Here is a 60,948-nt window from a genome sequence, read left to right as displayed (position 1 = left end):
AGGGGAAAAAGAAACCAGCGGATCAATAATGCAATAGATCTAAACAAGTAATAATTACAGAAAGTAAATCAGGGTTTTAGGGTTACCGACTATTGAGCTTTGACGGTTGGATAACCCTGAAAAATTAGGAAAAAAGAAACAAACACAAATGGGTGAGTGTATTATCAATTCGTTGACAAATAAAGCTAACCCTAGTTTAATAAAAAAACAAAAGGAAATTAAAAATATAAATATGAAAAATAAGACTTAACTTTTGATCTGATATGGTTCGTAGTCGGGGGTAGTCTCGAGATTAACCCTGAAAAATCGGCAAAAGAAGACAGCAAAAGAAGTGAGTGCAAAAGAGTTAATTGGCTTTCGAGGTTTAACCCTAATAATAATTTTATAAGGCAAACAAATATTCAAATAAAGATAAAGTCGGGACTTAGCTTCGTAATAGGCGTAGCGCGTAGTCGGAGGAAACCCTGTTGCTAACCCTAAAAAAATGCACAAAGAAATATTTTTTCAGTGTATGGCAAATTCTCGCAAACCCTGATTCGGGCGTAAATTAAATAAAATAAATGTCCGATTAAATTAATTATTGGTTTCTCAACCTAATTAATTAAATTGATAGAAAAATAGATAAATTTTAATAAAAGGGTATTCCCATTAAAACAAATTAATTATGATTTTATAAAGGAATTTAAATAAATAAAGCTAATTCAATAATTAAAATAAATATTATTATGTTATTTGTAAAAAAAAAAGAATTTTAATAAAACTAGTTTGTTAAAAGAATATAAAAAGCAAAGAAACAAATATATATATATATATATATATATATATATATATATATATAAAACAAAAAATTAATTTGTGCAATTAGAAATAAAAAAAAATTAAAAAAACTTAACTTCTGATCGTATGTGGCGCACGCGTGAGGTCTATGGTGTGGTTGCAGCTCTGGAGCGTTGGATGAATCCATCTGGAGATCTGATGGCTCTGAGGATGAGGGCACATGATAGTGCGTACGTCATAACACACGCGATCCATGGATTTTAAAAAAGGAAACGCTATGAAAAGCCTGGATCTATTACACCTGTGCCTCAACGAATACTAGCAAATCATAATAGAAATTTGGCGCGATGCTATAAACGAATTCGTCTCATCCATACGAATCCCATGGTACCTGTCTTATGGCCTAATTTGTGCTAAATCAAAAAGCCCCAATGTAAAACCTAAGAAATCGTTCATGGCGAATCATAACTATCATGCCCAAAAACCAAATTAAAACTCCAGAAACGTTAACAACATCATGACCAACATAAATATGCATGTGAATTTTATTAATAATGCATCAATGATTGGATTCGAACCAAAATTTAAATCGGCCAAATAAGGACTTACAATGATTGGTTCTTGATGCTTTAGAGCCTGGGAATGATTGGGAAAGCTTCCTTGATGATCCTGGAACGCGTTGCAATCAACCAAACAACTTGAATTGGCCTCCAATTCCGAATTGGTGTTTGAGATTTTCTTGCTTTTTGAACTCGGGTTTGAAGTTCTTTGGCTGCAGAATTCGTGACCTAGGGCTTGCTATGAGTTGTGTTTATATAAGAGAATAGTTTAGGTCAACAATTGTGGAATGAATCTTCTTCAATCTTTGATTTGTTCTTTGAGAAAATTTGATTTGCAAATCTTTCTAAATATGTCCAAATTCAATCTTTTCTTCATCAATTTGCTTTGCACGAATTTTTATGGTTTGAGGAGTATAATTTGATTGATACTTGGCTTAGAATCAAAGCACAATCATATCTTCATTTAATTTATTATTTTATATAACTAAATCATGATTTAAATGCATAAAAACCATAAAATAATTAATAAAAATAATATAATATTGATAGATATAATTTTGGGTCGTGGATAGGCTTAAAATGAAGATTGGATGAAAAGAATATAGGCCCATTTGAAAATATTTGAAGTTTTGGACCTTTTCTCTTCACACATGCCCTTGGAAATAGGTGAACTTGTACACCTTGACATTTCCTCATACTTCAACATTTTTCCAATTTCTTGGACTTTTTAGAAACCTTAAAGAGTCCTCTAACCAATGTTTTTGGTCCCATATCAAAATAATTTTCCATGCTCCTAGTGTGCTCTTTTGAAAAAGATGACTTTTGGTTGACTTTCAAAAGAGACCTGTAATATTTTGAGTCATATCTCCCAAATGAAGCATTTTTAGACTTGGCATGTGAGAGACAAAATTGTAGAGAATTCAACTTCCTTCAAAATGAGCTTTCGATGGGAAATTTATGATGTTCCATGTGGGATTTATGACTGGTCAAAGTTCAGTTGACTTTCTCCTATGAAAACCCTAATTTAGAAACTTTTGGATTTGTTGATTTCTGATCTTTCCTTGATGAACCATGATCAATTCTTGATAAAATGGTGAATGATACTTCAATATGAGGATGTTGACAAAAAATCAAGAGTTTTGACTGTATTTTGACCACAGTTGACTTTTAGGTCATACCAGTCGACTGTTGACTTTCTGAGCAATTGAGTGACCAACTCTTTGAATTGAGACCTGTACTATGTCATGGAAGTAGTGTGGGATATCATAGAACATATGAAATGTATTGGAGCTTTTGATCCATTAATTTTTTCCTCAGAACAACAAAACCCTAGTTTCTTGAGCCTTTATTTAGGAGGGAGTGTCTTGGAGCTTTGTACCTTGATTTGAATTTGAACAAGAGAAATAGTATGTGCAAATTTTGGGGTATGACAAAGTGGATAAAATTTGACTAATAGAACTATGGACATGATCAGTGCAAATGATGATTTAGAATTTGATCTGAGAAAAAAATTAAAAACTCGGGAAATAATTGGGGTATAACAATATGTTCCAAAACTCAAGCGAAATTTGTTATCCATAAACATGTTTGATGATCTAGGCTATTGCACTAGAGTTGAACGTGAGGTGTTGATGATTTTGAATGATGAAGTGTTTATTGCTAAAGGGTCTAAAAATGTGGTATATATATTTTAGAAGAATCAAATGTTATTGTTGATTTGTCATTAACTAGTAGAGGTTTTCATGACAAGAAAGAGCTATGAGATTTAAGTTCAAGGCATTATGAATGCGTGTCGGCTATTTCAGAAGTGTATAATGATTTTTTTTTCCAAAAAATAAGGGATAAAAATGCATGTGACTGCCGAGTTGTTATTGAGTTTTTGGAAAATGGCTGATGTCAAAGCAGCTTACTTGGTTGGGTGAAAATTTCTTCAGAGAAATAATAGTAAAAACCAAGGGATAAACCTTTTAGAAACTATAACAGAGAAACCTCAGTTTAAGGTGGAGTTTTCTACTATGGATACTAGTTGTAATGATGTAACAATTACAAAGATCTTTGATTATCATTTGACTTGTGATAAGGTATAAGGAGGGGGATTGTAACATGTCAAAGTGACAATTATGTTAGCCTTGTGTGTTATACTTTAAATGTGACCGAAGGATTGCAAAATACAGAAAGAGGAACCTCCAGGGATACGTTCAAAGGCATGTGGAGTCAAAGATGCTTGGATAATCATACTTGTGGGCAATGTTAGATTACCTAGGCCGAAACAATAATTGGAAACAAGTGGATGGAAGCGGCGAGATTAAGATTCAAGGGTGCCTTGAATTTGATCAAGGTTATTGATTAGAGTTTCAACTTGGTAGAGAGCAACAAGGTTATTGATGGTTAAATTGACATCACCATGATTTAAAGTAAAGGTGGATATTTTTGGAGTATGCCTTAAAACCTTTGAATGATGAAGAGAAAGAAAACATATTTCGAGATTGGAAAATACCGAGAAGCCAAAAAGCAACAAAAGTGTTTGGTTCAAGCGATTCTCATATATCAGATTTGTTCGGTCCAGTTTGCGGATCTGTTCATTGATGTTAGAATATTAAATATATATTTTATATTAAGTTAGAAATAGGCTAAATTACCATAAAAGATATTATAAGATATTTATAATATTTTATCATAACAATTAATGAGTTTTATTTTGGGCTTTCTTATGGATATGTTAGGTTTTAGCAAGTATAAATATGTATCTCTTCTGTTATTACATTTTGAAAATTTTAGAGTTTTAGGGCTTAAATGGAGAAATAAGGGTTTAGGGTTTTCCAATGGTACACCTAGAAAGGCAAAGGTTTTTGGAAACCTTTGGAGTTATCTTAAGGGAATTAGAAATACACCCTGAGTTTGAGTTATTCATATATTAAGAGTTGAAAAGGTTGAGAAAAACTTGGGTAGAAAATAAGGTTTGTTCTAGGGAGCCTTCAGGGTTTGTTCTTGGGAACTCTATGGCGAAAGCTATTTTTTTGTAACTTATTTGTAATCTCGTGTAACAACTTTTTAAGTATAGGGAATCAGAGAAGAAATAGTAGGCACATGAGGAATGAGGGCAAGGTACAAAAGTACCAACATTCACTGCTGCCCAGATGCTTTAGGCATCGACAAGGATGCGAGACATTGTGAACTTGATATTTTTATCCATGATATCTGCAAAATGCAATCACATATGTAAAAAAGCATGAAGACTCTACTCTCACCAATATTCTTCCTCCTCTCCTCAGGATTAATTGCACTCAAGATAACACGAGTATGAATATGCTTTTTCCTTACTTTGGTATGAGGAATCTCACCAGGACCGAACACGTCCTCATTGCCAAGTCTTCGAAATTAAGATTGCATTTCCTCCTTCATTGTTTCCTTATTTGGAGAAAGAGAACCCAAATGGGTATAGTAGGAGCCAACACCTCGATTATAGTAGATCTTAGACCAATACGTTGGATACAAAACCTGACAGTTTGGAGGAGAGTCGATGGGGGATATAGTAGGAAAAATGAGTTTTATGGGTGAGGGGATTCACCAAAAGGAAACTTCTGAAGAAACAGATGCCTCCTAGAGTAAGGGAGCAAAACTAAGGGATGTCCGGTTGAAGCTGAAGAAGACCCTGGTTATGAAAGTTATCCAGAGAGGTGCACCTACGGAAAAGATCGAAGAACAAGCTAAGACAGGGCTTCCAAGATTTGTATTCGGCACACAATGTTATAAAACCCTTATGCATGTCCAAGATCCCAAATGAATATGGGAAGGAGAAACTTTTAAGTGTTGTAGGAAGACTACCTCAAACGTAGAAAAAGGAAGCCGCAGTCCTATCCTTATAAACAGGCACTAATAGAACGAGACCATGCAGTCGTCAAAAGACCTCCATATCCTCTTCTCTTTAGGCATTGGAAGGACCAACCATTTCAACGAATCTCCGACCACAATGCCAGTATCACGTAGGGCAATCTGAGTGCTCAAAGATGATGAAGTACCTAACACTTTTGAATCTACCCAATCATACAACGTCACACTCAACCATTGTCAAAAATTTAAATGTTCCAATACCTCAGCGTTGATGTGCTCACAACCTACATTCTACAAATAAACTTGGATAAAGTATTTGACACAGTCCCTTCTTTGCAAGTTGGCTCATATCTCCTCTTCCAATAAGGTAGGAGGGGACATAGGGGTCTCAAGATGATTTATTATTCCTTCAACATTTGATATAAGGGCATCCAACGACCCAAAAGAAGAAGTTTCTCGATCCAAGAAAGTATCCCGTATCCCTACTGATCCAGAGTCATCGGATGTGGTTATAATCTTTGGTCCCGCGTGGTCGCTACTAAAAGAAGGATCAGAAAAAATAGGAGATGCTGGAAAGCTCGAGTAGGAATGATACTTGTATAAAGAAGGTTGATGAAGCTTGAGGAATGAAAAGGGAAAAAGCTTTATGTAAAGCTCTAAATCACTTACAATGATATTTTAAGGAAAATGGGACAAAGACGTTTTATCTGGAAAAATAAATGATAGTTTAAAACCTAAAAAGGTGCAAAAACTTCCAAATATTCAATTCACTCTATTTATAAGCAATAACAGTCGAAGGATCAAGACCAACTATGAACAAAGACCACAAGATCAATTCCAGAAGTCAACTCATGGAAACACGCCAAACTCAAGCACACTTATGCACTCTATGAACTACACAAAAACCTAACTGGTCATGTCATCACACATGCAAGTATGAGTGATGATGCGTCTCAACGATAGCACCGCATTAAATGCGCCTATTCTTCATTACTTTTTTAAAATTGATTCAGTTTATCTCACATCGGACTACCACATGGAGCTCAGTCAATGATACTTAAGGTTTATACCGGTTCTTTCAGTACTCGACAAAGCCTTAGGAGCAATTGTTTTGGACTGGATCGAAAGCCCACTCTACTCGACCTAACATATAAAAACATTTCATACAATATGAGAAGGTACAAGCTATCTGATCTCCAATTTCATTTTACTCATTTGAGTCTTGAACTGTCTTCGACGTTGGAGTGCTAATCATGTAGGTCCACTCTACGTTGCCGTAAAGAAGATCGGAGCCAACGTTCAAGATCAACAATTATCCACCTCTCATCATTTCTGATTCTTTTACAAAGTTAAATCATTTATTTCTGATTCCCGAACGAAACAATATTCAAATCTGAACATGCTAATATCTATTGAAAGTTAGGCATGAAATCATAATATTAACCCTAGCATTTAATTTTGTGATAAATTTTTTAAAGAAAAGTTAAAGGTCGACAATGTCGCCGCTATTAACATTGAGATATGTAGTGTCTTAGAGATAAATGATGCATAGAGAGTGAGATGATTTAGTGACAAGGACAAGGTGGGAGGCACATACATTACCTGCGTGGTCCACCAGCAGCACTATAAAAATTCGCAAAAGAAGAGATGCAACCATGATTATGATGATACTATTTTCATTTGTTGTCAACGTCCTACTACAAACAGTTTTCCCCATGTGCTCTATTTCTTTCTTTACTTATTACCTCAAATAGTTTTGTAGCAAAATTCATACACTAAATAAATAAAATCAGAGATATTATGAGATCGTATCAATCTATTCCATTTTTTATATTTATGAAAAATACAGAAACGTCACTTTTGTTGTTTGGTGATGATAAGAAGTAAATGGCACATATTGCTATGAGCTGGGGAGTAAAATTTTGGACCTACCATCCTCCTTGCGACTTTAGGAGCACAAGTCCATTTACTACCGTACACTCTTCTTACGCTCAATTCGATCAACACGCTTATACCTTAGACCTTCATTCTTATTCAAATTCAAATTCCATTTATTCACACCTATTCATGCATGTTTCTTTATAACTTACCATAATACAAATTGTTAATCTCCAATATTGATTCAGATTGTCTATATATATCCATAATTTATTTTTATAATTATTACATGAATGCAAGCAAGTGTATAACTACTATACTACAAATGGATCATCATCATGAAATCATCACTGCTCAAACTAAAACCCTAGCATCATCATCATCATCATCATCAACATATAATGATGATAACAACAAGAAAATGTATAGAGGTGTGAGAAAGAGGAAGTGGGGAAAATGGGTATGTGAAATAAGGCTACCGAATAGCCGTGACAGAATCTGGTTAGGATCATACGATTCACCTGAGAAAGCAGCAAGAGCTTTCGACGCTGCCCTTTACTGTCTTCGTGGTCGTCATGCAACTTTCAATTTCTCTGATTCACCTTTTCATTTGGAGAACACTGCAGTTTCTAACGATCCGCAACAGATTCGAGAGATTGCTGCTAACTTTGCCAACAAAAATCCACCAATTGTTATTGATAGTAATAATAATCATAATAATGGAAATAATAACACTGATCAATCCAATGTTGTGCCTGAAATTAATGGCTTTTCAGGTTCTTCTACAACTATGCATGATATCGGGAACACTATTGATTGGACATTTTTGAACATGTTAGAAGAACATGGTTCAAATTATGATCCTAATTTAGTTAGTTCTGAAAATTATGATGATTTTTTCTATTCTGACTTAGAAAAGATGCATTCGGATGAGTTATTGTATTACACTTTACCGCCGCTTTTTGAGGATCATAATACTAATCAAAAGGAATTAGTAGAAGCTGAAGGTGATAATGATGTTTATGATGACCCTTTTTGTCAGCAATCATTCCTTTGGAACTTCTGAATTATAACTAATTAATTTCCAGTTTCTTGGATTTTTTGCTACCATGGATTATTATATATAGAGTTGTTTTTTTTTTCTTTATGAGTTAATAGCAATAAACTAGCACTGGCTGGTTGGTCAATCTTAGACCACTCACACATATAATAACAAGGGTCCAGGTTTTTTGTCATATGTATCTTAATTACATTCATTACCATAGCCTAACAACAAAGGTTTCTTTTTAAAAATATATGGCTCTTTGTCCCAAAGTAAATGTCACATTTAGAAAACGAATTTGTCTCAAAATATTTGTCACTTTATATTACCAATGCAATTTTATATTTAATCTTTCAATTATATCCTCTAATAAATATTTTTAATTTATTGTTTTTTCATTTAATATTAATGTTATTTCGAATACACTAATACTTAATCAGGATAACTTGGTAAAATTATTATTCTCTCTTTCATTTAAAGTTTTGTAGTTAATTTTTTTTTTTTTTTGGTTTATCACCACCGGTATAGCCCGGTTCGGAGATCAAGTGAATTAAACCCCGTTTTAATCGGAGTTACGGGGGATCGAACCATTGTATTAATTTAGGATTAGAATAAATATTTTATACAACTATTTTTTATTAATGATACTTAGATGAAACATTTAAAGTATTGAAACAATATAATAAGTGAGATGAACTAAACTCATGATCACAAAAAATGATAAAGAATAAAAATGAATGTGGCCGCCATTGACGTTGGAATAGCTATCTACAATATAAGAAAGTTAGATGGTCTGAAAAATACCCTTTTGCCCCTTTGCTTCCATAAGCTGCCACGTGGGTAGCTTACTTGTTTTTCTTTGCTACATGTTATGCTTGCAGGTCTGAGTTTTCCAAATATTATTTCTATATTTCTAAACCTTTCAAATCTAACTCTCTCATACCCACACTCTTTTTGTGACTCACTTCATTTCTCCTACCCACACTCTTCCTATTTTTCTTCTTCCTTCTACCTCTTCTTCTTTCTCTTTTTCTTATTGAAACCAAATAGAAACAACCGCTAATCTGTGACATCAATTTATGATTTCAAAAATAAACCCATATCTTCCTCTTCTTCTTTCTTCTATAAATCTTTGTTTATTTTGTATATTTTTATTAACTAACTCAATTTTTTCATTTTTCTGTTGTTTTTCATCACTCATCACTCATCACTAAGGTTTCACTTCTTTATATTTTTTATTTTCTTTATTATTTAATTTTCAATCTTTAATTTTTCTGAAACTGATTCTGATATGTATATTTTTTTCCAGATCTAGAAATATTTTTTTCCAGATCTACAAATTAAAGAGGAGTAAAGCAGTTTATTTTCAAGAATGGGGACGACGAAAGCGAAACGAGGACGGGGAACACAAGATCCAGGAATCCCTCGACACGGGGAAGCAAACTTTCTAAAATCGAAGATGAAGGAAATGAAGAGATTGGGTGTCTAACATATTCCATTCAATTTTTTTAAAAATGAAGAGATTGAGATCTGTGTTTTTAAAACTGCCTCCATATTTTCTATTTATCATTATGCTTAAAAAATGTTTAGTGGGGTGATTTGTGTGTTTATTATGACTCTGTGGTAGTTTTGTATTGACCTAAGATTGTTGGTTTTTCAGGAATAGGAAGGAAAAATAATATTGGCATGTCTAATACTGTTATGACAGCAATTCGTACAAATGTGAGAGAAACACAAATATGCAATGGTAGCTAAATTTGATGAAGCATTATTTATTTCACGTTTTTGCATATATTGTTGGATTATACATATATAATATTCTATAGTGATAGTGAAGTGTTTGAATAGTAAACTTGTGGGTTAAATTTTTTACAGGTGGATAGGTATAAAGTGTGTTTTAGTTACACAGAGCATGTTCAACTAAGAAACCATTGCTGATAATCTCCTTTGCAGAAATAATCTCCTTCATCTATGTTTCTTCATCAATATATGTTCTTCTTTATGGTTTTGTTGATTTCATTTTGCACAGGTATTTTCTTCTTACTAACTTAAATGAATTTAGTTTTTTTTTTTTGTGTTTTTCTATTTAGGATATTTGATTCCCAATATTTAGATTTATTGTTTTTGAATATATTTGGATGAATCTGATGCGTATAATATTTTTTTTCAATTTGAAGAAGATTTACAATAAGAAAGGAGTAAATTGATGGATATGGTGTGTTTTTCTCTCCGAATTGACTTTCAGAATAGAGTGGAGTAAAGCACGCTGAACAAAAACGAGAAGGAAGGCCAAGTAAGATTTCATCAACATGAAGAAAGTTATCAATGGACTGGACACAACAATTAATGCCTTCAATTTTGACAGAGAAAATATTTATTAGATTTAGATTTTTAAAAGTTAAAATGACAACTCATTTATTTTTGTTATATTTATATCTCTTAAAATTTTATTTATTGTAGTCCAATTAAGTTAATTGTTACATTAAACAATTTTGAAACAGTTGTGATGATCTTGGTCACTCAAATGCTTTATAGTAGACATTGAAAATTGAATCACATGTTTCATAGCAGACATTGAAAGTTGAGTCAAGTAAGCGTATAAATTTTGATTCAAAAAATTGTAAAGATCTCAATTTCTCTCTCTACGAAATTATATTGCTATCAAAGTGTTTTAGTAATGATTTAAAGAAATTAAAACTAAGTTACCTGTTTACAAATAGTATTTACACCGGTAACTAAATATAAATGTGTGTTATTCTAAAATCATATCATTCCTTAAATGTATATATTTTTAGATTGTATGGTATACTATTAAACAATTGCCACATTTGTAAAATAAATTTAAATAGTGTTTTATTTAATACAATATAAAATGATTTTTATGTAGAAATATACTATTCATGTGTCTTAAATATTTAGAGAACGATCGATAAATTTATTATTTCCATGAAATGATAGTTAGGTATGGGAATCATAATAAATACCTTTTAAATTTAAAATACCTTTTAAATTTAAAATACCTTTTTAAAAGAAATAGTCATTTGTAAAAAAAAACTGGTCAAAAAAAAAATCATTCGTAAAAAAATAAACATTTGTTGATCATTTTTAAAAAGTATTTGAAATATAAAATTAAACATTAATTAATAACGTTTTATTATTTTTTAATTATTTTTTAAACTTTTTTTCTTTCTAAAATAATATTTTGTTGTTGTTGTTTTTAAAATGGTTTGAAAATTTTGATTTTGATTATTTTTTATTTACCTTATTTATTGCCTTTATTTTTATTATATTATTTCTATTTTTGTTTTCTACATATCAAATCTTTTTAAATCTATTCATTTGTCTAATCACTTATAGATTTTCATCATCTTTTCTTTTCTCCTTCCCAATGTCATACTGCAATTTTCAACCACTCTTCTACTATCAAATCATTTCATTTATCCTCTTCTCTCTCCTACCCTTTAATTATTCGGCAAATAAATTCAAATACCCTTCTTCTATCATCAATTTCTTCATGACACTCCATAATCTTCTTCCTAATATCTAACTTGATTTATTTTTTTAATGGTCACTTAATTATGATCATTGCATTTTCTTTATTTGATGGCTTAAAGAGACAAATACAACATATTATATAATTAAAAGATAAATTTAATAATAATTATATGTTTACAACAAATATTTACAATTTCAAAAGGGAGAAAACTACTTATGAATTATATATAATAAAGATACCTTTTCATATATTATATTTAAAAAAATTAAAGTACTACATATCATATATATATTTTACGTTTTGAATCAATTAAATATTACATTAATTATTTTATTGTTTAGTATTATTATTATTAATTATGTTGTTCATTATTTATTACTATTGTTCACTACTCTTTTTGGAGATTTATGGTGGACTATTGTTTTTAATTAGCTAATAAAATTTTGTGATTTGATTATTGATGAATAAAATAACATATATTATTAAACAATAAATAATTATTATGACTGATTTAAATATTTTAATATATAAAAAAATCTTCTACTTAAGTTACAAACGAAAAATATTGTGTTTTTTACTTACATAAATTTTTTTAATAGAAATATTAAATATTATAAGACAAATGTATGCATAATTGTTTTTGTTATAAATAAAAGATAATAATGATATTGGTTAATAAATAATTTGGCTAAATTGTTGGATAGAAAGTGTAGGATAAATATGTAATAGTAGGTAATCATGACATTGTCATGGTATAATCACATCAATATTTTATTTTTAATATTTTCTTAAACCTACTTATAGCAACGACAGTCTATAATATAGCTTTTATGTCATATCTTTAACTTTTTTATCTTCATAATAATATTTTAATATATGTAATAAATATTTTTTACAATTTTAAATTTTAAAAAGAAAATAATATATAAAAAAATTTATGCTTCTAAAATGAAATTAATAATATATTTTAAGTTTGTTTTAGTGTGTAAAATGTGATTAAAAAAATAAGATTATATTTTACTAAATCTTTTGTACACGGGAACATGAAGTTATTGATCAAAATATTGATTATTAACGGGACATGAAATTACTGATCAAAATATTGATTATTAACACGGGACATGAAATTACTGATCAAAATATTTTTTAAGGTACACGAGAACATGAAGTTATTGATCAAAATAATATTTGTAGACGGGAACATGAAATTATTGATCAAAATATTGATTATTAACGGGACATGAAGTTACTGATCAAAATATTATTTTATTAATTATATATTTAATTAATACTTTTTCACAGATAACCAGATACTTTCCTATTAAAAAATATATATCTAAAACAAATGCGCGTCTCGTACCAGAACTCGTGCGAACGCATAGGTTTGTTCCTATAATATAGTATCCAATATTTTAAATCTTTCCTTGGAAACACAAATATTTTATCTCAATTTTCTCTTTCATCATAAATTTCAAATTCAAATAATATTCTTCTACTCCTAACTAATGAGTTAATATATCTTCCTATCTTTTATTCTTATTTTTAAATATTATTTTCTTTTTGATATTCATAAGATTTCTCTTTAATTTTTCTCATATTTTTTTCATTCATAATTTTTTTAGCTTCTATTTTTTATTAATTTTTTTATCTTCTATTATTCACATATTTTATAACAAAATTATATTTTATATTAAAAAAATTTATTGATCTAAATGTTTTTACGGGTACCAAGTATTTTTCTATACATTCAATTAATTTTTTTTTACGGGTACTAGACATTTTTCTATACATTCAATTATTATTTTTTCACGGGTACCAGACACTTTTCTATACATTCAATTATTATTTTTTCACGGGTACCAGACATTTTTCTATACATTCAATTATTATTTTTTAACGGGTACCAGATATTTTTCTATTAAAAAATATACATCTGAAACAAATGCGCGTCCCGTACCAGAACCCGTGCGGACGCACGGGTTTGTTACTAGTTACTAGAGAAAAAAGATGATGCACACAAACAAAGAATGTGATATTTTAGTGAAACTCACGTAGAGAAAAGGATAGGGTGGGACGCACATGACTTGAGTGGTCCACCAATACATAAAATTCGCAAAATAAGAGAGACACCATGATAGCTTATAGAATTGTTGTCAACATCGCCCTACAAACAAATTTTCCCACGTGCTCTATACTTTATTGGTAATAATCAGAGACAAATAAAACCAATTTTTAAAGAGGAATTGTGTTCAACACCATATTTATTGAGTTTAGATATGATTTTTTTAAATTAGTTTATTCTCTTTTTGAATATTAAATTAATAAGTATAAACATAAACAGTATTTATTCTATATCAATTTTTAGGTGTTCAAATAACTTCACTCTTTTTTTTTTTTTTTAAATGGTAGAGGCGTAGAGCAAAATTTCATTTTTTTTAAATAGAAAAATATTAATAATTATATTTTTAATATAAAATTTATTGATTTATAAATATTAATAGTACATAGAATTGAAGACTACGTCAAACACTTTACACTTATTTATTCCAACTAATAAATACTAGTTGAACTACCTTAACTACTCAACAATAAATATTAAATTATTATAAAAAATATTAATGTTTTTAAGTGTTTTGTCGAATATTTTGGTAATTAGATTTACTAGTTTAAATGTGAAAGTAAATAATTCAAAATTCAAAATTTGATTTTTGTATATTAATGTAGTTGTAGACGCAATTATCATTTATTGCGTTTTAGAATCAGAAATGAAAATAAGAACGACGCTAATGGCAGATTATAGCTTTCAATACGGTGGAGTAGAGGGACCTCTTGGGTTATCACTCTAATATTCAAGTCAGTATATGATAAAAACGAGTGAAAATAAATTAAATTTGAAACTCATTACCTTATTTCGGCGTCTTCTTTATATATATATATATATATATATATATATATATATATATATATATATATATATATATATATATATATATATATATATATATATATGGGGACGACTCAAGCAGTGGCGGAGCCAGTACAATATATGTGTTGCAATACTGATAATGATCGTCGTGGTGCGAATTATAATTTATTATTTAATATAAAATTGATGATAACGGTAACGACATTGATATTTGTCAAAACCGTTTTGTTGCGAATGTTTTCGTTGATCAAAGACCATTTTTTAAAACCATATGTATATATATTATGAGTTTAATTGTTATGCACTGTAATGTAAAACTTTTTACACTATTAATGCTTCACAACCACTCAATAATACTATTTTTAAAACGTTAAAATAAAAATCAAACACTTTTAATAAATTAACGGTTGTGATTTCTTGACGTTGTAAAATTTCTTTATACTGTCAGTGTATTCTAATTAAATTCATATATTATTTTTTCAAAATTACATGGTTAATATATTTAACTTCTTTTTAAATTAAAAAAGTCTGATTTTATGAAAATGTTAATTTATTATATTAAGTGATTGTTGATATCTAACATGTGAGAGAGACTAGAGAGAACACGATAGACTAATGTTAAAAAATGAAAAAGAACATTTAATTTTAGGTAATAACGTGGAGAGAGAAAAAGAGTATTTATTATATATAATAATGTGTCTTATAAAACTAACATGAGAGAGAAAAGAGTAAATTGACGTGGAGTGAAATAGAAGTAGAGAATACTGGGTGCAAAGTGTATTATTCCAGGGGGTGCAAACTGTCCAAAACTAAAATTGTTAAACTAAACTTTCAAATTTGAGGGGGTGCAGTTGCATCCCCTGGACTGAACGTGGGTCCGCCACTGGACTCAAGTGAGAACACTTAATTATTATGAGAAATGAGAATAATGAATCATGACCATTAAATTTTGATTTTGTTGATTTTAATGGACTGGATTGATTTCTCTTTCTATGTTTTAATTAAATTAAATATTAAGGATTATAGAAAGAGAAACCAATCATGTCCATTAAAATCAACAAAATCAAAATTTAATGGTCGTGATTCATTGTTCTCATTTCTCATAATAACCAAGTGTTCTCACTTGAGTCGTCCCCATATATATATATATATATATATATATATATATATATATATATATATATATATAATTAACTAGCTATTTGTTAGCCGTCGTTTGCGGAGAGTCATTAGATGCATTTATAATTAAGATCTCTTGGGATTATACGAATAATAATCTTTGTGTACTGAAAAAATTCTGGAAGGAGTGTGACCCCTTCCTAGTGGTTGGTCGAGATTGATGTGGTTAGCCCAAGACAAATGAATAAGAAACATTCTAGTTTTTAAGGAATCGTGCATTTAGTGCACCATACTTCAAATGTCTTTTCATGGATATCATCATTGTGACTATTGGAAACCAAAACTATTGAGTGTTGTGTGTGAGTGATTAGACGTGTTAGATGAATTCTCTTTGCCTGCTAGAATATAATCCTGTTTTTAAAAGGGTAAATGTTATTTTCTTCAAAGTTTTTCTCTTCAAGTCTATCAGTCGCCCTTTTTTTTAGCATTTCGCTTTCTTACAACCTAAAGTTAGTGCAATATGAGCAATAAATCACAGAAAACTATTCATAAGCCCTAAAAGGATACTTCATCTGGATCGTGTTTATTCTTCCATTAATTTTTTTATAAATTAGGCGGTCTTGATGACGCTTTTACGGAAGTTTGTCTATCTTTCGAATGGGGAATCTGGAGTCTTTATGACAACAAAAGAATATGTGATAAATATGACGCTTACGTCATTCCTTTTATGAATGTGTTTTTCTACCATGGGACTCTGTCTCCCTTTCATTACTTTTGAGATAGAGGTTTTGAAACATCTGACCATGGCTCCTTCACGAGTTCACCCTTCAAGTGAGTTCACCCTTTAAGCTATGCATATATGAACGTCTATTAGTATTAGATTGAGTGCGTGAATGGAAAAACTTGTGTGTTTCTCTTATTTCATCTCTTCAAATGATATCGTGACCCAACATCCTAGACTATGAGTAGATGACTACTTTACTTTAAGTCAATTATTCACGGCTTTGGACCTATTTCCGGAGCTTATTCCTCGATGACTTGTTCTTTCTGGTAACCCCCGTCAACCTTGAAGCTCATGTTGCAATTAGCAACTTCGACGCTGGAGTGCAGGGCAGGCGTGTCGACTTGTTCTCCAAGTATTGAACTAATGATTACTTTCTACTGGAAAATTACCTTTATGTATACAATGAAAAAGATCTCCCCAGTGAGGCTCGGTATCAGAAGGACCAATTAATAAAGTTCATCAGTAATTTGGGATACACCAGAGGAGGTGTTCCTACAGAAGAGGTCACAATACGCGCTTAAAGCACCTTATTAATGTCCGATTGTTGTTAAAAGTTTGCAATTACTCATCTACAGGATAAAAACATTATTACTCATGTAAGCTCATTAACATGGTAAGAAACAATTACTAATAGGCATACTCTAGCCTTATTCTAATATTCATCAACACAACTCTGAACATGACGTACAAATTACTCAAAATTAACTCTAACAATTCATTAACGTTACTCTAAATTTCTCGACAACTCAAAGTTTAACTCTATTAGCTTAACGACCTTACTCAAGTAATAATATAACACCAAATTAACTCAAAAGAGTCAAATACATTCAACTTTAATATAAACTTGTTAAAAGACTCTAAACAAGTAAAAATATGACTATAAACTAATCAAAAGTCACAGAAATCAGAAAGTGCCCAAACTCGCCAAACCGGACCAATAATTGCCAAAACCACCTCCCGCTGCCAAACTCTCGACAAGCGCGCGCTGAGCCGCGCTTTTGGTTCCACCACGACCTCGCACCGCACGCGCTCCCACGCGTTGATGCAGCTTCGCGCAACTTGCACTGTTGTGACACCGCCGACCGCGACATTAGGCCGTTGCGTCGCGTGCCTTTAGCAACACCGATCGCGGCCTCTAACTACCGCTTTGTAAGTCCTACCGCCTATGCTGTTTTTGACTCGACTCCTTCTTATGCGCACCCACGACTTTGCACCAGATGCGCTTGTGCTGCAGTGGCTTTGGACGAGTGTGCCGCTGCTGAGTGCGACACCTTGCTGCCACGTTACGGCTCTAGCTGTCGCCGTGTCTAACATGGCCCACCGTGGCGACTTCTTCGTACGTCACCCCTCCCCACAAACCCTGATTTTTTACTTTTTCTTATTATTTCGATTTCTTGACTGTTTATGATTTCACTTAAAAACACATATCAATAGCCACCGATAATTCATACATAATTATCCAATTTTTACACTTTTGCCATAAGGTGTATATACAATCATCATTCAACATCAAGGCATCAACAAGGCATACCAGCTTACAAATTATATAATTTCATATGGTATTCATTATAATAAAAGGAAACCTCATCAATCAATCGCCTTAAAGGATTTTTCCCAAACCGTTTTTGGCCATAACAACAATCATAAATAAAGAAATGGGAGAAGATAGAAGGGTAAGGAACTCTCATTATCCTTTTGTTTAGCCACCCATATATGAATAATTCCCCCTTACCTCGAATTTTCCGATCTATAATTTTTTTTGTCTTTTGTGATTTTTCTTTGCTCTTCAAGGTTTCTATTAGATATGTCTCTTTCTGCCTCTTTTTCCAAGTTTGCACATACAGTACAAAGCTCTACCTCAATTTCTCTATTTATTTTAACCTAATATCTCAATACCTATCTCACCCCTAAAATCTCCCTACACCCATTTTCTTTCTTCTTTTTTTATTCTTTCAGAAATTCTATATTTTATTATTTAATCAATTAAATATTACTCTAATTTGATTAATTCAATAAATTTCTCCACACCCTTAGCTCTTACTAAATACACCCTTACTCCTAAATTCTAATACAAAATATATTTTCCCAACTCTAAAATATCTCTAATTTTCTAATATTAAATAAATTAAATAATTTACAATAATTATAATTAAATTTCTAATATCTACCCTCCCCCAAATAATAACAATTCAATTAAAAATAAATAACTAAAGTTGGGGTGTTATATTGTGTTGATGTCAAGGAAGAAGAATACCAGTGCAGATGCAGAAGTACATGATTACACTGATTCAAATTTCAATGGAGATTAAGACGAGAAGAAGAGTATTGCATGCAACATATTCATGATTGAAGGTGCTCCAATCTCTTGGAGCTCAAGAAATCAAAGCATTGTGGTACTGTAATCTTGTAAAGTTGAGTACGTAGTTGCATCGTATGCAACATGTCAAGCAGTATGGATATAAATGCTACTAAAAGAGCTCAAGATCATGGAACCTAAGAAAATAAAGTTGTTTGTCAATAACAAGTCAAACATCGACCTGGAAAATCACCTTATGTGTCATGGTCGATGTAAACACATAGAGAGAATATATTATTTCATTAGAGATCAAATAAATAAAGGAAAGGTTGAATTGGAGCATTGCAAGAAAAAATGACAACTAGCTGACATACTCACCAAGCCCTTGAAGAAAGTCAGGTTTGATGAGTTGAAGAGAAGCATCGGGATGAGAAGCCTTGAAGAAATGAATTAGGGTGTGTGTAAGAAGCTAGTAATTCATTATTTCTGTAGGGATGTCTGTGTTTGACAAGGGTATGTTTGACCCAGTCGAAGTAGTTGCAGTCAACATATGCGTGGAAGTGTGTAAGCAAGTATTCAACATAGTCGAATTATGCATTTATTGAATTATATGATTTGGTTCCATATATATAAAGTTAACGATGTAAATTAGGAGAATAACTTCATAATAATATTTTCCATTTCACAATATAGTTCTCTTCCTTTCTTTTATTCTTCTCTTTCTTCAATTTCTTGAAAACCCTAATTGTTCCAACAATCTTGAGAACTTTAGAGTTGAAAATAGAAATAAGGGTTTATGGTTTTGGGAAATATTTGGAGTTATATAAGGTGATTGAGATATTTTATTTTAACTCATTTGTAATCTCTTATAGCAACTTTTTTAAGTATAGAAAATTGAAGAACTTTTTTAAGCATAGCGAATTAAAGAACCTTTTGTGTTTCTTGCATTCTAATATATTCTTATTCCAAGTTAATTCAGTGTCTTATTGCTTTAAAAGTTATTATTACTTAAGGATATTTATTTTGGTTGTCATTGTTCTTTGTTTCGTGCATCAAATTTTTTGATTTGATTAAACTCTAAATACTTCTTTGGAAGTAGTTTTAATTATTCTATCAATTTCACTACAAGAGGCTCCCACCGTGGGGCAAAAGGTTTTTATTTTCAGGTGAGCACCCTGGCTAAATGGGATATCGAGAAACTTTTCGAAGACAATGGATTTGAGTTTGGAAAGTAAAAATGCAAACAATTTTAACACATTAAAAGTGTATTAAAGCTTTGAAAGGTAAGGAAAACTTAAATCATTATATATGACCAAGTCTTTGCCTCATAGGTTGTGATTGAAGGGATGTGTTGATGTGCATAAGGTATATCCTTATGCACGGTGCATAAATACTCAAATATTGTTTATATTACTCAAAGTATTACATTTATTACTCAAAATAATATACAGATTATTCAAAATAGTATAAATATTACTCAGAACAATGAATATATTACTCAAAATAGTTAAAATTTGATATTACTCATAATGGTGTAAATATTACTCAGAATAGTGTACTCATTACTCACAATTAATAATTAGTCATAATTAATAAATGTGTACAAATAACGCATATATTATTCATGGATTATGATATTATTATTCGTTTCTACCTAAAATGTTACTCGGAACAATTTAAATATTACTCGTACGAGACTTATGCACCATGCATAAGGATATACCTTATGCACATCAACCTGACCCGTGATTGAAACAAGAAATCTATTCATTTAGAATGATGGAGAACAAATCCATAGTGGAGAAAATGATAAAATTTCACAAGATTATTGATTATCTTGAGAATATTGAGGTGAAGATTGATGATGGGGACAAGACACTACTTTTGTTTAGCTCATTATCCAGATCCTTTGAGCATGTTAAGAATTACATTCTTTATGATAAGGAATGTACTATTACTTTGGATGAAGTCCATACGACTGTTAGATCCAAAGAACTTGCAAAGCTGGAAGATTTGAAGATTGATGATAATGATGAAGGCTTTAATATCTAAAGTGGAGGAAGTGAGCATAGAAGAATGTCCAAATAAAACAGGTTTGACAAGTCAAAGGTAAAATTCTATAATTGTCAGAAAAATGGTCACTTCAAGAGGGATTGTCCCGAGAGGAATGACAATGATGATTCTGTTCAGGTTGTATTTGCCTCGGATGGGGTTAGTTGTGAGTGTTGGTGCATTAATGGTGTCGAGTTTGAATACTGAAGAGAGTTGGGTCATGGAATCATATTTCTCTTGTCACATGTTTCCAAGAAAAGAATATTTTGAGGCTTTGAAGCTGGAGCAAGGTGTTGTAATTTATCTTGGTGAGAATAAGTCTTGCAAGGTTCATGGTATTGGTATGGTCAGACTTAAAACGTTTGATGATCTTTAGTTTCTTCTTTACAACATGAGGTATGATCCAGAACTTAGGAAAACTTTGTTATCCATAAGCATGTTTGTTGATCTAGGCTATTGCACTAGAGTTGAATATGGGGGTTGAAGATTTATCTTGATGATGTGATCATAGTTAAAGGGTCTAAAATATGATGTCTATATATTTTAAAAGGTTTAAATGTTGTTGTTAATTCATCATCAACTAGCAAAGACTTTCATGATAAGAACAAGTTATGGAATTTGAGGTCAAGGTATGATGATTGATTTCCTGGAGTTTGTCTCAGAACACTTTAATGATTTTTACAACTGACAATGAATAAAAATGCATGAGACCATTGAGTTGGCATTTAGTTTCTTGGGTAAGATTGGTGATAAAGCAACTTACTTAGTTAGTAGCGAGTCCCTTCAGGAAAAGAAGAGTAAGAACCAAGAGATGAATCTCTTAGAAATTATGAAAGAGAAAACTAAGTTTGAGGTAGAATTTCCTACTATAGATACTAGTAGTAGTGAGAGAATGGTTACACAAACCTCTAATTATCATTTGAATCATTATGAGGTAAGGATGGAGATTGTGGCATCTCAAAGGGACGATTATGCTAGCCTTGGGTGTTACACTTTGAATGTAGATGAAGGATTGCAAAATTCAATAACAAGGAGCTTGTTGAAGTAGTAAAGCGACAAGCAACAAAAAATAAGTGGTATTTGTAATATGGTGGGAGAACTGACTTTTTTGAAATGTCGCGGATAGCAAGAGTCGCCACCGACTTTTATTTTATCCAATTGGAAAGGCTAAAAGAACAGGAAAGACCTTCTTTAAAATGAGATTGAGTTCGGGGGGTAAGTTATACAAAGGGAAGGTGTAAGCACCCTTTGTATCCATGGTTATCCATGAGCTCTTAATTGCTTAGCTCACTTTGTTTTCAAAATGTTTGAAGTGTAGTGTGTGAATAGTAAAAACTTTGTTAAGGACTTTAGCTTGTAAATAAGCGTAGCCTTTTTGAATTGATTTGAAAAAAGGATGTGAAAAGTATTTTGAGAGTTTGAATGTGGAGCAAGCATTTAAGAGTACCTACCCTAAGATTGTCTTTCTTGTTCTTTAAGTTTTCGTTTGAAAGGGCTATCCATACCATAAAGAGGGCAGGTAGTCCTTTCATTGGATTTGAAAAGGGTCATCGAGGATTATCGTTTGCCATAAGACTGTCCCTACCATAAAGAGGGTAGGTAATCTTTAGGGAAGGATATAATAGTCATTAAGGCAACATGAGGATACCTTAGCATCCGAAAGGGACAATCATCATCTTATCATAGGCAACCTCGCGGGACAAGATCATATACATTTTTAGTCAACATCGAAGGGAATTATGATCTTTGATGATGATAATAAACTGAGGGCAACATTGCTAAGGTATCCTCGCATTCGAGGGACTTGACTATTTTTTAAATCGAAAGGCAATAGGCAACATAAGAAAGATTACCATTAAAGGTGTGTGTGTGCCACAATCAAGTGATTCAGTTCGGATATTTTATCTTGTATAAGTTAGTGATTCTACATTCAATTCATGGTTTTCACTCCCGAAATTACAAACCACGCAGTTAAAAAAAAATAAAGGCAGAAATAAAAGTTCCTACGCTATTACAAGGCTTTGGGGGCAATTACACAATAGAGGAAGAATGGAGCGCGAAAATAAAAAATCTAACTATTACAAAAAAACCTTACAAGCCTATACACATTTTCTAGAATTTAAATGGCAAAAAAAATAAAAATTAAATAAATAGCATAAAATAAATAAAGAAATAAAAAGCAGAAATTAAATAAAGCATTCGACAATCATTGGAGTTTTTGAGATGAGAAAAGAAATTCGCGCGTTTAAAAAAATGAGGGTTAGAGGTATCTGTGGTGATAAATTCTAAATCTCGAAGGTTAACCTAAAATTAAATTAATTAGCCTAAAAATAATTATTAGCCTAAAAATAAATTAATTACCCTAAAATAATTATTAGCCTAAAAATAAATTAATTAGCCTAAAAATAAATTAATTAGCCTAAAAATAATTATTAGCCTAAGATAATTATTAGCCTAAAAATAAAGAATGTGATAAACTCCTAACCCTAATTCAAGAAAATGGACAACATCTACCTATTTTATATATATATATATATATATATATATATATATATATATATATATATATATATATATATATATATATATATATATATTTTTTTTTTTAGGGTTAGTGGTTAAAAAAAGAGATTTTACCAAGATAAGCAAACAAATAAGTGTAAGAAAGAATTGACACCTTTGCTCCCCTTTCGCCAAAGGAGGTACCTGCAAAAATAAGATAATAATAAGAATAAGAATATTAGTAATAGTAATAATAATAACACAAGAAAAGAATTGGGGTTTAGCAAATTAAATTATGGACAAAATTACGAATAATTTTGATTTGGCCAAATACCATAAAGTTTTTGGCCAAATATGAATAATCTTGATTTGGCCAAATACCAAAAGATTTTTTTGCCCAAAAGCAATTGGGTACCATTCACTTGGTCAATCCATAGACAACCTGTTCATAAACCAACGCAATGTTACGGTTAAGAAAACAAATGGAAAAATAGAAAAGTGATTAAAATAAAATCAAAAAAATCAATTTGTTTTAATTCTAATAAAAAATTAAATCAAACTAATTTAATAAGATAATCTTGTTCCTTAAGTTATAAAAAGTGCTAAAAATAGGACAAATAAGATTAAATTTTTTTTTTTAATATTTTATTATTTTTGGTGATTTTTTTTGACTAAAAATGCATAAAAAGTTAAAATTATTTATTTTAAAAAATGCCTATTAAATTAATACGAAAATTAAAAATAAAATGATAAAAAATGAATTTTTTGTGATTTTTTAATATAAATGAAAATAAAATTAAAACTATAGTTAGAAACAAATAAAAGAAAAAGTGTTACAAGTGGGATTTGAACCCGAGACTAAGTGCTTGCAAGTTTTACCTCCTTACCAATTGCGATATATTATTTGTTTGAAATAAAAGTCAATTGAAAGTGTATGAAGCATGGGAAAACATTTTGCTATTTATTAAAATATAAATAATTTAAGAGAATTATTATATTTTAAAATAGACTTTAAATCGAATATTTATAAAATTCAAGACGTCAATGTGAATGACGTCAAAATTTTTATAAAAAAACCAATTTTGAAATAATTTGAATATGGTGGGCCAATTTTGGGGTATGACAACATTTGTTTACCAGGTGATATAGGTTATATCATATCGTCTCCACAGGGATTAGTTCGAGGGAAAGAACGCCATTCAAAAGTTAATGCAGTTCTGAGCTTGGGTTTAAATGGTAAAGCATAAAAATGGAAATGTAAATATCAACAGGAAAATAATTCATTCTTTAGAGAGAAGAAACTTACCAAGCCTGCATATAATCTACTTCTCACAAACTTTAACTTATCGACCAGTTATACTCAACCTACAATACTCGTCAATATCATCAAGCATCGCTCACACCCTAAGTCATTTCTAAACCGAAGTAGAGAGAACTATTATATCATCTCGGCGACGATCTCTCAACCAACCAAAACAACACAGAAGATAACTGTATTGCTCGCGTCGACGATCTCTCAACCAACATAAACAATAGAGAGGCATTAAACTTCGATACCCACGATGAATATTAGCTCCAAAACTATCTCTAGAGTCTAAAACTAATAGATATCCATCTTAATCAATATTTGTGAGATATATGTCTATAACAACCCAAATCAAAACATAAAGCAAAAAGATTAAGGAAGACATCAATAATGATTTGTAAAGCAAACTTTATACAACACCATGATCAATAAATATACTCGAGTTCAAAGTAAAACATATACAAAACCCAACCAAAGAGAAAATACACAAAGAGGAAGAGAAATGAACCAAAAATCTTCCGATTTGTTTGCACCGATCGATGATCAATCCACTCCGGCTCATCCGTATGCAAACTCCGAAGTTGTTTTCTAAGCTCTAACATCCAAATAATGAAGGTTGTTGGAGTTGAGAGAAAAAATTCCAAAGCCATAACCTAAAAATATGATTTTTTCCCCTTTTAAAGTATTTCTGTCCTGCAAGATTCGTCGGGCGAACTACACCAGTAGCAACAATAGAAAATTCTGCACTGTTTCGGCCATAACTTGGGAACCGTAACTCCGATTTGCGCCCGGCTCGAAGCGTTGGAAAAATTATTCAATTTCCTATCTAACAATGACTAAATATCAACAAAATTGATAACTTTTATCTTATTTGTTTTTAGCCTTTTTCGTTGACGAATTGCTCAAAATCGCGCGTTTGAAGCGGTGTCTTCGACACTTTATTGCTCATGCTCCAAATACGTATCAATACCTACAAAATGAATAGAAAGCTATCGAACAATATATAAATGAATCAAAAACTCAATTAAACACAAAGTATACATACTTATGTAATATACACTAAAACGCGTATAAATTGAGGAAAAAGAGAAGATAAGTGTCGTAAAACTATATACAAAAATAACTATAATTTAACACTTATCAGAGCTTTAGGAGGCATTCAAAAGTATGTGGAGCAATGATTGTTGAAAAACCATGCTTGTAGGCTTGTTATATTACAGTGAATTGGAGAGTTATTCTTTCTCCCAGACATGATCATTTGATCAAACTGAGTATACAAATCTTTTGTCTTTCTTACCATCTTTTTTCTTCTTCTACCAAGTTATTTTACAGTCTTATTGCATTGAGTTATTATTGGTGAAAGACTAATTATTTTTGTTGCCATTGCTCTTTGTCCCACACATCAATTTTTTTGATGTGATTGAACTTTGAATACTTTTTTAAAAGTGGTTTTAATTATACTATAAATTTCACACCTATAAAAGAAAGAAGTAAGTATGTGGAGAGATTTAAAGAATTAGTTTAAGTGTGGATCACAAATTTTAATAGAAATGTGGGGAATGGAAAAAGTACATCTTTTTGGAGAAAAAAACGGTGGATATAGGATGATCCCTTTTTGTATTTGATATAATAGGCTTTTTATTTATTTTTATTAGTTGAGATGTTTAAGGTGTTTATCTCTTCTTATGTCATGTGATTCAGACAATTCCTTCCAAGGGTTCCATCTTTCATGGGAGGTTATTTTTTAATAGGTTGTTGGCTAACCACTTATATTTTGTTTATGGATTAAGAATTTGGGGTGTGTTTTTTACTTTTGTTTTTGGATAATGTTTGTTTGACTTTACCCATTTGTATTTAAATGTTTATTATTTAATTCTTCAAAAGAAAGTTTATTTTGTTTTTGTCTTTCCTTTTACATATTATGTGAAATGAACAACAAAACTTTGTTAAAAGTAAAAAAAGTTAGGCCTAGCGCGTGTCTAACTACATGAACTATCTTGCCTGCGACTCTATCAGCATAAGCCATCGTGCTAGCTTTCACAAAACACTCTCTTTACGCTCAATTCCATCAACACGTTTATACCTTAGACCTTCATTCTTATTCAAAATTCAAACCTATCCATTGTAGTTTATTTATAAGCAACTTCAATACAGAGAAATAATTAATTAACATGAATGTAAGTGCTGAACATGGATCATCATCATATCAGTACTGATCATGATCAAGTCAAAGGTAAAACCTCATTGTCTTCAAGTGGTAATGATGATGATAACAACAAGAAGTTGTATAGAGGTGTGAGAAAGAGGAAGTGGGGAAAATGGGTGTCTGAAATCCGGCTACCGAATAGCCGTGAAAGAATATGGTTAGGATCATACGATTCTCCTCAGAAAGCAGCAAGAGCGTTTGATGCGGCACTTTACTGTCTTCGTGGTCGTCATGCAAGTTTCAATTTCTCTGATTCACCTTTTCATTTGGAAAACACTGCAGTTTCTAATGATCCGCAACAGATTCGAGAGATTGCTGCTAACTTTGGAAATAAAAATCCATCAATTGTTATTGATAATAATAATAATAATACTAATAATGATAATAATAACACAGGTCCGTCCAAAACTGTGACCGAAATTATTGGCTCTTCATCTTCTACAACTATGCATGATAGTCGGAACTCGATTGATTGGACATTTTTGAACATGTTAGAAGAACATGGTTCAAGTAATGATGCTACTTTAGTTGGTTCTGAAAATTATGATGATTTTTTCTATTCTAACTTAGAAAAGATGCATTCGGATGAGTTATTGTATTACACTTCCCCACCGCTTTTTGAGGATAATAATAATCAGAACCAATTAGTTGAAGATGATGGTAATGACCCTTTTTGTCATCAATCATTCCTTTGGAGCTGGAACTTCTGAATCATGATTCTCCGGTTTAGCTACTTTTGCTAAATTATACTAACTAATTAATTTACTGTCTTTCTTGGATTTTTTGCTACTATATATAGTTGTTTGTTTCTGAATTAATAGCAATAAACTAGCATTCGATGGTTGGTGCGGTTGGTCAATCTAAGACCACTCCCATGTTGGTCAATCAAAAATAGTTATATACTTATATTTAATGTTAAGTATTATACTTGTAACTGGTTTATGAGTTTGTTTAATCAATATTAGATGGTGGATGTTTTGCAAACGCAATGTAAGCAGCAATATTTGAGTTGTGGGATGAGGTAAAGTGATGATGAGAAGCAGTTATAAAGAACAAAAATAGATTGACGTTGAGATAGGAATAATAATAGAGAAAAAGGATACACACAAATAAAGAATGGGATATTAATTTAGTGAAACAACGTAGAGAAAAGGACAGAGTGGGAAGCACGAGTGGTCCAACAAAAGCACTTTCAAAATTCGCAAAATAAGATAGACGTATGATATATCATCGATATCTTGTCAACATCGTCCTACAATCTATTTTCCCCCACGTGCTCTATATTTTATTTTTAATCATCACATCGAGAAAATTAAAACACTTGAATAATTTTTTTTTTAAAGTCAAAAGTGCCAAGTCCTTTCGGTGCTTTTAGATTATTCGAGCTATCGACCACTTGAATGTTTCTGAAGTAACTTGCTTTGCTGAATCCTTCTTCTGGAAAATGTCCCGTTTCAGTTGATGTGTGTTGACAGTCGGATTCGGAGTTAACAACTTCTCCTCCCCATTCAATCATCGTCACCATTGAACTTGTCTTCTTCAACATATGCTATTGCATGCTGATGACCATTTTGATTTTCCATACCAGGATCCGTTGACTTCGGGTTAGGAGCAGCTGACCTATGCTTCTTCCGTCCATATCTTTTAATCGAACTTTTTTCTTAAAACATCCTCCTCCTTTGTTCTCCTAATAGTTATCGTGCCTTCCGGACATTTCCCACCAGCATGCCATAGTTGATTAATGGGAGTGCTTCATTTTCTTTGTTTTCATCCAACTTGTTCTCCTCAAAAAGCCCTTCAGATGGAAATCAGGTCTCTGAAGTTTGTGATCTTTGAGGAAAGAATGATCAAAAAAGCGGGTTGCTTTGAAGTAGACACACAATCAATAGTGTTCTCATCTGGACTCTGAATGATTTTGATAGAAGTTTTGTTTGTTGTAATATAATTCAAATTGTAACCCAAGTCTAAGTTAATTCGAGTTAAATTTGTTATCTTAGTTACTATATATATATATATATATATATATATATATATATATATATATATATATATATATATATATATATATATATATATATATATATATATATATATGTAATACTATAACAATATATTTTAAGTTCTCCAAAATTCTGCGAAGTTCTCCTTCAATACAAATTTTGAATTCCATCAAATTAGGGGGGTTTTTGGTTTTATGAGTAAAATCAAACCCTATAAAATCCTCTACACCAAAATCATTTAATTCTTTCGACTCAATCCTTTTATTTTTTCAAAGTCCTTCTCTTTTTTTCCTTACAAACTTTCAAACATAGCCTAAAAATTTAGACCTTGCATTGAATAATCTCTATAATTCTAACAAATGGGAGGTTTTTCATACACAATAAATCATGGTTAGAGAACTTTGAAAAAAAGAAATGGGTTAATAGTAATCAAGGAACTTGAAGCAGGGGAATGAGTTAATAGTAATAAAGGAGTTTCAAGCGGAGAATAAGGTTAACAGTAATAGAGGAACTTGAGGCTAAAAAGATGAAGATTTTCTAAATTTTAATATTTTTTGGGTTTTATGCTAAAAAAATATTATTTGCTCATGATTTTGATAGATTTTGTTTTGATGGGTTTGTATTTTTCTAAATTAATAAAAGGTGCTTATATTTTATGGGTTTTTATGATAAAGAAAAAATGACATTCAAAATTCAAAAAACAAATTTAGTGGTCAATTTTTCCGTAAACATAATCCATCATAAACATTGGTTTAAACTACACTTGACATACATCATGAAACAAATAACAAATGACATTCAAAATTCAAAAAACAAATTTAGTGGTCAATTTTTCCGTAAACTTAATCCATCATAAAAATTGGTTTAAACTACACTTGACATACGTCATGAAACAAATAATAACACATTGGTACTATATATTTCATGTTAGCATCTCACCACTAAATGTAGGAATAGGCCATGCCGGCGTACAGGGGCTTATGGCCTAGTCTATATAAGGTCAGGTTAGGCCAGAGTTATTTAAAAAAAAGTCAGGTTTAAATTTTTTTAAAAGTCTATTTAATAAAATAGGTCAGACTTAGGTTATTAAAAAACGCTATGAAGCCTTATAGGTCGGTCTATATTTTCATGTATATTAAAAATAGGCTAAATAAATCAACATATATTTGCATGTATATTAGAAAAAAGACTTAATAGGCAAGCCTATATATGCATATATATTAGAACAACAGCTAAATAGGTCGGACTATATATGCACATGTAGGGCGACTTATAAGGTTTCTTAAATAATATGAATTAATTGAAAACCATAATGAAAAATAGGATTTTAAATAGGCTTTCAGACCAGGCCAGACTTTTAAAAAGGCCATCTCAGATAAAAAAAGAGAGCCTATTATAGGGCACAAACCAGACTTAGGCCTTTCAAGTATATCATAGGCCAGACGCATGCCTTATAAATCCTAGGCTAGCCTAACCTATTTCCACTCCTACTCACTAGGGGTGGCAAAACGGGCCGCCCGCCGCCCGCCCGCCCCTCCTTAAGCCCGCCAAAAAACGAGCGGGGCGGACATGCCCGCCAAGTGAAATGGACATAAAAATCATGCTCGCCCCGCCAAGATGGCGGGTTGGCGGACGGCGGGCTTGCCCGCCTATTTTTACTTATATTTTTTCATTTTTTTAATAGATTAATAATCTTTTTACCTTTTAATTAAATTTTTCACTTATTTTTTAAAACAATTTTTTATAAAAACAACTTTTTAACAAATTTTACTTAAAAAAATATTACCTATATTTACAAATAAATTTATAAAATAAACCATCAATAATTGAAATTACTAAAATTAACTAAAAAATAAAGAATTTTGGAGGAGGGGCGGACTTTAGCGGGCGGCGGACATTCATACTTATGAAACCAAAATGAAACCATAATGTGTGATGAATATTGTATCAATCTATGGATAAGAGAATTCATACTAAAAATTAAAATTTTCATAAATTTAAAATCTCAATATTTGTATAATTTTCATAATATACGGTGAATATTTATACAAACAATTCCATAGATTTATTTTAAATTTTATATTTTTGAAATTTATATCAAAAATTTTATTTTATGAATATTTTTAATTTTTAATTTCTATAGATTAGATCTACTAATTGACATATAATTCAGGGATCTAGGGGTCTGTTTGGTAAAAATAGCGGTTGACTGATAAGCTAGTTAATAGTTTATAACTTATAACTGATGGCTGATGACTGATAGTTTATAACTTATGGCTAGTGGTTGAGACTAATAACTGATAAACTAATTGAAGTGTTTGGTAAAATTAGCAGTTCAAATAACTTATAAGTGTAAAATGACATAAGAGATATTTAATACATAATTATTTAATTTGAAATTAAAATAAATTATAAAGGATAAAAATGAGTTTATGCTAAAATAATAAGGATAAAAAAGGAAGAAAAAATGATAAGCTATAAGATAAAATGCTATTTGAAATAGCGTCTGGAAAATAAGTTATAAACTAGTAAAATAAACTATAAATTAGTGATGAAAAGACCGTTACCAAACAAATCTAAATTATCATATGAAATTATAAGCTATAAGCTCAAAATTATGTCTTACCAAATAGAGCCCTAGTGACCTGGCCAAATTGATGACAATTTGAATTTTAAAATATTGATTCTAGAGTATATGAATTGTATATATATGTTGAATATATCTCAATCAGTACTCACACTGCAAAAACTATAATATTCACAGAAGCAATTGTAATAACCAAAATTGCAATGTTTGCAATCGCATTCATACGGGACCGCAAAAGCACTTTAAAATCATACTTATTATTAAAAAAGGGTAAGGTCGCACTTGCAAATGAGACAAGTAAATATACTTGAAGTAGCTAGCTAGCTAGCTGTAGTAAATATACTGATTGAAAATGACCAACAATAACAATAGTACAAAGCAAAATAGAAATACCTCGGTGCATATATAATCATTGTAATAGAAACCGGGTCAATATATTTGTGTGTGTGTTTTGTCTTTTCGTTTGTGGTCTGAGAATGACCAACCAGCCAGTACTTGTTATTGCCAGTACTTGTTATTTTATTGAGAAGAAACAGCCATATAGAATATGGTTGCAAAAATAAGTAAAATTCAAGAGTGGCTGGAAATAAAGTAAAAATATTTAGCAAAAGTAGAGAGAATCAATGGAGAATGATCAAAAGTCCCAGTTCCAAAGGAATGGTTGATGAGAAAAAGGATCATCATAAACATCAACGTCACCTTCACCTTTAACTATTTCCTTTTGAATATTGTCCTCAAATAGTGGTAGCTGTTGTGGTAAACTGAATAACTCACCCGAATTCATCATTTCTAGATCAGAATAGAAACCACCATAATTTTCAGACCCATCAAAATTAGTATCATTACTTGAACCGTCCAAGACATCCAAAAATGTCCAATCAATCGAGTTCCCACCATTACCATGCATAGTAGTAGTAGAAGACGAAGAGCCAATAATTTCAGTCACAGTTTTGGATTGATCAGTATTATTATTATTATTATTATTATTATTATTATTATTATTATTATTATTATTAGTATTACTATTATTATTACCATCAATAACAGTTTTGTTGGCAAAGTTAGCAGCAATATCTCGAATCTGTTGCGGATCATTAGAAACTGCAGTGTTTTCCAAATGAAAAGGTGAATCAGGGAAGTTAAAACTTGCATGACGACCACGAAGACAGTAAAGTGCGGCATCGAACGCTCTTGCAGCTTTATGAGGTGAATCATATGATCCTAACCAGATTCTTTCACGGCTATTCGGTAGCCGGATTTCAGACACCCATTTTCCCCACTTCCTCTTTCTCACACCTCTATACATCTTCTGGTTGCTACCATCATTATTATTAACACTTGAATTGGTTGAAGACGATGGGGTCTTACCTTTCACATGATCAGTAGTGATATCCATTTGTAGTATAGTAGTAATTAATAATATAGTTAACTTGAATTAGCATTGGAGATTAATGATTTTCGTTGTGGTTATAAATAAACAGCAATCGATATAGGTTTGAAGAAATTTTGAATTTGAATGAAGGTCTAAAGTATTATTAACGTGTTGATCAAATTGAGCGTAAAAGGAGTGTTTTGAAATAGGTAGCACGATGGGTTATGTTATGCTGATAGAGTCGCAGGCAGAGTAGTAGATTTAACTAAATTTTTCACGTATCATAGCATCATCACCATATATTTTAGTCCCTCACAAAAATCGGGACTAATATTTTTTCAAATCTGTATTTTTTCAAATCCCGGAGAAAAAAAGGGACTGATAGAAGTTAGATTAGTCTCGGAGAAAAAAAAAGTCCTACTAATATTTTTTTTAAATCCATATTTTTTCTTACTTTTGAACCATGACTGTACTGATATTGAAAACTCATTTTAGTCTCTCACAAAAAAGGAGAGTCCAAATTAGACCTTGAGAAAAAAAGTCTCTATTTTATATCTTACAAAATTTAACTGAGTTCTGTTAGTCATTCTTTTAATATTTTTTTTTTCAAATGATGTTTTCTTATGAAAGTGACCATGTGCAAATGAACTTAACCTCTGACACGTACTCAATTTCTGAAAGCAGGTCTATCTTGTCAAGTCCACTCACGGTTTAAAAATAGAAAAAAATCGTTTGAAAAAAATATTAAAAGTGAGACTAACATGGCTCAGTTAAATTTTGTAAGAGATTAAATAGAGACTTTTTTTCTTAGGGACTAATTTGGACTTTTTTTTTTTGTGAGGGACTTAAATGGGTTTTATTGGCAGTCCAGTCACGGTTCAAAAGTAAGAAAAAAACCGATTTTAAAAAAATATTCATAGAGAGACTAATATGGCTCGGTTAAATTTTGTAAGAGATTTAATAGTGATTTTTTTTCCTCAAAGACTAATATGACCTCTGCAGTTTTTGTGAGGGACTAAAATGAACCTTCACTCTTACTAATTTTTTTTCTAAAATCTTTAAAGATAAATTTAGTATTTCCTATTGACTTAACTTACTAAGAAGAACCAAATATTTGCATGGATTGAAGAATTGGAAAAGAGTTTCCAACTGAGGAAAGAAAAATTAACTACCTCTCTAGTGCTTATTTTTCTACAACCAGGAAAATCATATGAAGTTTATTGTGATGCATCTATCAAGGTTTGAGTTATGTTCTTATGCGGCATAAGCACGTCGTAACCTATGATTCAAGGCAACTAAAGGTACATGAGAAGAACTACGCGCACATGATTTGAAGTTTATTGCTATTGTCTTTGCATTAAAGATATGAAGGAATAATCTACATGGTTTTACTTTTGAGGTGTTTAATGATTATATGAGTCTAAAGTACTTGTTTGATCAGAATGAGTTAAATATATGACAAAGAAGGTGGGTGGAATTTGTTAAAGTGTCACCCATGGAAGGCAAATGTAGTGGCAGGTGCGTTGAGTAGGAAACAAGCTCATCTCTCGGCCGTGGTAATAAAAGGACTATAATTATTAGATAAATTTCGTGACTTAAACTTGAAGGACAATTCCTCAACTGGAAGTTTACATTTCAGTACAATTACATTTCAAAATAAGTTGATGCGCAAGATCAATGCCCTCCAACAGACTGATGAAGTAGTGCAAGAGAATAAGAAACTGGTTGAAGCAGGGGAGGCGCCTAAATTTAATTTAGACTCAGATGATATGTTATGATACCATGGAAGAATTTGTGTTCTCAATAATGTAGAGTTGCAAAGGTCCATCCTAGAAAAAGCTCATAAAAGCAAGCTAAGTACCCCGATATGACAAAGATATATCAAGATTTGAAGCAGTGATTTTGGTGGCCAAGTATGAAGAAGCAGGTGGCTAATTATGTGGCTTCATGTTTGACTTGTCAGAAAGCTAAGGTATAACACAAGAAGCCCGCAGGATTAACGCAGTCTCTCGATGTCTCATAGTGGAAGTGGGATAGCATTTCCATGGACTTTGTTGTGGCATTACCGAAAACTTGACCCCAAATTTAACCCTATATGGGTGATTATGGACAAGTAGACAAAGTCAACTCACTTTAACCAGTGAGAACCAATTATATTGTAGCCAAGCTAGCAGAGGTTTATGTTGGAGAGATTGTAAGACTACATGAACATCATCTAACATTGTTTCTGATAGAGATACGAAGTTTACTTCTCACTCCTAGGGAGCGTTGCATGAATCTTTGGGTACAAAGTTGAGATTCAGTTCTGCTTATCATCCTCAAACAGATAGAAGACCGAGAGGATCATTCAGACATTGGAAGACATGTTGAGACAAATCGCTACTACTTGTGAAATTCACCTACAACAATAGCTATCATACAAGTATTGGAATGACGCTATATAAGGTTATGTATGGACTCAAATTTCCGACGCATTTATGTTGGTACAAGGACGACAAAAGCTCGATTATAGGACCCGAACTGGTATAACAGACGATTGATAAGTATTATGATTTATACATATAGATTTACTAATAAGTAGTATTATTTGAAATTATAGCTATATAAAATTAAGACACCAAAATACAAGACATGTTTCTAATGTTGTAGATGTTATTTGATGTAATGATATGTAAATTTTATGTTGTTTTGTACCACATTGGTTTTGATGTAATATACAATTTTTGGTTTTTAATGCAATTTTTGGTTTTGTTGTAATATAATTTTTAAACCATTTTAGTTGTCAACTATAAATGTGGTTTACAAATTGTTTGTATTGTTGTTTCTGCTCTATTTACGATTCAAAAAATACAGGTTAAAAATTTGGCAATTATGTAAAATCAAACCCTTATATTTAAAAAAACAAATCATTTAACTACTGTTGGGTGTTTTAACTGTGGTTATATATAAGCATATTATTCAAATTAAACAAACCCCTAAAATAGCGTTGTTGGGTATCGAACCTAAGACCTTAAATTATTTCATTATGGTAATTTATTACAACCGTGGTGATATGTACCGCACTTGCGAGCTTATTACCGCTGATAGTATGTCGTGGTTGTAAGTAGCTCACTTACAACCATACACTACTTTACCACGAACCCTCAATCATGATTATATCTCTTTTCTAGTCGTAGTAGTGTTTAAACTACATGTGACATACACCATGAAATAAATAATGACGCATTGGTATTAAATATTCTACGTTAATGCCACCCAACCTTATTCATTGATTTTGATTAACGGAATTATATATATATATATATATATATATATATATATATATATATATATATATATATATATATATATATATGACTAACATGATTAAATTTGTATAGTTACGAGATCATCACTTTTAAAGTTTTCAGATCAAACTGAAATTGTAACATGCAATGAATACTGTATTAGGATGTGAATATGAGAACTCACACCAAAAATTAAAATTTTCACAAATTTAAAATCTCAATATTTGCATAATTTTCATAATATTTGATGAATATTTGCATAAATAATTTCATAATATTTGATGAATATTAGCATAAATAATTTCATAATATTTGATGAATATTTGCATAAATAATTTACTTAGAATTTTATAACTATAAAATTTATGTAAAAAAATTTATTTTAAAAATATTTTTCATTTTTAATTTCCATAAATCAGATTATCAGTTATATGATCTGACTAGTGTTCCCCTAATCTAGGAATAACCCAATGACATAGTGACTTGACAAAATTGATGACATTCCGAGTGTGTTAAAATATTGATTTTAATGTATATGAACTGTATATGTTTGAATATATCTCAGTCAGTATTCAAACTGCTGCTACGAGTACATTGTTCACAGGAGCAATTGTAACAACCAAAATTCAAATGTTTGCAATCGCATTCATACGGGACCGCAAAAGCACTTTAAAATCATACTTATTATTAAAAAAGGTAAGGTCGCACTCGCAAATGACACAAGTAAATATACTTGAAGTAGCTAGCTAGCTGTAGTAAACATATTGAATGAAAATGATCAACAATAGTACAAAGCATATATATATATATATATATATATATATATATATATATATATATATATATATATATATATATATATATATATTTGTGTGTGAGTTTTTTTGTCTTTTCTTTTGTGGTCTGAAAATGACCAACCAGCCACTTATTGTTATTATTAAGAAGAAACAAACCATATAGAATATGGTTGCAAAAATAAGTAAGATTCAAGAGTGGCTGGAAATAAAGTAAAAATATTTAGCAAAAGTATAGAGAGAATTAATGGAGAATGATCAAAAGTCCCAGTTCCAAAGGAATGGTTGATGAGAAAAAGGGTCATCATCATAAACATCATCATCACCTTCACCTTTAACTAGTTCCTTCTGAATATTGTCCTCAAATAGTGGTAGCTGTTGTGGTAAACTGAATAACTCACCCGAATTCATTTTTTCTAGATCAGAATAGAAACCACCATAATTTTCAGACCCAACAAAATTTGCATCATTACTTGAACCATCCAACACATCCAAAAATGTCCAATCAATGGAGTTCCCACCATTACCATGCATAGTAGTAGTAGTGGAAGACGAAGAGCCAATAATTTCAGTCACAGTTTTGGATTGATCAGTATTGTTATTATTATTAGTATTACTATTATTATTACCATGAATAACAATTGGTGGTGTTTTGTTGGCAAAGTTAGCAGCAATCTCTCGAATCTGTTGTGGATCATTAGAAACTGCAGTAGTATCCAAGAGGAAAGGTGTATCAGGGAAGTTAAAAGTTGCATGACGACCACGAAGACAGTAAAGTGCAGCGTCGAAAGCTCTTGCTGCTTTCTCTGGTGAATCATATGATCCTAACCAGATTCTTTCACGGCTATTCGGTAGCCTTATTTCACATACCCATTTTCCCCACTTTCTCTTTCTCACACCTCTATACATCTTCTTGTAGCTATCATCATTATCACTCGAAGATGATGGGGTCTTACCTTTCGCATGATCAGTGGTGATATCCATTTGTAGTACAGTAGTAATAATATAGTTAATTTGAATTAACATTGGAGATTAATGATTTGTGTTGTGGTTATAAATAAACAGCAATCGATATAGGTTTGAAGAAAATTTTGAATTTGAATGAAGGTCTATAAAGTATTAACGTGTTGATCAAATTGAGCGTAAAAGGAGTGTTTTGAAATAGGTAGCACGATGGGTTATGTTATGCTGATAGAGTCGCAGGCAGAGTAGTAGATTTAACTAAATTTTTCACATATCATAGCATCATCACCATATATTTTAGGCCCTCACAAAAATCGGGATTAATATTTTTTCAAATCCGTTTTTTTTTAAATCCCGGAGAAAAAAAAGAGACTGATAGAGGTTAGATTAGTCTCGGAGAAAAAAAGTCCTACTAATATTTTTTTCAAATCCGTATTTTTTTTACTTTTGAACCGTGACTGTATTGATATTGAAAACTCATTTTAGTCTCTCACAAAAAAGGGAGACCAAATTAGACATTGAGAAAAGAAAGTCTCTATTTTATCTCTTACAAAATTTAACTGAGTCATGTTAGTCATTTCTTTTAATATTTTTTTCAAACGATTTTTTCTTATGAAAGTGACCATGTGCAAATGAACTTAACCTCTGACGCGTACTCAATTTCTAAAAGCAAGTCTATCTTGTCAAGTCCACTCACGGTTTAAAAATAGAAAAAAATTGTTTGAAAAAAATATTAAAAGTGAGACTAACATGACTCAGTTAAATTTTGTAAGAGATTAAATAGAGATTTTTTTTCTTAGGGACTAATTTGGACTTTTTTTTGTGAGGGACTTAAATAGGTTTCATTGACAGTCCAGTCACGGTTCAAAAGTAAGAAAAAAACCGGTTTAAAAAAAATATTAATAGAGAGACTAATATGACTCGGTTAAATTTTGTAAGGGATTTAATAGTGATTTTTTTCCTCAGAGACTAATATGACCTCTGCAGTTTTTGTGAGGGACTAAAATAGACCTTCACTCTTACTAATTTTTTCTTCTAAAATCTTTATAGATAAATTTAGTATTTTTTTAGTCGAGAAAATTTAGTAATTTTATTTTAACTCTTAACTCCAATAATTTAGGTCAACTACAACACCGGGTGTTTCAAAACGATCTTTGGTAAATTTGATTTGGATATCGAGGAAGGTGTGAAGGAGTTGAATGAAGCGGATGGTTTAGAGTCGATGAATGCGGAAGTCCTATCGGTTAAAAGAAGGGATAACAAAAGGATATAGTTGAATCTTAAAATAAAGGAGAACATGTTAATTCAAAAGTCTAGGCTTAAGTGGTTAAATGATGGGGATTCTAATAACAAGTTTTTTTCATAGGGTTATGAAAGAGAGGAGAAGGATGAATCAAATTAGTTCTATCGTTTCGAATGGAGGAATTGTGAACTCGATTAAGGAGGTTACAGAGGCAATGAAGTTGCATTTTGAAGAGAAATTTGTTGAGGAAATTGTTGTTAGACCCTCTTTAGAGGGAGTTACTTTTAATTCATTGAATCCCGAGGATAGTTTTTCTCTTAAAGTTCCTTTTTTTAAGGAGATATTAAGGATGCGGTTTGGAGTTGTGATGGTTCGAACAGTCCGGGTCCGGATGGATTTTCTCTTCTTTTTCTCAAGAAGTGTTGGTATTTCTTAAGAGACAATGTGGTTTCTTGCTTTAACTATTTTCACTCGGGGGCGGTATTGTTCAAGTCTATCACCTCTTCTTTTCTTACGCTAATATCGAAGGCATCGAACCTGTTGGGTTTAAATGATTATAGGCCAATATGTTTTGTATGATGTATTCACAAAAATTTTTCGAAGTTGTTGGCAAGTAGGATTAAAAGAATCTTATCTCCGATTATTTCTAATTGTCAAAGTGCTTTTGATCCGGGAAGACAAACGATCGACGCAGTTTTAGTGTCTAACAAATTGGTGGACTACGTTTCTAAGGAAGGGAAGGAGTGTCTTCTTTTTAAAGTGGATTTCAAAAAAGGCGTATGACAAAGTTAGTTGGAACTTCTTAAGATTTATGATGAGGAAGATGGGTTTTGGGGGTTTGTGGTTGAGGTGGATGGAAGCGCTTATTTTTTCAAGCAATATGTCGATTCTTGTTAATGGTAGTCCTACTAAGGAGTTTAAGGTGGAAAGAGGTTTGCGTCAAGGAGATCCCATTTCACCTTTTTTTTTCGTTATAGTAGCGGAAGGATTAAAACTTTTGGTCAATAAGGCAGTGGAAAATGGCGATTTTGTGGGTTGCAACGTGAACAAAAGGTGTTTTGCAGATATCCTTCAATTCGCGGATGACACTTTGTTGGCAGGGGATGGGAGTTGGAATCACCTTTCGGGGCTTGGTATCAATTACCATAAGAGAAAGTTAATTGGTATTAACATAAAATCTCATTTTTTGGAGGTGACTACTTCTTTTCTTGGTTGTAGGTTGGAGTCTAAGGACTTTATTTTTCTTGGCATCTTGATCAGTTCTAATCCTAGAAGGATTTCCACTTGGAAGCCGCTTTTGGACAAGTTTAGGAGGAGATGGAATTCTTGAATGGGAGATGGCTTAGCTTTGGAATGAGGATTACTCTTGTTAAATCGGTGTTAAGTAGTTTTGCTATTTTTACTCTTTCTTTCTACAAAGCTCCCAAGAAAATTATTAGGGAATTTAATAAAATTCAAAGTAATTTTCTATGGGAGGGAATGGAGGAGAAGAGGAAAATTCATTGGCTTAGTTAGAACGATGTTTGTTTTCCGGTTGAAAAGGGAGGTTAGAGGTTTTTAACGAGGCTCTCCTTTTCAAGTGGAGATGGAGGATTAATAATGAGTCTAACTCTTCGTGGTACCACATGTTGAATTCGCGTTATGGAGATGTTTCTTTAAGAGCTTTTATTGAGGGAGGTATTTAGATAAATATTACTCTAAATCGGTGTGGTGGTCGGATTTGTTTTTGTTAGGGAAAAAGCTTCCGGAAGTTTTTTATGTGAGTAGTTGCAATTTCCGGTTTTGAGACGGTTTCTCTATTTCTTTTTGGCATTCTAGGTGGATGGAAGAAGGGGTCTTAAAAGATGTTTATCCTGACTTATTTTCTCTTTCTCTTTTACACGATGTATCTATTGTCGGTATGGGAGGTTGGAATGATGGAGTTTGGTGCTTGGACGATTTTGGCATTCCAGCTGCCTCCGTTTCTTCTGCTGTTGCTGCTGAATTTTGCAGCCTGTTGGGACTGTTATTCGGTCATTTTCCCACAGCTTCCCGTCCTGATTCCTCTGCCTGGTTTCATTCAGAAGATGGTCTTTTCTCTGTATCATCTTGCTATGGTGCATTTGGGAAGTGGATGTTCCTAATAAAGTCAAAGCTTTTGGTTGGAGATATTTTATTAATAGGATACCAACTAAAGACTTATTAGTAGTTAGAGGTATTCTTCCGCTTTCTTCAAACGTTGATTGCGTTTTTTGTGGGGAGTGTGGTGAATCTTCTTTTCATTCCCTCTTGAATTATCGTATAGGTGACGTTGTTTGGAAAGAAATGGCCGGTTTGATGGATTTGATTTATATTAGTGATATTGACTTCAAAGAATTTTTTTGGAATTGGAGTAACCTTTGTTCCTTTAAGAGGATAAAAATAAGTAAGGTGAGTTGTGTTTGGTTGGCCATTGTTTAGAATTTATGGTTGTATAGGAATTATATTATTTTCAAAAACAACGAGTGGAACGTTAGGGACGTTGTTTGGGGTTTTAAAACCTTGATTTGGAGGTGGTCATTTATAGGAAAAATTAATTAACCCAGTAGTAAATTTTATGAATTTAGAAAAAACCCTTTGATGTATTTAAGATAAGTTTTATTTGGTGGGTATTTTTCTTTTGGTTGGAAGGTTTTTTTCTCGCCTATTTGTAATCCGGTTTGCTGAGCTTTTGCTTTTTTCAATATATCTAGCTTACTAAAAAAACATCAGGTGTTTCATGTGTCCCTGAGACTATGTGTTGTTAGCTTATCAAAAAAATCACAAATAATAGTAACATTAATTAAAATATTAATAAAGGGATAGGATCAAATGACACCAAGGTGTCAAAGTTTTATCTGACACCAAATCTTAACCGTTTAAAGAATTGATCAAACTGTCATATTAAATGAAATAAAATAATAATAAAATATGTATAACCTCTTTTTTCCCTAAAAAATAGGCTATTTATATGACCGTTTGATTGAGTACTATTAATGGTTAAGACTTGGTGTCAAATTAAACTTTGACACCATAGTGTCACTTGATCCTATCCCATTAATAAATAGGGGAAACCTCGTAAGAGTTAAAGATATGATTTACCCTACTTCAACGTCTTGGGCTTGGATTTCTTTCTTATGTGGAAATCCAAATATAAATATCTCATTTAATTCACTTATTTAAGTGGAGAGTGTCAATTTAATGTTAAGAGAGAAAGAGAAAAATAAAGATTTAAAAGAGAGAAAAGATGAGAGAAACTCATTCCCGGTTTTTCTGCATTAGTCTCACTAAATTGACGATCCCGATTTGTTCACCACCGGATCGAGCTTACTTTTTGTGGGCATGTTTTCAACTCATGTATATAACTTTTGACTGTTCAGAATTTGAAAACAAGGTCTGAGCTAAGAGATATATGCCTCACATTAAAACTGCAGATTTGAGTTCTTTTTCATCTTTTTTATTCTTATTTCTAAGTTAGTTTTGCTTTGTGATTTGAGGTTGTTAGCACTTGTTTCTGAATCACTTTAAGAATCTCTTGTAACCTCAATTGATTATATTGAAACTATTTATTTAGCCTGGCTCTTGACTTTTACTCGCATATCCAGGGGTTTTCCACGTTAAAAATATCGGCGTTCTTTTGTGCGTTTATTTGTTTAATTTTTTGTCTTATATTTATTGTTGATCCTCAAGGTTCATAAAAGTGTGGCAAATTTTAGATCCGCAACGTATTGGTTTGTTGTTGTGTCTTAATTTCCCATCAGAGCTCTTGGTTAAGGGCTATTTTACATGTTTGAATGATGGTGTCAAATACAAAGATGGAGATGGTATTGTTGAATAGTTTTAATTATCATTTATAGAATAGTAAGATTAAAGACTTACTATTTATGAAGAAATTAGATTTACCATTTTTTAGCTCCTCAAAGCCGAATTCTGTCAGATGAAGAATGAGAGTTTGTACATCTACATGTATGTGGTTTTATCTAACAATATGTAGAAGATAATGTTTATAATCATATTGCTAATGAGACACATGCAAAAACTTTGTGGGAGAAGATAAAGTCCTTGTATGCCTCTAAATTAGGGAATAATAAAGTGTTCTTATTGAATAGCTTTATAACTTTGAAGTATAAGGACGAGACTTCTATTTCTTATCACTTGAGTGAATTTTAAGGGCTCATTGGTGAGATGTTAGGAATGAGTATTAAATATGATGATGAACTTTTGGAACTATTTCTATTGCTATCTTTACCAGAGTCTTGGGAGACATTTTGGGTTTCTATTACAAGTTCTGCTCCTAGAGGTGTTATTTCTTTAGAAACAGCTAAGGATGGTATTCTTAATAAGGAGATGAGAAGGAAGGAACAAGGTTCTTTGTTTCAATATGAGGTAGTTGTCATTAAAATTAGAGGGAGAAGTCAGAAAAAGGAACCGAATGGTGGTAGAGAGAATATCAAAATCAAGTTCAAGCCACGATACAAGAATCTGGAGTGTCATTATTGTCACAAAATAGGACACATACAAAAGTTTTGTTATCAGTGGAAAAGGGATAACAAAGGAAAGAAAGATAAGTCTAAACAAAGAGATGATGATGATGATGATGATGATGATGATTGTGTTACTACTTCTACTAGTGATGATCTTGTTATTCTCTGTGATCAGGAGTTTGTTAACCTTGTATCAGACGAAAGCATCTAAATAGTTCACAGTGGTGCTACATTACGTGCTACACCAAGGAAGGATTTATCCACATCTTATACTTCTGGTGATTTTGGAGTGTTGAAGATGTGTAATGATGGTATATCTAAGGTAATTGGTGTTGGTTATGTTTGCTTGCAACCCTACATGGGAATGCAATTGTTACTTAGAGGTGTCAAACATGCTCCAGATGTCTGTTTTAATTTGATCTCTGTGCATATACTTGATGATTGTGGTTATGACAATCATTTTGGTTTTGGAAAGTGAAAACTCAACAAAGGTAACTTGGTTATGGCTAGAGGGAAGAAGCTTTCTAAATTGTATTGGACAAAAGCTTTGGTTGTTAGGGACAGTGTGAATGCTATCTGTAACAGCCCGAATTTGATTATTTGGCTAATTAAATTAAATAAGGATTTATTTACTTAATTTGGACGAAGTTTGATAATCAATTGGATCGTCGGTGTTATTGAAAAACATGTTCGGATTATTAAGTGAAATTGGAATTTATTCGGTTAATTGAAGAATTAACAAAGTGGAATATGTAGAGAAATAATATTAAATATAATATTATTATTGGAATTTATTTAATTGAGATAAAGTCGGATTTAATTGGATTAATCAGAAAGTATTATTAAAGGTAATAATATTATTTGTTGGAGCATAATTATTTATTTGACTACTCTATTTTATCAAATTGGGCCTAATTAGTTAGGAAGTGGAATTATAGGGGTTAAGCCCAATATGAATAATATAGTAAGGGTTGGAAGAGTAGAGGTATCATAACTTATTCATTTGCAAAAGAAGAGGAGAAAGGAGACTAAGAGAAGAAGAAAGGGGAAGAACAACAAGGGGCAAAAGCAAGGGTTTGAAGCACATTGAAGAGGTAAGGGGGAGAATCCCTATTATTATGGGTTAGTATAATTGGGTCAATGGGTAGAAACATATTTAGGTTGAAATTCCTAATTTTTATGATTTTGAAATTGTTAGGTTTTGAGGAGAAATTATTTAATTTGTTTATAATTGGTATGATAGAGGAGTCCCTAACCTCCAATAGAGTTAATAATGTTGATGAGTTCTATGTTCATATTTTTGCCGTGGGCACTAAATTACTTGGTTTAAATTTCATTGTTTCCTTATTTGAATATGAATACATGTCTAGAAAAGCAATGGTTTTCGGTACTGTATATTCATAAGAATATGAATTGATAAGTTAAAGTGATGGCATGTAGTTCTTAGAAAATTCATACTGCTAAATACATATAAATTGTTACTGTAGCGCTTTGTAAAATGGGAACATTAGTCATTTTCTTTTTCCTGTAGCGATACATATACATAATGGAAATTGAAATATACTTTAGGAATGTAATATAATTACATAGTAGGAAAATAAGTTGTGTAACAGTAGCAGTAGCAGTTAGAAAACAAAATGAAATGCAAAACAGTCCCGTTTGATCGAATAGCTGAATTAAGCGGTATAATCAGTTGTCCGAAATTTAATGAAAATTTACGTGGTAGCTAAGTTTAATTAGTAGATTAACGTGGCGATGTCATTTTGTTGAAAATGTGATATTACGAACCGACCGAAATAATGTAGATTTGAATATCTTTTATATTAAATATTGGTTTGGAATAGAAAATGAATTAGAAACTTGGAACTAATGTAGTGTAATTATTAATTGGTTGATTTAATTAATAGTTAAATTAATTACAATGAGTTTAATTGATTGGAATATACTTGAAGTTGGATCAATTATTCGATTTGTAGGTAAATTACGATACTTTGAGGATTCGTCCGTAATTGTGTTTTGGTTTGAATATGTATGTTAAGAATAATATATGTATATGCCATGATGTTGTGCTAATATCGATTCTCTGTGAGTAGTTGGTTAATATTAATTCTAATGATTAATTGCTTGATGTTGGAAGTGTGTGTTTATGTATAATTGGCCAAAATGAGAATTAACATGAGATAGTATAATTACTAGTGTTAATTGGATTGTGTGAATCGTAATTGATTAATTGGCCTCTTATATATGATGTGGGTGTGTTGTGAATGTTGTGTACAATTGGTGGATAATTCATAGAGTTGAATTATTGTGATATGCGGAAAATTAAGATGGTAGAGATGATCTTAATTGCATATATTTGTGATATTGTACATACATTCATATCATAGTGTGCCTTGAAACACAGGTGGATTTGCTTTGAAACACAAGCGGGCTTGGATTCTAGAGTGAATCGGAAGCCGTAAACTATATGTTTACAATTGGTGGACTTTGGTCTTGTCCGGATCGGAAGTGTGGCTTAGATTCTAGAGATATGAATCGGAGGCCGGTGAAACTTAAGAATTTCACATTGGTACCACATGCATAGTGTCACATGTTTCATTGAGTCACATTAGAGTTATGTGATAGTTGATTATGTGCATTATGTTGTCATGATATGTGCATGATTGTGATAATTGATTATGTGCATTATGTTGTTGTGATAAGTGTACGAGTGAACAATTGATTATGTGCATTGATGTCGTAATGCTATGTGTATGAGTTTGGTAATTGATTATGTACATTTGGTGTTGTGATGATCTTTGTATTAGTTGATAATCGAGAATGGGTGATGTTTGAATACGTAATTGGTTAAATGCGGGAATATGTGATAATTAATGACTATGTGTATAATTGAGAATATAGTATTGAGATATTATACTCTTATACTTGTTATATGTTTAATGTATGTGATCATATTGATTTGTATTAATTTACATGATTAGGCAAGGTGTAATGTCTTCCTATAATTGTTGATTTAACCATTGTATCTTATTATACTTTCTTCATAATGATTCGTATTCTCACCCTTCTGTTTTAATGTTGCCCTCGTTTGGCGACATGCAGGTTCTGGAGTTAGTAGCCGCGTGTGATCTTAGTCAGAATTTCTTCCGAGTTATTTGGAGATTACGTAGTGAGTCGATGCTCTGATCATGTAACACTGGGTAGACTAGTTATTTGAACTCATGTTTCTATTCGGTTATGTATTACGTTTGATTTGAGAACCTGTTATGTTACTACTTGTTGTTTGATAGGCTCTTAAGCCAAATATTCTGAATTATGTTTTAATTTATGTTGATATGATTATTGAGACTTGATCATGGTATGGGACATGGATCATTTTTGAAACACATGAGTATTTAGTAGTTTCCGCTGTGAATGCATATTCTGGATAAAATATGATTAATTGAGAAGTGTTATTTGAGATGACCAGGTGTATTGTATATTGTAAGTAAATGCTGTCGTTTTTTTAAAGGCTTTTAGTTTTTGAAAACATCGATGTGACGCCCTTTGAGTTATATGCATGCTTATTCTCTGATTATATGCTTATTATTTTATGGGGTAAAAAGGGGTGTTACACTATCGACAAAGAGGCATCCTTGTGGCACCGAAGACTTAGTCATATTTTTGAAAGGTGGCTGAATATTTTGGCAAAAAAGGATATTCTTCCTGGATTAAATAATGCATATTTGGAGAAGTGTTCTCATTGCATGGCTAGTAAATAACAAGAGTATCTTTCAAGAGACATTCTCTCTCAAGGAAGTCGATGCTGCTTCAATTGGTACATTTTGATTTTTGTGGTCCATTAAAGGTAAAATTCTTTAGTGGTGTTATTTATTTTGTTACCTTTATTGATGATTGTTCCATGAAACTATGGATTTATGCCTTGAAGATAAAATACCAAATGTTGAAGAAGTTCAAAGAATTTCATGCTTCGGTAGAGAGGCAGGTAGGCGAGATGCTGAAATATGTTCGTTCTGATAATGGTGGTGGGTATTGTGGACCATTTGATGCCTATTGCAAGTATCACAGTATTGCACATGAAAAAAATACTTCTAAATTTCCTCAATTGAATGTTTAGCAGAGAGGATGAATCGAACACTAATCGAGATAGTGAGGTGTATGCTCTCTGAAGCTAAGTTGCCAAATAATTATTGGGGTGGGGCCCTTTACACGGCGATGAATGTTCTTAATTTCACTCCTACTTTTGCTTTGAACTCTGAAGTTCCAGAAAAAATTTGTTTTAGAAAGAATGTCAAGTATATGATCATTTGAGAGTCTTTGGTTGTAAGGCTTTTGTGCATATTCAAAGGATGAAAGATCCAAGTTAGATGCAAAGTGAAAACAATATATCTTCATCGTTTATGGGAAAGATGAGTTTGGTTACAGGTTGTATGATCATGTAGGGAAAAAGCTTATTTGAATCCGCAATATGTTGTTCATGGAAGACCGAAATATTGAAGACACCAGGCCCCTCCCTGCACAAGTACAGAATGCACTACAACACCGGGCCTTTAATTTTAAGGGGTCTAATTTTTTTATAATTAGATAAAAATAATAAATAAATAAAAATATTAAAAACATAAAATTTATATAAAAATTTTATAATTTAAATAATACTTTTAATTTTATAGTGTTTTTTTGGTTAATATACAATTGCATTTTTGATGTGTTATTTTTAATTATTAAAATTAATTTTAATTTAAAAAAAAATTAGGCTCATTTCTTAAATTAAAATAGGGCCCCTAAATTGATTGGGCCGGCCTTGGAAGACATTGATAAGGTAGAGACGACATTGATCAGTTTGTATCTAGTGATGCCTTTTGGCGTGACCAAGGCACCAACTATTTTCATGGATTATATGAATCGTATCTTTCATTCATACTTGGAAAAATTTGTGGTAGTATTTATTGATGACATACTTATATATTCCAAGAATAATGTGGATCATGTGGAGCATTTACGTTAGGTATTGCAAGTATTGAAGGAGAAACAATTATATGCTAACTTAGGGAAATGTGAATTTTGGCTAGATGAAGTGAAGTTCCTAGGGCATGTGATTTTAAAGAATGGTATTTTCATTGACCTATCCAAAGTAGGACTTGTGATAGCTTGGGAAAAAACTAAGAACGCCAGTGAGATAAGGAGATTTGTGGGATTAGCCGGATACTATAGAAGATTCATTGAATGATTATCAAAGATTGTATCCCTATTGACTTAACTTACTAAGAAGAACCAAATATTTGCATGGATTGAAGAATTGGAAAAGAGTCTAAAGTTCTTGTTTGATCAGAAGGAGTTAAATATATGACAAAGAAGGTGGGTGGAATTTGTTAAAGTATCACCCATGGAAGGCAAATATAGTGGCAGGTGCGTTGAGTAGGAAACGAGCTCATCTCTCGGCCGTGGTAATGAAAGGACTAGAATTATTAGATACATTTCGTGACTTAAAATTGAAGGAGGATTCCTCAACTGGTAGTTTACATTTTGGTACAATTATATTTCAAAATAAGTTGGTGAGCAAGATCAAAGCCCTTCAACAGACTGATGAAGTAGTGCAAGAGAATAAGAAACTAGTTGAAGCGGTGAAGGCGCCTAAATTTAAGTTAGACTCAAATGATATGTTATGATGCCATGGAAGAATTTGTGTTCTCAATGATGTAGATTTGCAAAGGTCCATCCTAGAAGAAGCTCATAAAAGCAAGCTAAGTATTCACCCCGATATGACAAAGATGTATAAAGACTTGAAGTAGAGATTTTGGTTTCCAAGTATGAAGAAGAGGATGGCTGATTATGTGGCTTCATGTTTGACTTGTCAGAAAGCTAAGGTATAACACAAGAAGCCCGCTAGATTAACGCAGTCTCTCGATGTCCCATAGTGGAAGTGGGATAGCATTTCCATGGACTTTGTTGTGGCATTACCGAAAACCTTGAGTAAGTTCAACCCTATATGGGTGATTATGGACAAGTAGACAAAGTCAACTCCCTTTAACCAGTGAGAACCAATTATAATGTAGCCAAGCTAGTAGAGTTCTATGTTGGAGAGATTGTAAGACTACATGAATATCATCTAACTTTGTTTCCGATAGAGATACAAAGTTTACTTCTCACTCCTGGGGAGAGTTGCATGCATCTTTGGGTACAAAGTTGAGATTCAGTTCTGCCTATCATCCTCAAACAGATAGACAGACCGAGAGGATCATTCAGACTTTGGAAGACATGTTAATACAAATCGCTACTACTTGTGGAATTCACCTACAACAATAACTATCATACAAGTATTGGAATGGAGCTATATCAGGCTCTGTTTGGACTCAAATGTACGGCGCATTTATGTTGGTACAAGGACGGCAAAAGCTCGATTATAGGACCCAATCTGGTACAACAGATGATTGATAAGTATTATGATTTATACATATAGATGTACTAATAAGTAGTATTATTTAAAACTATAGCTGTTTAAAATTAAGACACCAAAATACAAGACATGTTTCTAATGTTGTAGATGTTATTTGATGTAATGATATGTAAATTTTATGTTGTTTTGTACCACGTTGGTTTTGATGTAAAATATAATTTTTGGTTTTTAATGCAATTTTTGGTTTTGTTGTAATATAATTTTTGAACCATTTTAGTTGTCAACTGTAAATATGGTTTACAAATATTTTGTATTGTTGTTTTTGCTCTATTTACGATTCAAAAAATACAGGTTAAAAATTTGACAATTATGTAAAATCAAACAATTATATTTAAAAAAACAAATAATTTCACTACTGTAGGGTGTTTTAACTAGGGTTATATATATATATATAAGCGTACTATTCAAATTAAACAAACCCCTAAAATGGCGTTGCTGGGTATCGAACATAAGACCTTAAATTATTTTGTTATGGTAATTTATTACAACAGTGGTGACATGTACCGCACTTGCGAGCTTATTACCACTGATAGTATGTCGTGGTTGTAAGTAGCCCACTTTCAACCAGACACTACTTTACCACACCCTCAGTCATAGTTATATCTCTTTTACTGCCATAATAATGTTTAAATTACACGTGACATATACCATGAAATAAATAATGAAGCATTGATATTAAATATTCTACGTTAGTGCCACATAACCTTGTTCATTGACTTTGATTAAGGGGATGTGCAGATATCACTAACATGATTAAGTTTGTATAGTTACGAGATCACCATCTCTTTTAAAGTTATCATATCAAAATGAAACTGAAACATGCAATGAATATTGTATCAGGATGTGAATACGAGAGAACTCACACTAAAATCAAAATTTTTCACAAATTTAAAATCTTAATATTTACATAATTTTCATAATATGCGATGAATATTTGCATGAATAATTTCATAACTTTACTTATAGGTAATGCTGATTTGATTAGAAGTGTAAAGGAAAAGACAGCTGAGTTGCTCTCCAAAATAGAAACTGAAGAGAATATTCTTATGCAAAAATCCAAGATAGATTGGATCCAATTGGGGGATGGTAACAACAAGTACTTTTATGCCAACCTTAAGGAAAAGAACAAACAAGTTACCTTGGACAGACTTGAAGATAGTAATGGCACCAGGCTGACAGATTTTAAGGATATTGAAAAAGAGATTTTTCAATTCTATGGAAATCTGGTGGGTACTAGTACATCACAATTACTTCATGTGGATATTGAAGCTATTAGGAGAGGTCCTCTACTGAGCACTGAGAAGGCTAATAGCCTTATATTACCTGTAACTGAGGCTGAAGTGTGGCAAGCTTTGAATGGTATTGGTGATTGTAAAGCTCCAGGTGTGGATGGTTACAATGCCAGATTTTTTAAACAAAGCTGGGAAATCATTGAGGATGATGTTCTTAGGGCTGTCCAAGAGTTTTTCTGCCACAAAAGAATATATACTGAAATTAATTGCTCCTTGGTCACTCTTATACCTAAGACAAAGAATGCAAAGCTTATAAAAGATCTTAGGCCCATAGCTTGCTGCTCTACTCTATACAAAATTATCTCAAAAATTCTGACTGGAAGATTGAGCAGAGTTGTGGGGGATATAGTGGATGTAAGTCAATCTGCGTTTGTCCCAGGCAGAAACATTCAAGACAACATTCTGATAGCTCATGAGCTTGTGAGAGGATACAAGAGGAAGCATCTCTCCCCTAGGTGTACAATCCAAATGGATGTACAGAAAGCATATGATACAGTGGAGTGGATAGCCTTGAAAAGCATTATGCAAGAGTTAATGTCCCTGCACAATTTGTTGATTGGATAATGCTTTGTATTACCACTGTTACCTATAGGTACACTATAAATGGACAAGTGAGTAAAACTATGAGGGCTAAGAGAGGTTTGAGACAGAGGGATCCCATATCCCCCATTCTTTTTGTCTTAATCATGGAGTATCTTCATAGATGCTTGGCTAAATTGCAAGACAACCCTGAATTCCATTTCCAACCTAAATGTGCTAGATTGAAAATCTTTAATATCTGCTTTGCAGATGATCTTCTTTTATTCTCAAGGGCTGATTATGTTTCTATTAAGTTGATGATGCAGGTTTTCAACCAATTCTCCAGGGCAACAGGTCTGGTGGCTAACCCGAGTAAATGTAAAGTTTACTTTGGTGGTACTAATGTGGAGGAGAAAAGCAAGATTCTGAACATAACTGGCTATGATGAAGGAGATCTACCTTTCAAATATTTGGGTGTTCCACTTTCAAGTCGAAGGCTCAGTGTTGCTCAATGCCAACCTCTGGTGGATAAAATTACGGCTCGCATTCAGCATTGGACTGCACATCTGTTAAGTGCTGCAGGCAGGTGCCAATTGGTGAAAAGCGTCCTTTTCTCAATCACTGCTTATTGGATGCAGGTATTCCCGATCCCCACAAAAGTGATACACCAAGTGGAGAGTATCTGTAGAATGTTTCTGTGGAGTGGCAAAGGTTCGGACAACAAGAAGGCCCCAATTTCCTGGGACAAAGTTTGTGATCCAAAGAAGTCGGGTGGTCTGAATATAACCTCCCTGAAGGAATGGAGTCAGGCAACAATGATGAAATTACTTTGGAATATACAGGGAAAAAAAGACAAACTGTGGGTAAAATGGATAGATGCTTACTATGTGAAAGGCCAGAATTTCCAGGTATGGGCTCCACCTCAAGACAACTCCTGGATTTTGAAGAGAATTGTGAAAAGCAAAGATCTTTGTTTGCAACAAGCTGACTGGCAGACCACTCTTGCTGAGGAAAAATTTATACTAGCAAAATACTACCATAGGCTGCGAGGAGAGAAACAACAAGTGGAATGGCATAAGATTTTCTTCCAAAATATGGCAAGGCCTCGTGCCAAATTCCAACTCTGGATGCTCCTCATGGGTAGATTGGTGACAAGAGATCGACTCTGTAAATTTGGTATGAACATCAATCCTTCATGTGTTTTCTGCACTGAGATGGAGTCTATGGACCATCTGTTCTTTCATTGTCGTGTGACTCGGGAGATTTGGAAGAATATATTGATGTGGGTTGGCTATACGCGTATGCCCCAGGATTGGAATACTGAAAAAACGTGGTTGATTCAGGAAACAAGGAAGAAAGGTTGGAAACGAATTTTGCTGAAACTGGCTCTTAGTGAAACAACATATGTTGTTTGGAGGGCAAGGAACATGTCATTTTCAATGATATCCCTTTGCCAACAGATATCAGTGACCGGATAAAACATATAACTGTTACGCGCTGCTATTTGCATAGTATGCTTAGAACAAAGATTGATTATTTACATAATTCCTAAGTTGCTAGAGTTAGAGATTCTGGTTTGTGTTGTTAGGTTGTTTGTAAGGCTTTTGGCATGTCTGGATCCTTGAGATCGACTGTGTTTATCTGGTTTTTGTGGAATAAAGATCTATCTATTCTCCAAAAAAATTTCATAACTTTACTTTGAATTTTATAACTATAAAATTTATATAAAAAATTTTAGTTTGTAAATATTTTAATTTTAATTTCTATAAACCAGATTATCAGTTATATGATCTGACTAGTGTTCCCCTAATCTAGGAATAACCCAATGACACAGTGACTTGACAAAATTGATGACATTCCGAGTGTTTTAAAATATTGATTTTAGTGTATATGAACTATATATGTTTGAATATATCTCAGTCAGTATTCAAACTGCTGCTACGAGTACATTATTCACAGGAGCAATTGTAACAACCAAAATTCAAATGTTTGCAATCGTATTCAGACGGGACCGCAAAAGCACTTTAAAATCATACTTATTATTAAAAAAGGTAAGGTCGCACTCGCAAATGACACAAGTAAATATACTTGAAGTAGCTAGCTAGCTGTAGTAAACATATTGAATGAAAATGATCAACAATAGTACAAAGCATATATATATATATATATATATATATATATATATATATATATATATATATATTTGTGTGTGAGTTTTTTTGTCTTTTCTTTTGTGGTCTGAAAATGACCAACCAGCCACTTATTGTTATTATTAAGAAGAAACAAACCATATAGAATATGGTTGCAAAAATAAGTAAGATTCAAGAGTGGCTGGAAATAAAGTAAAAATATTTAGCAAAAGTATAGAGAGAATTAATGGAGAATGATCAAAAGTCCCAGTTCCAAAGGAATGGTTGATGAGAAAAAGGGTCATCATCATAAACATCATCATCACCTTCACCTTTAACTAGTTCCTGCTGAATGCTGTCCTCAAATAGTGGTAGCTGTTGTGGTAAACTGAATAACTCACCCGAATTCATTTTTTCTAGATCAGAATAGAAACCACCATAATTTTCAGACCCAACAAAATTGGCATCATTACTTGAACCATCCAACACATCCAAAAATGTCCAATCAATGGAGTTCCGAACATTATCATGCATAGTAGTAGTAGTGGAAGACGAAGAGCCAATAATTTCAGTCACAGTTTTGGATTGATCAGTATTGTTATTATTATTAATATTATTATTATTACCATCAATAACAATTGGTGGTGTTTTGTTGGCAAAGTTAGCAGCAATCTCTCGAATCTGTTGTGGATTGTTAGAAACTGTTGCAGTGTTTTCCAAATGAAAAGGTGAATCAGGGAAATTGAAAGTTGCATGACGACCACGAAGACAGTAAAGTGCAGCATCGAACGCTCTTGCTGCTTTCTCAGGAGAATCATATGATCCTAACCATATTCTTTCACGGCTATTTGGTAGCCTTATTTCACATACCCATTTTCCCCACTTCCTTTTTCTCACACCTCTATACATCTTCTTGTTGTTATCATCATCATTACCACTTGAATTGGTTGAAGAAGATGGTGTCTTACCTTTCACATGATCAGTGGTGATATCCATTTGTAGTATAGTAGTAATAATATAGTTAATTTGAATTAACATTGGAGATTAATGATTTGTGTTGTGGTTATAAATAAACAAGAATCGATATAGGTTAATTTGAAGAAATTTTGAATTTGAATGAAGGTCTAAAGTATTAACGTGTTGATCGTATTGAGCGTAAAAGGAGTGTTTTGTGATATAGGTAGCACTATGGATTATGTTATGCTGAATTGATAGAGTCGCAGGAATTGTAGTAGATTTAATTAGTAAAATACGCGGTAGGCCCAACTTTTTATCTTCAAAAATTAACTTGTTCATTTCACATATCATAGTATCATCATCGCCATATATAGAATTAATTTTTTCTTGTAAAGATAGATAAGTCATAAGTCTAGTATTTTTTCGGTCAAAAAAAAAAAAGTCTAGTATTTTTTAATTCTTACCACCGATAACTTAGGTCAACTACAACAGGTGGTGTTGCGTTTCATGTGTCTCTTGGACTGTGTTGTGTTTCATGTGTCCCTCAGCTTATGTGGTGTTAGCTTGTCAAACAATGCACAAATAATAATAATAATAGTTATAATAATAATAATAGTAACATTGATTAAAATATTAATAGATAGGAGAAAGACAGTAAGAATTGGAGATGTAATTTACCCTACTTCAAGGCAGTCTCTTAAGAAAAAAAATAAAAAATAATTTCTCATTCTATAACTATTTCATTATACAATACAAACTTATATATAAATTATATTTATAAACAGAATTGATAACAAGAAATAACAAAAATGCTACCAAACTCATTCTAAAATCTAGATGAGTCCCCCACTTCATCTCACCTATTGGATTTAATATAATTCTGAGCCTTCAAATCATCATAACCAAAGCATTCTGCCTTTTCTTTCTTTATTATTTTTTTAAATTTTACTTTAATATTTCTTTTGTTTATAAAATATGGTCATTTATAATTTTACCTTTAAATTTTCTTTTTCAATTACATTATCTAATTTTTTTTTCTTTTACAATTCCATTTCATTGATCTTCCTTTGACAATATATTATAAATATAATTTTTAATTGGTTATGAATCTTGTTCTAGATCGGTCATGAGCTAAAAGTCAAGTAAACCCAATTAACACACAATGTATATGTTCCGCTGCAGAATCTGAAATGAAGCATCTTGGATCGGAGGTTGCGATTGTGGTGCTTCCTGAATCGGAGGATCTTGAACCAACGTTGCTAATTAGTGTGAATCTTGAAGCAACGTTTCTAATATCCGATGTGGCGAATCAAAGGGGTACCTGTATGGTTGACAATCCAATGCTCAAGTGAGTTTAGGGTTCAGAATAATCATAGTGAGAATGGAGATTAGAGATTGTGTACGTTAAAATTCTTTGTGAAGGTATTTATACCTTGGACTCAATGAGCAGGCATAATACGTCGGTCACTGTGGATGCCGAAGGAGTCTGTTAGCAGTTGTGGTCGGCCATTGGGAATGGTTGTCCAGACAACGGTTGGCTTGCACTCTACTTTGATTTTGCCAAAGCATAAAGGGGAACGTGATCATTAAATGCAGTTCAATCTTTGAAACGTTTCGTCGTTTTTCTCTTGACGTGTTACCACCTCCCCGAGAGATGTGTTGTCATCATCAAACAGGGGGAGAATGTGGATCTATGTGCTTACATGTATAAATTTGATAACTCCGCAAATGTTCTTCTTTGAAGTTTTGATGACGACAACGATGATTAAAGTTCGCAGTAATAACTTTTAACTCATTGATGATGGTAACCTAATTAGAGAAACATCTCATGCCTCTTCAACAAAAAGAGACTCAATATTAAAGTGCTTATATGATGAGGAGAATCCAACAAGAATCTTGAAGCCTTAGATAAAGTGTGTAAGCTTAGCAGGTAATGTCTATCTGTCTGAGTGACCCGAGTTTTTTTAAAAGAAAGGAAGTAACTTCTAAGTACTAAGGCAACTCGCAAATACACCTTAAAAATCATTTTCAAACGTTTTTATCTTCAATTTTTTCTTGGACAAGCCAAGTGATTAAAAAGTTGTCCAATCTCTTTCCAAAGCTTTTTTTAACTAACCAATCAGTTGGAAACTTATTCCAATTGATTGGCAAAACTTTTTCTACTAGCCAATGGATTGGAATGTTACGCTTATCGATTGGAGAATGGTTAATCGATTAACTAAGCGATTAGAACATCACCTTTACAACTTACAATAGCTATATATAAAATATTTTTATGTTGGACAAAGTAATTGATAAAAGTTGACTCATCCAATGGATTGGAACGTTATGTCAATCGATTGGAACATTATGCCAATCAATTGACTCATTAATTTGTCCATGGATCATTTCCTTTTTTAGTTTTTCCCACTCCTATATAGAGGAGGCTCCCTTCCTCTTTATTTCACACCACTTTCCAACTATTTACATTTTTTTGGACTTTATCTCTCTAATTTTCTTCTTTCTCTCTCTAGAAAATATTTATTTCACTTTAAATTGCCTTAGTGCTAGTAATTGAAACTTTGCTTGTGAGGAAGAATTTTTGTAAGTGATTATGTTTGTTTAATTCTTACGAGTGCGATACTCTTAAGAGAATTGAGTTTGGTTTGTAAGATAAACCAAAACTAAAATATCCCCTTTGGTTTATTGAGATTTGCCAGAAAAAATTATACTTTTGGTTATTGAAATCATCCTGAAAATCTCTAAGAAGGTGCTAGCTTAGCATGTGGTAAAGTCTGTAAAAATCTCAAGATCATCTTGTATAAAGGTTTGTGGGCATAACCTTCAAAAGATCAAAGTTTATAGTCAAACTCTCAAAAAGACCTCTTAGGGACAAGACTAGGCCGACATTCGATCAAACCTGTATAAGTCTCTAGTGCAATCCCTCTAACCCTATCCTTTTAATTTTTGTTATTTACATTCATTATTTATATTAGCTGCAATTAACTCATACTAAACTACTAACATGATCTTAATCGAGAAAAGTATAAAAGTAATCACAAATTTTAAATACCAAAATTTATTCCCTATTGTGCTTGAAGTCACTTGTCCACCAGAACATGCACCTCATGGTGGGCAAAATCTACATTATAGGACACGTGGCTCATAGGGTTCCGCTGCTTGGTCATGACTAAACTACTTTTGTGTTTATATGAACCCTAATGCAACATGTTTGTATCACCAAAAGCAAAATGATCACTTATTAAATACATGTGGTCAAAATATCACTTTCTCACCATACAAATGTCGACCACGAAACAAAGCAACATTGATCATTCAAATGTATAACAATAATTTTACTAATTGCTTGGACCAAACAAAACTAGTATATTAAATACACTAATGTCACATAATACTTTTCTTATATCATATATAAAATCGATCAACATATTTGTGTCTGTATGGATGACCGAAGCATCACTGCTTCACCATACAAATGTCGGTCACGAAGCATAATCAACATCGAACATCTGAATGCACAAATCATGATGACAATATTTAATTTTTCTTTATTATTTTATTTATTCCATATGTTTATTCAAATGTAAATAGAAGGCGGAGTAAACAAAAACAATCTGACTCGTGGTTTCATAAGTGATTGTAATACCATTGAAGGGAAATTATGAGAAATACGTAACACATAAACAAATTTCAAATTCATAAAATATGGAGATTGATATCAGACGCCTCCACCACATCACACCCAAATCTCAGAACCATGTTAAGAGACATTTGAAAAATCCAGATTCCAGTATTAGGATCTCTGACAACAATTGAAATCCAGACACATTTGTTTAATTTTTTGCGTCAAAACCTTTCCCTGTCACTTCCCCCTTTCATTTCAGAAAATTTACCCAAATAGAGCTTATGAGCATACTTGAATTATAACATTTTTCAGGCATTCTCACAAATTCAACTCTCTTACTTTCAAGCCTAGCACATCTCTCAACCTTTACTTCAGTGCATTCAGTCTAGTATCTTCCATCTCTCACATTTGATAAATTTCTCATTTCTTTATTTTATATTTTATTTATGATGCATGCATTATCTAAATAGGTTGTAGCTATGCCATATTAGGTTACATGGAATATAAATGAAATTTTGGTTGTCCTACTTAGAGTTGCTTTACAATTTTTAAAGTTTGAGCTCAGAGTCCGTGCATGATCTGTTTCGGATTTTTCTGTGCTACTTTGGTCCAGTTCGGATATCAAAATTCGAATTTATCGGTTAGTTTTGTACTTTGGTTCAGTTTTCTAATGCCTTTTTTGATTATGATATGATTTTTCTTGTTTGATTATAGGAAAAATGGGTGACAACCAAGAAAGAATGAGACATGGTAGATTAGTCTAACATGCTTCCATTTGTATGGAGAAGGCTAGACCCTCGTCACTCACAGTTGGAGAAAATTCATTTGATACTGACACATGATCTACTCAAGTTCATGTGTCTCTAGCATCATCTTCCCGGATTCTTGGTTCCCCTGCATCCCTAGAAGCCCATCTTGCCACAGTCCATGCTACAATATCATATGTTGTTATGCCTAATGATTTTTTGGGAGCTCCCCGAACCTTTCACTACTTTCCCTATATCCATACCATGCTACTAGGCACGTGTGAGAATAAGTTGTAGAATAAATCTTCAATTTCTCTTTTAAACATCAATGTTATAATATTGAATTGTGTGACACTTATGTTTGTGTGTGTGTGTGTGTGTATATATATATATATATATATAGTATTGTGTTACGTTAAAATGTATAAACCATAGTAGGAAGGTTGCAAAGCTAGCATAACTTGATAAACCATGGTTTCAAGATGTCTTGCAACTATTTACATCTATCCGGGCTAGAAGATTTATGCAGAAGTGTACATAGTTATATTAACCATGGTTTGTTTGCTTTTGTCGAGAGATGGCACATAGAGACGTCGTAATTTCATCTTTCGATCATTGATTTGACCACACTTGATGATGTATCATGTCTCATACATATTTCAAAAACAATGATATAATGTTTATTAAAAAAAGTCAAATTTATTCTAACTTACTGTGTAATGGTGTAAAGTATTGTAATAGGTTAATCAAGATATTAAAATATGATTTTTTTTTTCATTGTAAAGAATCACAAAAAATATGCCGGCAAGACAAATCTGATTTTTTTTTAACAAAAACAAGGGTTTCACTTTAATGAAGTGATTTTGTGTATAATAGGTGTATTTGGATTTTGAAATCCAAACCATATGAATGATATTTTGGAGTTCCAATAGGATGTTTTATCAGTACATAAAGTATAAGGTGTAGATAACGAAACCCCTTAAAAAGGATCCATTGAATAATTCTTAAAAAATATAGAGATTTTTATATGCGTCACCCTTACTCATCATACCTTACACTCACAAATATTTGTATTGCCCAAAATGTCCTTTTCATTATTTACTCCATCTCAAAATAATATTTGGTCTAAAAAGTACACTAAAAAAAAATGGTAAAATTAAAAAATATGATAGTAAATTTAAAAAATACGATAGTTTTTCAGAATATTAAATAAATTTTTTTTTTACATTTTTATCGCTTTTTTAAAAATTCAGTTTTAGTTTTTTATTGGAATTTTTAAAAGTACGACATATTTTTACCGAATTTTTAAAAATCTGATAGTTCATATTAGGCAGGCCTGTGAAAAAATAAAATTAACACTACCGGATATTTTAATAAATGTGATATATTTTATAGTTTTTTGGATTTTTAAAAATTTAGTAGTTCACTTTCAACATATTTGATAAAACCGATAAAAAATCATATATTATTTTTCTAAAAATCTATGATTTTATATCAGATTTTTTTAAAAATCCGATATATAAAGTATGATTTTATACTGAATTTTTTTTTGAAAAATATGATGTATAAAGTATGATTTTATACCCATTTTTTAAAAAAATTGATATCAAATCATAAATTTTTCGAAAATTTTTTAATTCCACACTAGTTTTCGAAAAACAAGTATAAAATATGAATTTTTCTTCACCCACCTCCCAACCTTCTTGCCCACCCATGGTGATTTT

At 31.9% G+C, this 60,948-nt stretch overlaps 5 protein-coding genes and 1 long non-coding RNA gene across 9 annotated transcripts; 3 read left to right on the top strand and 3 right to left on the bottom strand.

The window, feature by feature from the left end:
- Positions 1–7,296: 7,296 nt before the first annotated feature.
- Positions 7,297–8,112, top strand: LOC131657736 (ethylene-responsive transcription factor ERF017-like). Its single transcript, XM_058927100.1, has one exon. It carries the CDS (start codon positions 7,336–7,338, stop codon positions 8,110–8,112), a length of 777 nt encoding a protein of 258 aa, XP_058783083.1. The 5' UTR covers positions 7,297–7,335.
- Positions 8,113–9,021: 909 nt separating this feature from the next.
- On the top strand, positions 9,022–10,515 carry LOC131655200 (uncharacterized). 4 transcript variants are annotated; one of them, XR_009299684.1, is made up of 5 exons: positions 9,022–9,303; positions 9,398–9,569; positions 9,749–9,835; positions 9,964–10,117; positions 10,334–10,515. It is a non-coding gene; the product is annotated as an uncharacterized LOC131655200 (long non-coding RNA). The 4 variants fall into 4 exon arrangements; XR_009299681.1 differs by having other exon boundaries at positions 9,398–9,835; XR_009299683.1 differs by having other exon boundaries at positions 9,398–9,835; positions 10,269–10,515.
- A 16,244-nt stretch (positions 10,516–26,759) lies between these two features.
- Positions 26,760–27,652, top strand: LOC131655199 (ethylene-responsive transcription factor ERF017-like). Its single transcript, XM_058925093.1, has one exon. The coding sequence runs from the start codon at positions 26,760–26,762 to the stop codon at positions 27,483–27,485; it is 726 nt and encodes a 241-aa protein (XP_058781076.1). The 3' UTR covers positions 27,486–27,652.
- A 4,344-nt stretch (positions 27,653–31,996) lies between these two features.
- Positions 31,997–33,224, bottom strand: LOC131657735 (ethylene-responsive transcription factor ERF018-like). Its single transcript, XM_058927099.1, has 2 exons — positions 33,189–33,224; positions 31,997–32,791 (listed from the first exon to the last, which is right to left on the bottom strand). The coding sequence occupies exons 1-2, from the start codon at positions 33,222–33,224 to the stop codon at positions 31,997–31,999; spliced, it is 831 nt and encodes a 276-aa protein (XP_058783082.1).
- A 3,834-nt stretch (positions 33,225–37,058) lies between these two features.
- On the bottom strand, positions 37,059–37,803 carry LOC131655198 (ethylene-responsive transcription factor ERF018-like). Its single transcript, XM_058925092.1, has one exon. The coding sequence runs from the start codon at positions 37,797–37,799 to the stop codon at positions 37,074–37,076; it is 726 nt and encodes a 241-aa protein (XP_058781075.1). The 5' UTR covers positions 37,800–37,803; the 3' UTR covers positions 37,059–37,073.
- A 16,343-nt stretch (positions 37,804–54,146) lies between these two features.
- Positions 54,147–54,940, bottom strand: LOC131655197 (ethylene-responsive transcription factor ERF017-like). The gene has a single exon (XM_058925091.1). The coding sequence runs from the start codon at positions 54,932–54,934 to the stop codon at positions 54,155–54,157; it is 780 nt and encodes a 259-aa protein (XP_058781074.1). The 5' UTR covers positions 54,935–54,940; the 3' UTR covers positions 54,147–54,154.
- Between the last annotated feature and the right edge of the window lie 6,008 nt (positions 54,941–60,948).

This window comes from Vicia villosa, linkage group LG3, assembly GCF_029867415.1.
Source record: "Vicia villosa cultivar HV-30 ecotype Madison, WI linkage group LG3, Vvil1.0, whole genome shotgun sequence".
NCBI classification, from domain to species: Eukaryota; Viridiplantae; Streptophyta; class Magnoliopsida; order Fabales; family Fabaceae; genus Vicia; species Vicia villosa.
The sequence above is the reverse complement of the archived record's forward strand: the minus strand, read 5'-3'. Positions and strand labels throughout refer to the sequence as shown.

Excerpts from the sequence above, each read along its gene's own strand:
- LOC131657736 (XM_058927100.1), top strand. The coding sequence starts at position 7,336 with ATGAATGCAAGCAAGTGTATAACTACTATACTACAAATGGATCATCAT.
- LOC131655199 (XM_058925093.1), top strand. The coding sequence starts at position 26,760 with ATGGATCATCATCATATCAGTACTGATCATGATCAAGTCAAAGGTAAA.
- LOC131657735 (XM_058927099.1), bottom strand. The coding sequence starts at position 33,224 with ATGAGTTTTCAATATCAGTACAGTCATGGTTCAAAA. Across the intron at positions 32,792-33,188 it reads AGTACAGTCATGGTTCAAAA|TTAACTATATTATTAATTAC; the intron begins GTAAGAAAAAAT and ends TGCTAATTCAAG.
- LOC131655198 (XM_058925092.1), bottom strand. The coding sequence starts at position 37,799 with ATGGATATCACCACTGATCATGCGAAAGGTAAGACCCCATCATCTTCG.
- LOC131655197 (XM_058925091.1), bottom strand. The coding sequence starts at position 54,934 with ATGTTAATTCAAATTAACTATATTATTACTACTATACTACAAATGGAT.